This window comes from Chenopodium album, chromosome 23, assembly GCF_948465745.1.
Source record: "Chenopodium album chromosome 23, dcCheAlbu1.1, whole genome shotgun sequence".
Classification (NCBI taxonomy): domain Eukaryota; kingdom Viridiplantae; phylum Streptophyta; class Magnoliopsida; order Caryophyllales; family Amaranthaceae; genus Chenopodium; species Chenopodium album.
Genome location: NC_137856.1, coordinates 28,551,176 through 28,620,318, shown reverse-complemented (window position 1 = coordinate 28,620,318; position 69,143 = coordinate 28,551,176). Strand labels below are relative to the sequence as shown.

Genomic DNA, 69,143 nt, shown 5'->3' with positions numbered 1-69,143 from the left:
TATTCCACTCCAAAGCGTTGAAGATATAAATGAGGTTAGATTTCTATTACTGCTGACTTATACTAAAAAGTTGGTGGCATGTTGATTAGCATTTTTATGGGGCCTGATGTTTTCTTTGTTATTTCAGATATTCAAGAACTTTTGCCTTGGTAAGCTGAAAAGCAATCCTTGGTCTGAAATAGATGGTCTTCAGCCAGAAACTAAGATCATAGATGAACAATTGAGCAACATTAATAAGAAGGGCTTCCTCACTATCAACAGCCAACCTGCAGTTAATGGAGAAAGATCAGACTCCCCTACTGTTGGTAAGTTTCTAAATACTTGCAGATGTTCACTTTTAGTGGGAACCCTTCTGTAATTTTATGCTTAACTCTGTTAAATTCGCAGAAGTAATTTGTCGACTGATGAATTTTTACCATTTAGCTGTTTGAACAGTATGAAATTCATCTTCAATATTGTGTTGATGGAAGTAAATATATAAAGAGAATATACTTGTTTAGAAATATTCCTGCAGCAGTCTATCTGTGTATAGCTTGCTGGTTCATGTCTATTGGTGTTTCTTAAATTTAATTTCGTTCTCTTTGGTATTCTGGATTTGAGGTCAACATTACCCTATTAGTATTGTAGCCATGTTATCTGCTTTTCATGTGCTGGCGTGCTGCCTTCCCCTGGAATCTTGTTGCTGTTACTGTTACTGGGGAATGTTTACCAATAGCCCATAATGTCTCTTTTCCTCGGCTTAATAAATATATTTCCTCGTACCCTATAGACTAATTTGTTGACCCGAACTAAGAATGAGGATCATCGTGCTTGACTGGTATGGCAAATTGCCATTTTTTTTTGATGGTTTCCAATTCAATCTTCATTGCTTTCCTTTGTCATTGACTGTGCCATGTACTACCTATTATTCTATTATACATGAATCTTTGCTTTGTCTGAATACTTGTATTGAATTAGCTACATTGCTAAGAGAAAATGCCTAAAATAAATGATCATTTTTTGTGTAGGATGGGGTGGGCCTGGTGGATATGTATACCAGAAGGCTTACGTGGAATTCTTTTGCTCAAAGGAGAAGTTGAGTGCGCTTGTTGAAAAATGCAAAGGCCTCACACATATAACCTACATGTCGGTGAACAAAGGAGGAGATTGGATCTCAAATGTTGGTCAAACTGACGTGAATGCAGTGACATGGGGTGCATTCCCTGCAAAGGAAATAATACAACCAACCGTTGTGGATCCTGCTAGCTTTATGATCTGGAAAGACGAGGCATTTGAAATCTGGTCAAGATCATGGGCTCAATTGTATCCTGAGGGAGACTCATCCAAGAAATTGCTTGAAGAGGTTTGTGCCTTTGGACATTTTTTCCCCTTGTTAAGTTAGCTTCTAATTCTGAAAGACTACACTTTGCTGTAGACATTGCATCACTTTGGTCTGACTATTTGTGACTTTTACAGGTGCAAAACAGCTACTACTTGGTCAGCTTGGTCGACAATGATTACGTCAGTAGTGATCTGTTTTCTGTTTTCGCTTCTCTTTGAGATAAGAGTGATCCTTCTACATTATTTCTCTATTTGCTTAATATTTTATCCAATTGGGCATGAACTTTGTCCATTCCCAGTGTTGCCATTAGATTTAGTTGAGCTTGTAATACCATAATCTTGTGGGATTTTGCGATCTCCCAAGCCTTCCAATGCAAATTGCATGGTGAGTTTCATCTACTTATTACACCTTCTGTACCATTTGATTTGAAATATGTAAGCATTTGCTTCTGGTTCTGCATTATTAATCGTTTACCTGGGTAATCTCGCAAGAAGTTGAATAGGTTGATTGTAGTGAGCAAAATGGATGAAATGTATTGTACAACGATACAACCTATTGTACTATAAGGTTAAGCATCACCCATTTAATAGCTTTTCAAGGAAGGTCGCATTTCAGAATTCGTAAAGTTTTGATGACAAATGAGTTTTTTCCTGTTTCCAAGTCTTTGATTCTGCTTGAATTGGACAGTATCGTACTCATAAATTCATAAATATAAATTGCAATCAAACTAGTTAATATAAAAGCAGGTAAGTCTATTAGCTAAATCTATTTATCGATTGTAGGATTGATCAACGGTTTCATAAATGGTGTTTGTTCTCATCAATCGCACTTCATATAGCATATCAAGAATACTGAGAATGTTGTGAACAAATTTCTTCAATTGACTCCTAACCAAATGTGACCTACTAAAGTGGATTGGATGGAGTAAAATGATTGATAATTAAAACCTATTTTAATGGACAAAATTGTCCATAAACTAAGTAGAGATTGTTATAGGAGTAACATGTAAGCAATATGTTCTTACTCCTAAAGCAACTCAATAATACTTTTTCATTGGGGATTTCTGTGACCACTTGAAAGTTGTCAAATATTTCAGGGAGTTTATATCTGTACAATATCATGCTCAATAAGCAAACATAAGCTGCCACAATATCATGCTGCACTTTTTGGCTTATACATACACAGAATACTCTTGTAAATTCTTCATCAAAGAAATGCAAGGATTAAATTTCGTAAACGTATATAAATCTGTACAGTGTACATTACAAATGGACTTAGTGTCGTAAAATGGCACAACTCATTTTGATTTGGGTAGTAATCGCCCAACAGTTACAAGTACTAAATTATGTCACAGTTAATGAACAAAATTGAAAGAATAGGATAAAAGCATCAGCCGGGTGTAGGTTTCATTAAGATATATTCGCATCTTTTAGGGATTTGGAAACCACAGGACCTGCAGAAGTCCTCATGTAATGCCCATCAAGCATTGCAATGCAAGCAGCATCAGTCTTGAGATGGGGCTGAACTAATTCCCATATCTTTTTCTTCTGAATCTGAATTTGACCAAAACAAAAAATAAAAAAAAAAATAAAAATGAGACGCACAAGGAATACAGCAGCATAGTTTAATATTCAAATCACCAAAGCCTACTTCGGGTACCTCTCTCTTTCAAATCTTAAAAGGGTATATGATTATATGAATAACAAAGATAAGTTCACTCACAGGCCGCAAATACAAAGTCACCACACAATCACAGAGAGACTGAAAGCAGAAAAACTACCAACAAGCATACAATTCTTTACGCATATAATATTAAGCACAAAGTACCAACAGGCATACATTTCTTTACTGTACAATCAAAATCACAAATTGAGAGAAGAGACTACGCTTCCCTACTTTAGAGATCTATAATGACCCAGTTTGCCGTGTCCGCCCTGTCCGGTAAAGATGTTGTTTGGTTATATTATAATAATTTCCTCTGCCAGTTGCACAGTAGGCATTAAATTGTAGGATCGGCTAAAGCAATGGTGGCTGTAGTCCTGTAGACATCAAGCCTTTCTTTGACTAAGGATATTAAGAATGCCTTTCGATGCATGAGTTTTTCAGGTAGGAAAAATAGGTGTTATTTAAATGACATGAAAGAAGTTGTAATCAAAGGACAAGGTGCCCCCTAGGATGAACAAAGTCCTATAAGAAAAACAGTTAAACCATCCAAAAAGCCAGCAGAATTAAGGCAACGACAATATAAAAAATTGCATTTGACACCATTAATGGTAATTGTATGACGGTAAGACCACAGCCCTTCTGAATATCTAGTTTGCAATATGAAGATGGCAAGTCATCCAATGCAGTGATGGGGGTAGAACCACTCTAGAGGATTTTATAGCTATTAGGATCAATACTTTCAATTATAAGCAGGTGCAAAACTTTTTGTACAGCTACATTCACTGCTTACTTGAAACTGAAATGTTTAGTAGATCCCAACTGTAGTCACTATTCATTTCATCTTCAATCCCAGAATTGAAGCACACACACACACTAGCATTGCATTTCCTTTCAATTTCTATTTCAAAAGTAATGACTTCAAAAGATACTATTAGTACCAAAATGTCCAGCAATGCTAGGATGTATACTACATATTCCTCTAAATCTCTAACTCAAGCATCTGGCCTAGCTTTTAATATTGCTAGGATGAGTATTAAACTTCAGTAAAGGGGGATGATTAGCCGAAAATTAAGCAGAAACTTCATACCTGATTAGCAGTGGCAGCGGCAGTTTGATTTTCCTTTTCCTCTTCTGAGCCAAACCAGATTCTTTCACCAGGAACTGAATCCTCAGGAGGTACAAGGAGCTCTACATTCTCATGTGACGCATCAGAAGCAGCCATAAGCATACCATTCGACTTGATGCCACGCATGTTTCTTGGTTTTAGATTGGCAAGTACAAGCACCTTTTTGTCCTGCATTTTTGGAAATATTAAACCTTTGAAACCTGGGAAGGTTACAAAAGCTCAATATACAGTAAAGACCTTAAAACAAGCAGGAAAAGCATGAGAGATTCCCTCATATCACACAATTCAGAAAACTATATTTATAAAAAAAATTAATTAGTCAAGCAGAAAACTTTTCAGAACAGTTAACTAATTTCTTTCTTGGTAAATGCACCAAACAGCATTCAAAAGAAGTATGCTCCTTATCCTGAAGCAAACAAATGCATAGCATTAATTAGAAGCCATATAAGCAACGCTGCAAGATCATCCCCATCATTCTCGATATAATGACATCTCTCTCAACATAGGTTATCCGCCTTGGATGCGATAAGGGTCCTGAAGGAGAGGGGGGGGGGGGGGTCATACGTATGCAGCCTTGTCCTATGATAACAAAGGCTGAACTCTTCACCTCTTGATTTGATATACAATATTTGTCAACTAATGTACAATAGATAAGAACTACGGGAAGTATAATGAGAAAATTAAATTTGGTTCTTTATAATCAAAGAGTCAAAATTTTCTTTGATTTGATGACCCTTCTAGCCACAATAGTATCCTAGGCCTTCCTTATATTTCTTACGCTTCACCTACTATTGTATTATCTTTCCCCCACTATAACTCCTACCAATTATCTACCTCATAGATTAACATTGATAATATATATATATATTTTTTTTATTGTGTCATCATTGATTAACAATAATAAAATCATCATTATTAATATGGTTATAGTTACTTTGTACAAAGTATTTTCTTGATTATTTTATGTAGTAAACAATGAGAGACGTGCGAAATGTAGATGTATAACAATTATTGTGAAAAAAGAGATGATGGGTGTGAGAGTAAAGAGAATGAAGACACAAGTATAGTAAAATATGTCACTATTTTAAGAAGATGACAATTAAAAGCCATTGTTACATTATGAAATTATAGCTATTAGATCAAAATTCAGCCATTCAAAATAAATGCATTTTGCTGGGAGAAGAATTTAGTGAAATCCGACATTTGCCAATCAGCTTTAATTGGCAGTACCTTAAACCGTTTTGGATGAAAGTATCACTTTGTTTTTTTACATTATCTAAGACAACAAGAGTTCAACCTCTTGTCAAAACAAAGCTTCTCCTAATTAAATTGAAATTCTAGTTTGGGATAGCCAAGGATGCTATCTTTGGCAAACATTAAATAACAATTCCATTATTTTGAAACAATCAAACACTTCAACCCTCCCCCCCCGCCCCCCCCCCCCCACAGAAAAGATTACAAAGTAATAGGGTATATACCTTCAAGACCAGTCTATGATCAATACTAACTACAGCTTGGTAACAATGTTAGCCTCCACCAATGAAGAAGACGATAATTCAACCCAAACCTTTCTCAATTTGTCAGAACTCAGAAGGCCTGATCCTACTCACAGTCGCCCTCCATGAATCAAAATGAAATGTTAAGCAAATTTAATACGGAGGGCCATGTACAATAGCCAACCAATGCTTTTGTTTTCAAAATCTTTTGTTTTTCCTAGTTTGTTAATTGTAATGATTTCTTTGTACTGTGTTAGTGGACAAATTCTTTTTCAATTTTGTCATTCAGATCATACCCCATGGACCCTGAAATCTTCAAAGTTATGTATCATAGAGCTACTTCACACAGAGTAAACCTATCATGGTATCACCCCCAAATTTTAAGTCAAATAAACAAGAAGATGAAATCTTCAACCCAAAAAAGATCATAAATCTCATCTTAAACCAACAAAATCATGGAAACAAAGTAGCATATACTTTTACTTCCTCAACCAAGCTTGGGCATAATAGTAGAAGCAAGTGCACCTATCAGTAGCCTAGCAGAAAGGTGTTCCATGCCAAGTCATTAATATGTCTCATGCTTTCTTGCAGTAACTGTAGCCTCTCAGGAATGTCAACAAGACAACAACTGAATCTTCAATGCATTGCTAGTACATCCAAGAAATCTAAATTGGCTAGTTGTAGCACCAAGTTTTATAAAAGAAATTACTATCTTAAACCTTTACCCAAAGTATTGTGAAATTGGCCAAGAATTTCAAATAGCAAGAACATGATGGCCTACTTTACGGTCAATTCTATTCTGTTCAACAAATTATTGTCTTAACTCATACATGTATACACTTCTTTTGTCTGGAATAAGTCAAAAAAAATGTCTTAATAACGCCTTAAGATCAAAGGTGCAAAGTGAGCCCCTTCATTGCCAATTAAAGCATTAACAATGCATCAATAACAGTCATAGCTCTACCTAATCTTCTATTTCATCTCTACTGGAACAATTAAAAACACATAATACTACATAACTACTTAGTACTTGTGTTTCCAACAATAATGTTAATGCCAACAAGCTTAGATACCAGATTAAATCCCGTCTACATCATTTGTTCTTTATACCCCAAAAACAATCCAATATAATTACTACCAACTAAAAGCAATCAATAAAAACAAAACACAAATCATCCACACTACACCACAAATCAATCTCAACCCTAAACACAAGAAAAAAAAAAAAAAAAAAAAAAGAGCTCAATTTCATCAATGGTAAAAGAAGAAATGACATATATACCTGAATTTGATCAATGGGAACATACTTAACAAGCCCACTACAAATAGTCCTAGGCTCATCTTCCCCAACATCAACTTCCTCCACATACAATGAATCAGCATCAGGATGCTGCCACGCCTTCACCACCTTCCCAACCCTAATATCCAACATATTCGCCGCCTCCTTCACGGCCGCCATGTCCGGAACAGGGGGCTCCGATTGAGGGGGAGAACCCGAATCGACAACGGCTGAAGTGAAAGTTGAAGACAAAGTAGAAGCATCTGATGAAGTACAAAGGAAGCGGAAATGGCGGGATGGACTAGAAGGGGATGGAGTGAAGGGGAGGTGAGAGATTGAGGAGAGAGAAGGGAATGTGGAGGTGGGTTTGGTGGTGGGAGAAGAAGGGAGGAGAGAGAATGGGAGGAAACGAGGAGGAATGAAGGTATAGTGGTTATGGCGGTACAAGAGAATTGTTCCTCTTGCTTTCAAGAAATGGTTTGCATTTGCTGCTGCCATTTTTGTTTCTTTGATTGATTGTGTTTTGGTCTTCTGGTTGTGTAATCTCTTCTCCTTTGTTTTTCTACTCCGTATTTTAATTTTTATATATCCGACATCCGATAAAATAAAATAAACAAAAATAAATAAATAAATAAAGTACAGTAGGATTGACCGCCCGAGGGTGGATCAATATAAAGCATTTTGCGGGTAATATAGGAAAAGAAGAATATAAAGGATAAAATTTGTTTCGGGTGAAAACAATGGGACCTTGCCGAAGGTCCAATGAAATGGTGAAGACTGGGCTCGGTCCAAGTGATGTTGGGCCGAGGATTTCCTGCACAGCAAACACACGTAAACTAGCCTCGGGGGTGTTGCCGAGGAAGGCCCCTCCGATGCTAAAGTCAGTACAATGTGTAGAGAGAAAGCTATGCAAGAGAATTAATTGCTTGAGGCTTTGTGTGAATGTATATGTGTCTTTCTTTTGTACAAATACAATATTGATGGCTTTTATACCTTGGCATATATGGGAGAAGTGGGCCTTGGCCCAATTGACTTGCCTTGTGGACTGATCTTGACTTTAGCATAATTGGAGAGTTGAACCTTGACCTTGGGCTTGTAATTGGATCATTTAATGACTAGGCCCAATTGGACTAAATTGGATCCAAACAACTTGCCCCCCAGACCCGATTTGGAAGTATGACGGGTCGGGTTTAATTAATCAGAAAAAAGGAGGGAAGTAAATGATTTAATTAATCCAAAAAATTTGAATTTAAACAACAATTAATGAAATAACGGCGGCTGGATGGATAGTTTATGGAAGTTGGACGGATAATGGGTGGTTAATCAAGAGGAGATGTGTTTAACGGTTACTTAGTGAGGTATTTAAGAGAAATTAAAGGCGCGGACTCCCAGAATTCCCATTTCTGGAAATATAAGCAAGAGAAACGCTCTCTCTCTCTCCTCATTTCTTCACGAACACGAACTCCGACTTGCGTAAAACCCTTGAATCCGCATCAAAACTTCCTTGAACCCCCGAGAATTAAGCTTAGAAACTGAAATTCGTCACTACCAACTTGTAGATCGGCAAATTCCGCTTCAGATTAAGGTAATTTCCTTCGATTTTTGTTTGATTTTCTTCGAATTCGAACTCTTTCCCCTTTTTCTTCGACTTTTTCTTCGAAACTCAACAATGGTGAGAGGAGTTAGAGGCAGAGCCCGTGCTCCAAGAAGCGCAAGGCAATTCCCAGATCCTCGAAATGGGACTGGGACATGGAATGGAGAAAGAGTGGGGCCTGACCCTGCTGAGGGGATTAGGGCGACCCTAATTTCATCGGCGCCTCCTGAAGGATCAGAGGAGCCAAGTGCTTCTGGGCGGAACGAAGAGGTTCCCTCCGATCTTTGGGATGTTCTCCCCGGATACCAGGAATGGGAGGACGCTGAAGTAGCCTCAGCCATGATAAAGAACTGCCCCTACCCTTGGTGGGTAAAGCATGCCGATGTGTATCGGTTTGCTGAACAGATTGAGCTGCATTACGGCATCATGGAGGCTGATGGGTATTGGTGTAGAATGCCCGTTGCATCGGACAGAATCCATCGTCCACCCCCGGGGTATGTGGGGGTGTACACAAGACAGCTTCAGTATTTGCTGAGGTTCCCTTTGGACTTATTTGTCCGAGATTTGCTGATTCACTACAGGATCTCCCTGTGTTAGCTAACTCCTGTCAGCATCCGAAGGGTGATGACATACTTATGGGTCTGCAAGTTCATGAAATACATCCCCAACTTGCACTGCTTTAAGAAAATCCATAAGCTGGTGCCGAATATCCAGAGTGGACATGGGGATCATGGTCCTGGGTGGTTTCGGATTGACTCTCGGCCTGGTTATCTGACAATGTGGCCGAATGATTCTTCGGATAAGGAGTGGAGAGGCCAGTGGATCTGGGTTAGGGCGCCCACAGATCCAGACCATCCTTTCGTCTTCAGCGCTCCCCGATACCTCTCCATCCCTGACCCAGAAATGCTCAGCTTGGGCCCTTTAGAAAACGATGGCCAAGGAGATCGTAATCTCGATCAGGCTAACATTTTTGGGAAGGCTGATAACCCAAGGGGGAGAGGTCGTCTGAAGACCATTCCGGCAACTTGGCTCCCTAATAACCATTACATCTTTCAGGAGCATATGCTTGCTGCTGTCAGCCTCAGCCGAAAGTTCAGAGATGGTAAGCTATTTCGGATGGGGCCGAAGCCTTTTATTTTTATCTTTTTGCTTTCGCATTTATACTTTATTTGGCGTTTTGACGTTTGCTGAGCTGACTCATGTTCATTTTCTATGCTCAGTGCTGAACGAAATCACTGCCAAGGTTGACTACGAACGTCTCGGCGTTGACCAAGGAAGGACAATCCTGAACCGAGCCCCTTCCATTACTGAGTCCAAAGATCGCGCTGTTCACTTGGACTCAACTCACTTTCAGATAGAAGCTTCTGCCCTCTATCAGCGGCAGAAACCCTGGTGGAAGAAGAGAGATCCTTGGAGCCAATTCCTGGACGAGGAACTCGAAGCTGCTCGTACTGCCGAAGAGGTTGCACGAGCTGCTGAAGCTTTGGAAGGAGGAGAAGGGTCCTCCAGGGCTGCTGAAGAAGAAGCAGCAGCAAGGGCAGCTGAAGAAGAAGACGAGGCTTTGCTGAAGACCTCAGTGAGTTATAATTAGCTTTTCAGCTTCAAAATTTCCTTTTTTTTTTACTCACGTTCTTCCTGCCCCCCCTGTCTTTTGCAGTCTGAAGAGACCAAAAGACGAAGAGAAGGGAAAGCTCCTGTTCGTCCCGAAGATCAAGTCCAGGAGGAATCCGAAGACTCAGAAATGGACGAACAGCCCCTTCGAAAAAGGAGAAGACGGATGGCCATCATCGGCCCTCACGACTTCCAGACGAGGCCGATGTCTGTCGGCATAAGCATAAGGGAACCTGAGGAAGGCGGTGGATCGCCGAGGGTTCCTCAGCCACCACCCCAGTCTCCGCCGAAGACCCCTCCACCACCTCCTGAGATGGAGGTGGATCAGAGAACTCCCGATCCCAAGGGAGGGGTTCTAGAGGAGGAAGAGGTTCAGGAGAGTGCTGCTGAGCACAATGCCGAAAGTGCTGTGAAGCCCGTTGCTGAGGGTTTCTCAGCTGATATTGCCAGGGAGGTTGAGGCTTTCGTCCTCAGCCCTGAAGAAGAAGCAGAGGTCATAATCATTGACTCTGCTGAGAAGGAAGAGAAGGCTCCTGCCGAAGAAGATGCCGAGCCCTCTAAGGTTCAAGAAGCTCATGAGTCTTCCTTTCCTTCATTCCAGACGCTGCATTCTGGAGAGATGGGTTTCTCGGCCCCCCGAATTACCATTCCAGATCACATCTGGGACCTCATTTGGGGCCAGAACCGAGAAGGTGCTGCATCCTACTTCGGCAATTTCGCTGGCTTAACTGAAGTAGATAGGGCGAGGATCTGGTCGCTGAAGGCCACTGCTGGGATGGGCGAATCCAGCAGATCAGTTCCAGACCCTGCAAGGTCGAATCAACTGCTGATGATGCAGGTAAATCCTTATCCTTGTTTTTATTTTTCAATTCAGCTCCCCAGTTCAGTTTTTTTTTTTTTTACTGAGTTGTGCCTCTGTTTCTAGTTTGTGCACAATCAGACTCTCACTGTAGAGCTGATAGACTCCCTGCAAGACAGGGTCGACGCCGCCGATCATGCAAGAAAGGTGGCAGTCGAGGAGCTGAAGCTTGCTCAGCTGAAGCAAGCAGCAGTTGAGGAGAAGCAGAAGGAGGGGGAAGAATATGAGAAAAAGGCTGTTGAAGCCCTCCAAACCTTCTGCGCTGCAATGGAGAAGGAGGTTTTTCCCCCACTGATAGAAGGGGAAAACTTCCTTCGGGATCATCTGGGAGTGGACATCTCCAAGTTCAAGGCTGCCATTGAGAGCCGAATTCGAGAAGGAGCTGCTGCACAGTCTGAGATGCAACAAAAATTAGAAGCTTTGGAAGCCAGTAGAATGGCTGTTGAAGAAAAGCTCCAAGCTCAAAATGTCCAACTCTCAGAGGCTGCTACTGCTGCTGAAGCTGAGAAAGCCAGGCTTCAAGAGGCTGAGGATCAGCTAAGGGTCAAAGATGATGAGCTGACCTAAGTGAAGACTGAAGCTTCAAAGGTTCAGCAAGAGCTGAACAAGCAGAAGGATGCCTCCTCCAAGCTCGTTGAAGAGCTGAACCAATCCAAGGACTTGGAGGAGGTACAGAAGAAGTTGGCTGACGCTGAAGCCCTGCTCAAGGTCCGTATCTATACTCAAGAGGAGTATGATATGGGTTTCAAGAATGGGTTCAGAGTGTGCCGAAGACTCTGTCTTCATGCTGAGCCGAAGCTGGACTGGTCCCAGTGTGCTGAATGGGTCTAGGATCTAGAGGATCCCCATATGAAGTTCCCCACTCCTGTTGAAGCTGAGATCCTTGCGGCTGAAGAAGCCGAAGAAGAAGAAGAGAGGAGGGAACTTGAAGCCGAACAGCGGGAAAGGGAGGCTCAACAGGGTGCACAGCCTGCTTCATCTGCTGCTGGAGCTGAAGCCAACATGGGACCCAGCACTGCTGACAGTCTGATCCTCGGGCTGAAGCATAGGAACTCGGGCAGTCGTCTTCAGAATCTTGCGGTTCATCATGTGATCAACCTTAGACTTGCCGCTTTTGAAATTTTTTGCCTTGTTTTTTGCTTCAGCTTGCCTTGATGTACAAACTGCTTTATCTGTTTTTGTATGTACTTCGGCAGCTGTATTTTTCCGCTTGTGGGCGGCTGCCGATATTTCATTATGTCCTTTGAACACTCTGAACTTTGTAGCTCGTTTTCTAAGTACTTGAGCTTTATCTGATGCATTTTTCTTCAATTGCTTTGTCTTATTTTGAATGCTTTACTGTTTCTGAACTTGAAAAATTTCCGCAAAAATTTGCTAAGTACAAAGCTTTCAGCTCGAAGAATTCTGCTGAAGATAAACTTGCACTGATAGTGCTTCTTGCCCCCCTTAGTAATCTGAAGACTCAGGTCTTTGGATTACTGAGTTGGGTTTCTGTCTATCTTTAAAAATGGATATCTGAAACACAAGGCCAACTGAAGGCAATGTTTCAGATAATGGCTTTCTGGGATACAAGGCTCAGTTAAGGCAATATCCCAGACTTGTCCATGGACTCATGTCTTTGGAGAACAAGTCTTACTGAAGTTTAACTTCAGCTGAAAGACCAGAGTTCTATAAAAAGACGAGTTTGTCAGCAATCTGAAACCCAGTTACCCGAAGGCGAAGGTTTCAGACGAGGCTGAATAAAAACCCTTAAAGAGTAGATAGAATGAAGAAAACTTGAAAGGATAGAAAGTTGCAAAAATAATAGAAATGGTGGCTCTGAAGCCTTTCATTAATAATTCGAAATGTACTTACAAAGATTGCTCTGCCCCGAAGGATTTACACATGATATTTCTTAAGTACATCAGCATTCCAGTGATTTTTCAGCTCGATTCCATCTAACTGACGAAGTCTGTATGTCCCTGGCTGAAGCTCATCATAAATTTCATAAGGTCCCTCCCATGCAGCTGAGAGTTTCCCATGGATTCGGCCTTTCTGAACTACAGCAGCATTCCGAAGGACAAGGTCTCCAATTTTGAGAGGCCTTGCATGGACCCTTCGGTTGTAAAATTTTCTGATTCTCTGCTTGTAAGCAGCCATTCTGTCTCGGGCTGAGTCTCTCACTTCGTCAAGGAAATCTAGGGATTCCTTCATAAGTTGCTCGTTCTCAGCCGAGAAGTGGTGCACTCGTAAACTTTCAGAGCCGATTTCCACTGGAAGAACGGCTTCGGCACCATACACCAGCTCAAAAGGTGAATAGCCTGTTGCCTCTTTTTCAGTTGTCCGAAGTGACCAGAGAGTTCCTGGGAGCTCCTCTATCCACTTAGACTTTTGATCTTCGACCCTTTTCTTCAAAGCATTGAGGATTTGTTTATTTGCAGCTTCGGCTTGGCCATTACCTTGTGGATGACAAACTGCTGAATATGCCAATTTGATGCCGAACTGGTCTGTGTACCGCCTCAGCGGTAAATTATCAAATTGCCTCCCATGATCGAAGACAAAGACCTTCGGAATACCGAAGCGAGTGATAATGTTCTGCTAGATAAATTTCCTAACAGTTTGCTCTGTGATGTTCGAAGCTGCTTCAGCCTCAATCCATTTGCTGAAATAGTCTATGCCGACTATTAACCATCTTTTTTGGTAAGGTGCATCTGGAAAGGGTCCCAAAATATCCAGCCCCCATTGGACAAATGGAAGCGGATTAAGGATCGGCTGAAGGTCTCTAGCTGGCTGATGGATGACTGGTGCGAATTTTTGACATTTTTCGCATTTTCGGACCAGCTCCTTAGCGTCTGAGATCATGGTGGGCCAGTAATATCCGGCCCTCAATGCCTTGTGGGCTAGGGTCCTTCCCCCAATGTGGTTTCCACAGATGCCGAGGTGAATTTTCCGAAGGATGTAATCTGCATCTGTTGGTCCTACACATTTCAGCAATGGGGCTGAGAAGGACTTTTTCAGAAGCTCTCCTCTGAAGACGATGAACCTTGAGCTAGTTCTTTTCAGTTTGGAGGCCAAAATTCTGTCTTCGGGAATTTCTCCCCGAAGCTTGAAAGCTAGGATGGGGTCCATCCAGCTGGGCTCTGGGTCGGCGCAGCACACTTCAGGTGCTTCGTCGACACTTCTTTCTCGGCGCACTTCCACATATACGGATTTGTTCAGCTCGGTGAGAGTTGAACTGGCAAGTTTGGAGAGTGCGTCGGCCTGAGCATTCTGACCCCTTGGGATCAGCTGCACTTCAAAGGTTCTCAGCTTTGCAATTACTGATTTGATCTTGGTAAGATAAGCTATCATGGAGGGCTCTTTGGCCTCGTAGCTGCCACCGATCTGATATGCAACTAGCTGAGAATCTGTTTTCAGACAGACATGCTCGGCTTCCAGAGATATGCACAATTCTAGGCCCGCGATTGCTGCCTCATATTCAGCTTCGTTGTTAGAAGCCTTGAAAGAAAATTTGAGTGCATACTCGAAGGATTTGCCTTTGGGAGAGGTTATCACTACCCCTGCCCCCGAACCATTTACGGTGGAGGATCCATCCGTAAACACGGTCCAGATTTTGTTTTCATCGTCTAACGTCTCTTGGTACGAGCATTCGGCCAAGAAGTCCGCTAGAGCTTGAGCCTTGATGGATGTTCTCGGCTGGTAGCTGATGCTGAATTCAGTGAGCTCGAAAGCCCACTTGGCCAGCCTACCGGATTTTTTGACCTTGCCGAGAACTTTTTCCAGCAGCTGATCAGTTAAGACCACTATCTGATGGCAATCAAAGTAGGGCCTCAACTTCCGAGCAGCTACCACTACTGTAAAGGCAACTTTTTCGAGTAGAGGGTAACGAGTCTCGGCATCCGTCAGAGTGTGACTGACGAAGTAGATCGGTTGCTGAATTTTATTTTCTTCCCTCAGCAGCACTGCACTGATGGTAGCTGGGCTGACAGCTACGTACAGATACAAAGTTTCCCCCTCCACTGGACTAGCCAGAGTTGGGAGTTGAGCCAGATGCTCCCGAAGCTGCTTGAAGGTCTCTTTTTGCTCTTCTTCCCAAACGAGCTCTTTTGTTTTTGGGAGTTTCAAGGCTTTGAAGAAAGGTATTCCCTTGTCCGAAGCTCTGGAAATGAACCTCGAGAGGGCTGCCATCTTCCGGTGAGCCGCTGAACGTCCCTCTTTGTTTTCGGCTCAGGAAGATCAAGAGCTGCTTTGACTTTGGAGGGATTGGCGTCAATCCCCCTCTTGCTGACCATGAATCCAAGGAATTTCCCTGACTTCACGCCGAAGACACACTTCTTCGGATTCAGCTTCATTTGATGCTTTCTTAAGGTGGCGAAGGTTTCAGCCAGGTCCTTAACATGGTCTTCAGATTTTTTGCTTTTGGCGATTGAATCGTCAACATAAACTTCCATGTTTCGGCCTTTTTGATCGGCGAAAACCTGATCCACCAGCCTTTGATAAGTCGCCCCCGCATTTTTCAATCCGAAGGGCATCATTTTGTAATTGTACACCCCGGCGTTCGTGACGAATGCCGTCTTTGCTCGGTCGTCGGGATGCATGAAGATCTGATGATACCCCGAGAATGCGTCCATGAAACTAAGCAAGGCGTGGCCACTCGTCGAGTCGACTAGCTGATCGATTCTCGGCAAGGGATAGAAATCCTTCGGACAAGCCTTATTTAGGTCCGTGAAGTCAACGCACATTCTCCATGTACCATTGGCCTTCTGAACCATCACCACATTTGCCAGCCATTCTGGATATTGACAAGGCTCGATGAAGCCTGCGTCCAGCAATTTTTTGACCTCGGCTGCGATGTCTCGGTTCTTGTTTGCGGAGTAATTCCGCTTCTTTTGCTTGACTGGCCGACACGTTGGGTCGACGTTAAGCTTATGGGAGATGAGGTCTGGACTTATCCCAGGAATATCGGCTGCCGAGAAAGCAAACACATCTCTGTTGTCCCGAAGGAGTTGAATAAGTTCACAACGGGTGCTCGGATCGAGGTCCATCCCGATTGTTACACATTTCTCAGCATCTCCTTCGGTCAACTCGACCGTTTCAGTCTGCTGGTCCAGGTCCATTGTTGATGGACTGGACTCTTCACAATCTGGCCTGCTGTCTATATCAGCAGGCGTCCCAGACTTTTTCTTCTTTGGCTGGCTCTCTGAGTCTTTCGGCTCAGATGAAGAACTAGCCTTTTCTTTTTCTAACCCTTTTTCTTTGGGTACAGAACCTTGGGCCGAAGCACTTAGACCTTTCGACTTCTTTGTGCTCGGCTCTCTTTCTTTTTCTTTCTCCTCCTCATCCTCATCGTCGTCGTCTGGGCGACTAGTGGATGGCTTGAGGTAGTTGCACTTTCGGGCTTCCTTTTGGCTGCCCAGGATCCTTTCGGGGAAGCCGGCGTCTGAAACGTAGATCATCAGCTGATGATAAGTTGAGACAACCCCTTGGATCTCGTGAATTATGGGTCTCCCCAAAATCACGTTGTACACTAAAGGAGCGTCGATGACCAAAAATTCGGTCATGACATTCCTAGCTGCTTCGTCACAGCCGATGGTGACAGGAAGTAGAACCTTCCCATCAGGATAAGTTGAAGCCCCATTGAATCCGGATACTGGGTAGGATACCGGCGTAAGGTGCTTGGGCTTCAGCTTGATTTGATCATAGGCCTTTCGGAACAAAATGTTTGCTCCGCTACCACCGTCAACTAGAACTTTGCTGACGTCGTGGTTGGCCACCGTGGCGATGATCACCAACGGGTCCTCGTGAGGGTATGTCACCCCCCGACAGTCAGCGGTTGTGAACGTCATGTTCGGCACCGGTGACTGGGGTGGCTGAATATCAGCATGATTCACCTGGTGGGTCAGAGCCCTGAGGTGACGCTTGTGCTCCCTCCGAGAGCATGTTCCTCCCGAGATAACATGGATTGGAGGGAATTTTCCTTCCGCAGTTTTGCTGTTCTTTCGGGGGAAGTCGATTTCTTGCCGAGAGTCTTTTTCGGACTTCTCAGCCTCTTTCTTCTCGCGGTGATCCGCGATATATTTTTTCAAGTATCCCTTCCGGACCATGTCCTCGATTTGGTCCTTCAGCTGGATACACTCCTCAGTGTTGTGTCCCGGTGATTCATGGAACTCACACCACTGATTCTTATTTTTTCGCTGATACCACTCGGGGAGTGGTCTCGGCTATCTGTAACTCTGTTCCTCCTTCGTCACACTGTAGATCTTAGCGCGCGGAAGAGAGAGCGGAGTGTATGATTCATATCTGCCCGTAAAAGGAGCGGATTTTTCTTTCTTCGACTCGTTGGCCGAAGATTGTTCCGAGGCTTTCGCCTTTCCCTTTACCTTCTGGCCTTGGCCTTCAGACGAGGGTGCTTGTTTTTTTTCCCTCCCCCAGATTGAGGTTGGTTTTTCGTTTTGTTCCACTCTTCAGCTCGGATGAATTTATCCGAAGCATTCAATGCCTCCTCCAAGGTCCTGGGTGAATTCATGACCATGAAGTCAGAGAACGGCCCAGTTCTGAGGCCGTGCTGAAGGGCGAAAACTGCCAGCCCTTGGTCCAGCTGAGAAATGCTTAATGACTCGTTGCTGAAGCGAGTCAGATAGTCTCGGAGGCTCTCGGCCTCACCTTGCTGCAGTCCCATGAGCTCTGCAGCAGTCTTCTCTCGGCGATTTGCCGTGGAAAACTTGCTTTTGAACTTGGAGGACAGATCGTCCCACCCAGTAATTGAACCTTCTTTAACTCCCTTGGAGATCCACGCTTGCGCGACCCCCTTGAGAGTGGTTGGAAAATACTTGCACCAAGTCGCTTCGGACCTGGGGCAGAGATGCATGTGAGCCTCATATGAGGCAATATGGTCCTTCGGATCCGAAGTTCCATCATAAGTAATGTGCGACGGGATTTTAACCGTCGGCACATGAGATTCCAGTATCCATTGCTCGAATGGAGAACTGGAAGGTAGCATTACGGCCTTGCCCTTATTCCCAGCCGAAAGGACCGCGCTCCGCCCTCTCAGAGAGGTAGAAGTGGTTTTCGTCCCTGGATGGGAGGTCTGGGTCTCGGCTACAGGGTAGAAAAGGCGGCTGTGCACACTCCGTTCCCTATCGCCGAGACGGTCGTGAACGCTTCGGCGAGCAGTTTCTGGCCGAGAGGCAGAACTGCTGCTTTTATGGGTTCTGCTCGTAGTGAGCTGAGTGGAAGACTCCCTGAAGAAGTGAGAGTTCCTGTTTCTCTCCCTCTCAGTTCTCCAGGTATCCTCCTCCCATTCGCCAAGCTCCTTGAAAGAGGAGAGTTTCCCCCCCTCCTGGCCGAGGTTCCTCCGCTGGCTCCTGGTTTGCGGAGGGGTTCGGTCGCGTGGAGGTGGCATGTTCTGGGCCTTCATGGCTTCCATGAGGACCGCTAAGGCTCTCACTACCTCCTCCGAGTTGGGCCCTGTCAAGGGTGTCCTCGGCTGAGAGCGAGAGTAGGTGCGAATGCTCTGGGATTGGCTCCGGGCATGAGATTGGGTCCTTTGACTGGACCGGTTGTCCTCATTTGACCGAAGCGGGCTCGGTGGATGATTGGACTGGATGATAGGAGATTCGGATCTCTCCCTAGGCTCCTCATGAGAGTCGGGTCCCGCGGAGGGGCTCCTATCCCGAGGAGGAGACAGGCTAGAAGTGGGGCGTTCTAAGGGACCCCCTCCTAGTGACTTTCGGCGCTTTCTCGGAGGAGAAGCACCGTCGTTTTTGTTCTTGCGATTCTTAGCCATCGAAAACTAAGATTGAGGTAGAACGATTGAAATTGGCTTAAAGATTTTTTGAAAGTCTTCCCCACAGACGGCGCCAAATTGTTTCGGGTGAAAACAATGGGACCTTGCCGAAGGTCCAATGAAGTGGTGAAGACTGGGCTCGGTCCAAGTGATGTTGGGCCGAGGATTTCCTGCACAGCAAACACACGTAAACTAGCCTCGGGGGTGTTGCCGAGGAAGGCCCCTCCGATGCTAAAGTCAGTACAATGTGTAGAGAGAAAGCTATGCAAGAGAATTAATTGCTTGAGGCTTTGTGTGAATGTATATGTGTCTTTCTTTTGTACAAATACAATATTGATGGCTTTTATACCTTGGCATATATGGGAGAAGTGGGTCTTGGCCCAATTGACTTGCCTTGTGGACTGATCTTGACTTTAGCATAATTGGAGAGTTGAACCTTGACCTTGGGCTTGTAATTGGATCATTTAATGACTAGGCCCAATTGGACTAAATTGGACCCAAACAAAATTTATAATAAAAATATCGGGAAGGAAAGATTCTACGCCTCCATGAAGTCACATTGTGTTTGATTCGAGAATGTACGAAGAATGGTTTAAGGCTAAATCGTGTTGGAAAAGGAGTTTGTCCAAGCTTAGAGAAGGAAGAGGGATCAAAGTCTTGTCCTAAAAGTTTGCCTAGATCTAAGTGGAGTTTGCCCGAACTCGGAGGGGCACTCACGAAGTTCTTCACCTTGTTTTGTGCAATGCGATTTGTCAAGTGTCGTGGAAGCTTCTTGTTCGTTTGATTAGTTTTTATGACTTGGATATACTTGGTACTTATATTCAATGTGTTATGGGTAAGAAAAATGAAGATAAAGAGTTTGATCTTAGGAAGAGAGTGTGTCAAGTATGCCCAAATAGCTAGGGTTTAATTGTGAGAGAACGCTATATTAAGGTGGGAGTGCTATTATATTAAGGTAGGAGCGTGAATGATGCAATTGAAGCTTGTAATCTCCATCATTCTTCATCAACTTAATACTCTATAGTGGATTGGTGGTTTTTTTCCTGGTTCTCGGGTTCCCACAGTAAATCTATCCTTGTCTTCTTCATGCTTGGTTGTTACTTATTTGACTTCATAAATTAGATCCCTTTCAATTGCTCGATTTGCTTTACAAAAAATAGGGATGAAGTGAAAAGGATTCAAGCTTGTTCAATTCCACATTAGTATCAGTTTTGAGTTTATTAATCTCCCATACTCCCTCCATCCCCAATTGTTTGCCCATAGAAGTATTTCACTTAGTGTGTCAAAAAAAAAAAAAAAAAAAAAAAAGAAATATTTCACTTTATTAAGTTTTGGTTTAGTAGAATTGATGAGAGAGAAAAGTGGTAGGACCTAAAGTATTTTTGTGAGATTAAAGTAGTGGTCTATATATAAATTAATAATATGGAGCAATCTTTAAGGGACGACTTAAAAAGAAAATTAGGGCAAACTAATGAGATTTACTCCCTCAACAATCAAGCCTGTTGTCTCAACAAAGAGAACAACCTTATTCCCTTCTCGCAATGCCATGATTCATAGTGTTCACCACTATTAGGATGATTATCTCCCTCAACCGTCAAGTTTCTTGCTCCCTAAAAAGAGAGTGCCCTTAATCTCTTCTCGAAATTTCATGGTTTCATCTCTTTTCCTTTGTATTTCTATCTTTGAAATTAGGAAAACTAGATTGCACCCATACTAATGTTCCTGAAATTACAGTGATTAAACTCCCCTCAGGTTACATTACTGAAACACAACCAGGAATGGCAGGAACAAGGTAGGCATCTAACTTGAACCAAGCATGCTCCCAAGTAAGCAACTTCGATGCGTACTGTAATCTGTATCTGAAAAGCTTGTATCATATTCTGAACTATAAAAAGATCAGACCAAGCTTTATGATTTATCCTTACTTTGCGGATTTTCCTTCAGTGATAATTTCTCTTATAAAGTAAAAGGGGGCAAAGCAAAGAGTGAAGCCCGAGGAAAACGAATGCAACTCTGGGAGGAAAAGGAGAGGATTTCATGCACATACGAGAAGAGCCAAGTACTCCCTGAAATGACCTCCTTTTGCCATTTCCTATCAAATAAATATAAACTCTTAAAGTCCAAAGTCATCCAATCTGCAATACAAGCTGATGGAAAGGTACTCAAAAGACCAGAGGCGGCACATATTTCCACCAGTAAACATTAAAACGCTTCTTTGGAAACATGTATCAACTAGGAACAAAACAGCTGGGGAGTATGAAGTCACTAAAGAAAGTAAAATCGGAAATTCTAGTATACAGCCAGCATCCAGCTCCAATAAGTTTTGTGATGTTAGTAATCATCACCTCTTGATACAACTTCTTTGCAAGTAGGACGAAGTAAGATTGTATGTTCAAATTGAGACACATAACTTCCCTTCACGTCACACAGAGGGGGGTATGGCTGCAAAAATGTAGATTATCATATAAGGTTTTCAACAAGATAGAACAGTACATAAGTATAATGAAATTAAATGAGGAAAATAATATTTGATTAAATATAACCACAAAAGATACAATGGGAATATGGGATTTAGAGTAGGAAACAACCAAAGTAGCTTCTCTTCTTTAAAGGAAAATGAATATGCTTATGGAAGATAAGACCAAAGTGATGGATGGACATAAAGACATTGATCTAAACTCATTTCTGCTTGTCATATTTAAAATTTTGCTTCCAGTTCAAATATTTACTCAAGAACCGAATTAGATTGGCCTTAAAACCACTTATACGTGCATGACCATACGATTTAAGGGGAAAAAGTTGAAAACCATTCTGCTTCTCAAATTTGAATAATCACTGGATTTTGTATGAAATTTACTCAACAAAACAAAGTTAAATTAAAGCTAAAATGAACAGATTTGATCAATTTTATTTCTCATGCTAGTTCGACATGTAACTTGAGACTGCCACAAACTCCAAAGTTAACAGTATAACACATACAGACTGCCAAACATGATTAGCAACATTTTTCAAAAACAAATGGTGGTGTAAGCAATTTGTTACCTGAACAATGCCAGCGTCACACAAATTCTTCAGTCCCATCAAGTATTTAGTCTCCCCAAGGCGGTCCAAATATCGCCTGCAGAAAGCTAGCGTGGAGAAGTTTTTATCAATTGTTGCCAATAATTGCTTTGCTCTAGGTAGCCGCAATGGGACGTGCCCAACATCAAAGTTTTTCATGTAGTGGCTGCACTCCAGATCTTCCCGGACATACCCTTTACCTGTATGCAGCAGACCAGCAAACATTATGCTACTACCACTGATTACCTAGAATCTAGCCCAATTCCACCTCATAAGTCTATACCAACTTCTCAAAAGCAAATGATTCTGTAGGTATGAATATGCTACCTGTCGATCCAAATGTTTCAATAGCATAAAATTCACCCTCTTCCATCTTTGTCTGCTCACCACCCTTCACAATAGGGACAGACTTTCCAGCATGGATCTGATACTGGCCAATGCTATGTCCATTCAGGTTCCGAATGCTTTTAACTGCAAGTTAGGATATAAGTTTCAAAACTCATGGAGAAAACACAATGTGGAAGGCCCTGCTATATATACTTCTCAGGTTATTTCATAGAACATCAGAAAATCAAATGGCCACACAAAAGCTTCAGTCTTTATTAGAAAAAATACGACTAAGATTACAAATGACACAAAAATACAATGCAAGTACCGTCACAATGTGTTGAACTAACCATTAGACTCTGGAGTCAACAACTACAGCAAAGAATTATTAATGGCACCACTAGACAACTTATTTAGAAACAAAGCAGCTAGAGAGAAGTAGAAACTAATCCCTTGAGTTTTTTTAATAGACACACTAGCTTCCGCTCGGAGTGTTAGGAGATTTATATAGGGTGTATAGGTAGAGTGAACTGTTGGCGAATTAAATATTAGAATATGAGAGGAGAGAAATAATAAAGTATGAGGACACGAGGAGAGAAAAATAATAAAGCATGTAGTATTGGGGAGTCGGGAACCAAGAGAGATATATAATTAGAAGTAGCAGAATGGGAAGTGTGTCCCTTGAGAAAACAGAGATTTAAGAAAAGTGCTTCACTTAAAAAAATTGGAGGGAGCATCTTTTAAGATCCATTGTTGGTCACAGGCTCACAACTGGCCCATTTTAATAAATAAAAAATAATTCCAACTCTATATTGGCCTAAACAGAATAATAACATAAAAGAAAAACCCACCTACAATGGGAGGGTAGCCAACTAGCCATTAAGAGGAGCATAAGGAAAAAATACGCAGCAACAGCAATAAAAGCCATGAAAAGATTCACTTCAAACATGTACACCTCAAAACCTCATCTTACCTTGATAAACTTTGCCATTAATTTCGACCTCATATGACTCCATCACTTCTTGGATAGCAGCCCCAATATCACAAAGACGTACATCAATTCCAGCTTCCTAGTATATAGCACAAACAATAGTTTGAAATTCCTTTTTATTCTCAAAATGCTCATAAATATCAACTTTCTGTAAATATCTAATACATACTTCCTTCGTTTTTTTAGTTGTTCCATTTTAACTATTGACACTATTCATCCACTTCACTTTGACCATCATTTGCGAATTATACATAACGAAAAGTTTTATTTGATCTCTTTAGGTTAGTCTTGATAAATATTTTCAAATATATACTTCTTTCGTCCCTTTTTAGTTGACATGGTTTGACCAACACAAAGTTTTAGGCATAAAAGTTGACTTTAGTCCCTCCGTCCCACATTACTTTTTACACTTTCCATGTTTATTTGTCTCAAACTAGTTTACAATTTTATTATTCAAGAGACCCTAGTATTATTTTGATACATGTCTTTCCACTACCAAAAAGTGAGGGTCCCACACCCTCTCAAATTCAATTAAAAAAAATACTCCCGTGTCTCCTATCACATCTACTTTTTACTAAAAATAATACCCATAATCACCTTTCAAATCTACTTTTGCAATAAAATAACAATTGATAACAAACAACTTATCACCTAAAACTATATGCCATGATATGTATACAAACTAATTTGGGATGAAAGGAGTAGTAATATTTTATTATGGGACTATTGCTTTTGTTGGTGAGAGGAGAAGTTAATTTATTACTCCCTCCGTCCCCGCAAGAACGACCCATTTGGCCTAATTTTAGTCCCAAAAAGAATGACCCATTTGTTTTTCCCAACATCTATTAAAATCACAAAATTACCCTTGTATTTTTGTCATATACCTCCTTCTCCCTATTTTACCCTTGTATTTTTTCAGATCTTTGTGCCATCTCCTCTCTAAATTTCTAACCTTTTTTTCTCTCTCCTGCCACCATTAATTTTTCTTGTGTTTTCCCATACATTTGTACTTGCAAATTATTGATGACTTGTGTTTTCCCATACATTTGTACTTGCAAATTTCAACCCAAATGAGTCGTTCTTTCGGGGACGGAGGGAGTAATTGTTTTCATGGAAGTTGCGGAAAAAGTGGGACCCTTAAAGTGTGAGAGAATTATACAAAATTTGTGGGACCATTCTTTTTTAGAAAGGAAAAAAAAAAAAAAAAAAAAAAAAAAGAAGAAGTGTATCAACTAAATGCAAAAAGCTCTACAAGGAAATGCGCCAACCAATAGGGACACAGGGAGTAATTTTTACAAATTTTACAATGAAACAAATAAAAAATTAGATCAAATTTGCAAGGTGGCAAATGTGCCAAGATAAAATGAAACAACTAAATAAACATAGAGGAAGTACATAATATAAGATGTAGCATGTACCTTAATCCCTGTATTGGTTGCTTCACGTGTAGCCTCTAAAAGTGGATCATACATGGGATTAAATGCTACGGTGAAAGCACAATCAACAATGTATCCTATGTTACAAAAGTGGAAGAAGAAGTCATTACCATCCAGCAAATATAACAGTCAGACCTGTGTTTCCACATTGACCATATATGAAATTAAAGATATCCTAGTAGAAATAGGCTATTGAATAAGTATTACCATCGATATGAGTTCCAAAATCTAATTTCATCACATCATTCTCCCCTAGCACAGTTTTATCTCCAGTATTCGGTGTCCAATGGGCAGCAACCCTAATGAGCAAATAATATATGATTATTTCTATAAAAACAATAAATGCTGACAACTGAAACTATGTTGCCTAAAATATTACCAATTCAAGGAGCAACCAGTAGGGAAGGCAATGCCAGCATGCAGTCCATTTTCAGATATTAATCTACGAACTGTATCTTCCAAAGTCTCACAAATGTCTGTCATCAACATCCCTGGCTTCACAATGCTTCTGATATATTTTCGAACCTAACCATATAAAAATCCATTAGAATTCTATACAATACTCAGCATTTAAAGCCAAAATAATATTCCATATATTATAGTCCTTAATGTAGGCAGAGAAACCTGGCGATGAACTTCAGCCGCTTGGCGAACTGAATTATAAATAGGCTTTTGAAGACGCTCCAAATCTCTCTTCTCTTCAGATGTTACCCTCCATAAGTTGCTACAACATAATTAAGTAACTTATTTGATATCAAGTTATCAACCATGAGGCTGAAAGCAAGCAAAATGGAAATTACAGCATAATAGAGGAACAGACTTGAATAATAGAATTCGTAGCAATAACATAGATAAATAAACAAATTACAGAACAAGGGAAAAAATTTACAGGCAACTCTAAAAGATGGCTAAACCATAGGTCCATACCAACATACTATCTCAGTAAAGACTTCAATATCATCCTAGTGCTTCCCATGAAATTTCTACCCGCAGTGTCACAATGACAGCTTAGACATAGATATCCTTAGGCTGCAATAATATAGAAGCCTTTCCATTACACTCTTAATTGGAAAAGTATAGATTGACTCTAGAACTGAACATGGCAAGGCCCCTCCCCTCCAAGCAAAAGAAAGCAAATGGAAGTTCTTTTGACAGTGTTAAAACAATAAGTATCCTAGTCAAATCTTTGAAACTAGCACCTAATGAAACCCCTAAACAAGTGTTAACAAGTATGATGTGCCAAATCTGCCAATAAAAAAACTACCAAGGAGAGGGAGTTCGGATATTCCTTCTAACACTAGGCTTGCTAGGAAAGTTTTCTTTTCCTTGTTACTTTCACTTCTAGTACGTGGATTCCAACAAGCCCTCTTGGACTATAATGCATTTTTTTTTTACTATCTCCTTTCCTTTCCATCCCATAAATTTAACTCCTCATCGAGTCTTACAAAAGAAGAAATAAAGACTTTTTCTGTTGTTGGAATGGTAGAATTAATTTAGACTGCTAGTCTTATTAAAGCTGAACAAAACATTATTTTATTGCCTCTACAAGTTTTCACAAAAGTCCAACCATCCACTATACTACATATAGCATCTCAACAACAGTGCATTTGGATTTCTCTTAGTGAATCTAAAACACTGAAAGTCTAAAAGCAAAATTTGGTTCAAGTTCTCAGTGAAAAATCTGCCTTTAATATGTCTGTGTCACTATTGTATTTGGATTCCTCTTAGCCATACAAAACCATTTCCAGAATAGAACTTTCACCATCAAGGCATCAAAATTTTAATATCTCTTTTAAGACTTGCTGATATCAATATCATCCTTAGGTCTTAGCACCCCTAAATATATGAGGAGCCAAACAATTACAAATTAATTATGATAAAAATCATAATTTTTAAGCTAAACATATGAAGAATGAAGAATGCCACAAAAGACACAAAACACTGGAACACCAATCCAGTCACGATATATCACAGTCATGAGGAGAAACTCAGTTTGAAGCAAACAAAATGCAAATGCGCACATTTAAAAGTTCAATGAATTTATATCATCAAGTTGGTAAATCCACATATTGCATATTGAATAGTGTACATGCACTTCCTGGTAAAGTCCTTACTCATCTTTGTACTGCTGAATTTCACCCTCTGGAAAATCCCCAGATGAGAAAAGCTGAAGTACAGGAATGGATGGGGGGTCTGTTTGCTGGGGCGCCTGGGCGGCCTCTTTCTTTTTCCTGAACATAATTGATAACAAGTCAGTCCTACAGTTGACATGCAGACACTAGTAATACATTGCTGACTACTCACTTGCTTTTATTTTTCTTCTTCTTCTTCTTAGCAACTTCTGGCCAATGGGTAAAAAAATACAGTTAATTTCATTCAAAATTACTTCAGCATACAAGTATTTAAGCATAATATAACAGTAGAAATTAAGGACTGTTCAATGCCAGACATTCTTCGTTTAGCAAAAATTTTAAAAAGTGTATATTGTAAGCAGGGCAGGATTTAAGGACATTATCCTCCCAAACAAAATGGAGTATGGAAGCAATGTAACAATACACCAATTACAAGGGGTAGGAGTAGGACAGTAGATGAGACCTTTTGAGAACTGCTTTCAATTTAAACATATTTAAAGATTTTACTCCCAACCATTGCACCTCGAATGAAAATTAAAACCTTGCGGAAAGGCCCAATTCTTCTGACTAATCTCGTGATGGTGCAGTGGTGCCCCATTGATCCAAACAATCCCCAGCTTAACAAAGGCCCTAAGGTAATTCATTCCACCTCCTTTTTCCTACACCACTCTTCAAAACCAAAATAATCAAAATTTAGCACTTCACAACACTACTAGAAAACCAAATTACCAAAACTGAAAATGATCAAATTTGCACAACGTTCTTAACAACCTTCACCGCCAAAAATTCAAATTTTCTGGTCCCCATGGAACGTGAATTAATAGTAAAATTGCTACTGTAATAAAGTTCTTAACTTTACCCCTAGAAAATGGGTGTGTACAAATCACTAATGGAACCCAGGGAGGTGTATTACACATAGCCTAAATAGCACGGGAGCTTAATAAGCATTCCACAACTTTAGAGGTAGCTCGGCTAGTAGGCCTAGTCCAACCATTCTGTCATTCCCCTAAACCCTCCAAAACCAACAGCCTCAAAAAGATCCAGTTAAGACAATGATATAGCATAGTGCTTTTTCTTCCCACCATTTTCCCACTCTTACATCCTTTATAGGTAGCAATGAAATAAGTTAGATGATAAGAAGACTGCCCTTTTATATCCGGTAATAAAAAAAAAGACCCCTAATTGGGGAAAAATACAACCCAATAACGTGAGAATACCACATCTCAAGTTCCAATTATAATTAGGCGGTGTTTGGTTCAAGCATATTAGGTATAAGGTATGGGTTTAGAATGACCAAAACCCATACCTTTGTTTCTAGAAAAATCATTTTTCAAACCCATACCTCAAACCCCCAAGGTATGGGTTTTTGAAACCCAAGGGGGGAGGTGGGTTTGGCTCATACCCATACCTTTAGGTCTAAAATTAAAAGGAAAACTGTCATTTCTAGATAAAAACCAAACACATGAAATCAAGTATCAAGTTTCAACCCCATACCACCCAGGTTTCATTCCTCATTCCAAACCCATACTATTGTTTGAACCAAACCCCCCTTAATGGGTTTTCAAATTTCACAACCACAACCAAAGAAAAGTTGATGAAGAAAAAACCATAACTTATCACTAGCAATACTTGCATAATTTTTATCCTAATCCTCCAAAACCCGAATCACCTGACTACGAAGCATCATATGAAGAAGTAAGACAACCGTATCGATCCTCTTATCCCTTTACAATGTGGTTTCAATCCTTCAAAATACATCCTCCAACCAATACCACCACTTGAACCCCAGTATATTTTTCAAAAGTTGAGTACTTTAATGTGCATCATTCCAAACTAATAAAACAAGCACACATTGATATTAATACACAATTAAGGAACCCTAAAAACACAAAAAAAAATCATAATTACAACATCACAGTATCATAATTAACAATGCAATAAATTCCCATTACCTCCTTTCTGTTCAACAGATGGTTCAGCACCATCATCATTATCATCATCTACAGCTTCAGAATTCTCCCCATTAACAATCTTAGGGTTTGAATTAACTTCATTACAATCATCAATAGTGGGTTTTTCTTTTTCTTCCACTGAAATATCCATGCCAGAATTCTCCTTCTCCATTATTAAATACCTAAATTTGTGTTACAAAAACCCAATAAAATCAACAATCAAGCAATCATCCAAATGCAAATCATCAAATCATATACTTCAATAATATGACAAAAGGTCCAATTTTGTAATTAAAGTTGACATCTTTTTGGGTTTATAAAAATTTCAAGCTCAATCCAATATAAAGAAGAAATAGTAAAGAAAGAAAAAGAGAGACCTGAAGAGAGATATAAAGGAAGAGTCTTGTTGTTGATGGTGAAGAGTGCAGCAGCAGAGAAACGGCGTAGCTCAGAAAAAGGGGAAGATATAGGAGATGGAGTCGACGGGAGAAGAGAAGTGCTTTTTTTTTTTTGTCAAGTTTTTTACTTTCATTCAAGGGTTTATGGTAGACATTTGACAAATACAAACTAGACTAGTGAAACTAATGTGGGCCGAGGTTGACATGTATAAGATTCCGATCTGTTAGGGTAGTTATACTTGGAAGGAGCTATGGTTTGGTTCCTACCGTTTAGACAAAAAAAGTACTCTTTATGTCATTACATCACTCGCATACAAGTTATGATAAAGTGAAAATAAGATTAGATGCTCTAAGATTAGACGACACTCATATAAATTCATATTGTGTATAGAGAAAGTAAATAAAAATTTCATGCAAAATCAAATTGAATTTAAGGCTAAATTTCATACAAAATCAAATTGAACCAAACAAGCCTTAATCCATTATTAATTTATTTTTTTTAGTGTTTTACCCGATTCACTCTTTGAGTTAATCTATTATTATTAATAAGTCAATTTATTGCCTTATTATTTGTTGCGAACCATCCCAAGACCCATCACCATTATGTCATCATCACATTGTTTAAGAATGTGTTTTGTTCATCTAAAAAATTGATCAAGTCTAACTAAATATAGATATGAGGTGAATCGGGGTTAATTAATAAGTATTGAGTTATATCTAGACCATGTAAATATAATTTATTAATCTGTCAAAATAAGTAACTTCAAAGAACAAATATAATAGATAATCACTAAATATAAGTGTTAATTGTTGTGTGAATACTAAAAAATATTAAATAGTGCAATTAAAAAAAGGGAGGATGTTATGAAATATATAAAATTAGAGGATTAAGAGAAGAATGTAATAAGATAAGTAGAATTACTACTTGTATAGTTGTATATATTACTCTTGGTAATTTTGTTGTGTGTATCATACAAGTGAACTTGCATGGCTATTTATAGTAGTAAGAATTACTATTACATTGTGGGCTATAAACTTAGAGGGCGGCAATAAGGTTGACTACTACATTAAATGCAATGAAGAAATTGGAGTATGGACATTCACACCATAATTAATGACTAAATTAATTAACTCTTAACACTCTTCCTAGAATGTCCATACAAAATAGGGTATTTATTGCCTCATTAAAACCTTGCTAGGTAAAACCCTTTAGGATAAAAGCCATAGCTAAGGGAAAAGAGTACAGCAATATATTATTATATGTTTTAGTGTCTGCCTCATTAAAAGCCTTGTCAGGAAAAACCCATTGAGTTAAAAACCTGATCGAAGTGAAAAAGAGTGTAGTGCATATAATGCTCCCCTTAATTTTAACGTAGTTCATGAAGACGACGCATCCCAATCTTGTGGACTAACCGCTCAACATTCTTCGAAGGTAGGGACTTTGTAAACAGGTCTACAAGATTATCACATGATTGGATCTCTTGGACATTTATCTTCCCTTCCTTTTGCAAATCGTGTTTAAAAAACAATTTTGGGGATAGATGTTTAGTCCTATCACCTTTGATATATCCTTCGGTTACTTGTACGATGCATGCAGTATTGTCTTCGTAAATACTGGTTGGATTTCAATTACTTCTTTCATCCCACACTCTTCTTGGATATTGCCGATCATTGAGCCATACACACTCACATCCTGCTTCATAAAGGGCAATCAACTCAACATGATTTGATGATGTTACAGTCAAGGTTTGCTTTGTTGATTTTCAAGAAATCGCAGTTCCACCATATGTGAAACAAATATCCAGTTTGTGACTTGGCATTTTGTGGGTCTGATAGATATCCAGCATCTGCATATCCGATCAGGGTGGCATCTAGCCTTGATTGATAAAACAAACCAAGATCTTTCGTTCCTCGTAGATATCGTAGTAAGTGTCATACTTCTTTCCAGTGTCTCTCTGTTGGTGCGTTGCTAAACCTGGCCAACAAATTCACAGAAAAAGCTATGTCGGGTCTAGTATTGTTAGCTAGATACATTAGAGCCCCAATTGCACTTAGATATGGTACTTCAGGACCAAGGACATCCTCATTTTCTTCTCGAGGTCTAAATGGATCATATTTCATATTCAAAGACCGAACAATCATCGAAGGTTAGGGGTGTAAATGGACCAAGCTGATCAATAAACTACTCGGGTTCAAGCTCGATTAAAGCTCATTCATGTTCGTTTATTTGATAAATGAGCTGAGCTTGAACAAATTTTGAAGCTCATTTAATAATTGAGCTTGAACACGAACATAGATATGCTCGTTCAAATAAGTTCATGAACAACTCGTTTATTTATGTTTGCGAACTACTCGTTTATTTATATTAATGAATTATTGATTTATTCACAATTGTTAATTTAATTCTTAAGTTTGTTAATAATTAAGATTTAAATCTTAGGTTTATAATTTGGATTTAATTATTATGCTATTTTTTGAGATTTTCAAATGTCAAAATACAAAGCTCGTTTATTAGAGAAGCTCGTATATTACTAAAATCATGCATGAAACACTCGTTTAATAAATGAGCTGTTCACGAACCGATCGCAAACACATAGTGTACTAAATGGGCCGAGCTTAAACAGATTTTTAAGCTCGCTTGAAAGCTCGGGATCGTGCTCGAACTCGCCTAAGTTAATTGAACTTGAACATGAACAAGGTAGTACTCAGCTCGGCTTGGCTCATTTACACCCCTAATCGGGGTGCTTATTGGGGTCGCTTTGTCCATGAAAAAACGTTTTAACACTTTTTTAGTGTAGTTCGATTGATGGACAAAAATACCATTATTTAAGTGCTCAATTTTCAATCTAAGACAAAATTTAGTTTGTCCAAGGTCTTTTATCTCAAATTCTTTCATCAAGTGTTTTGACAGTTCTTTCAAGTTCATTTGAAGTTCCAATGATATTCAAGTCATCGACATAAACTGCAATAATTGCAAATCCTGATTGTGATCTCTTAATGAAAACACAAGGACTGATTTGAATGTTCTTGAACCCTTCTTTCATAAGGTATTCACTAAGACGATTATACCACATCCTTCCAGACTGTTTCATTCCATAAAGTGACCATTTTAATTTTATGGAAAGTAAATGTCTAGGCTTGTGGTTTTCTGGTAATTTTAGTCCATCAGGGATTTTCATATAAATGTCTGTATCAAGTGACCCATACAAATATGCAATCACTACATCCATCAATCTCATCTTTAGTCCTTTTGAGACTGTCAAGCTTACCAGAAATCTTAATGTAGTTGCATCAACTACGGGAGAATATGTCTCCTCATAATCAATCCCTGGAATTTGAGAAAAACCTTGGGCTATAAGTCTTGCCTTGTATCTAACAATTTCATTTTTCTCATTTTGTTTTCTCACAAATACCCATTTAATTTGTATCCAACTGGCTTTACACCTTCTGGTATAAGGGTTATTTTGCCAAATACTTCTCGTTTTTTGAGTGAATTTAACTTTGTCTGCATTGCCTCTTTCCATTTTGGCCAATCATGCCTGCAATGACATTCTTCCACTATTCTTTGTTCACTATCATTTTCATCAGATGTCATTTCAATTGCAATGGAATATGCAAATATTTCATTTACGATAACATCATTTCTATTCCAATAATTCCTGGTAGAAACAAAATTTATTGAAGTTTCATTGTTATCGATGTTATGGTCATCTTGTTCACTCCCTTTCGGATTATCATCTTTTTCTTTATTCTCATCTGTATTTTGTCTTTCTTGATCTTTTGTAAGGGGAATATTGTTGATCTCATTGGGTCTTTTTAGTTTTCTTGGTTTAGAGTCTTTTGAACCAAGTGGTCTTCCACGCTTTTGGCGTGCTAGAGATTCATTTTCAGTGATCTTATTACCAGATGGAGCATTTTCAGCTGGTATATGTGATTTTGTCACTTTCTTTGCATCTATAAATGCATCAGGCAGTTGATTCGCAATGTTTTGTAAATGAACAATTTTCTAAACTTCTTGTTCACACATATTTGTTCGTGGATCAAACAATGACAATTGTGTTGCATTCCAAATGATTATTTATTTCTTTCTTTTGTGAGTCCACTTTCTCTTCCCCTAAGGCTGGGATTATTGTTTCATTGAAATGACAGTTAGCAAATCTAGCCGTAAATAAATCACCGATCATTGGTTCAAGATATTTAATTATGGAGGTTGATTCAAACCCAACATAAATTCCCAACCTTCTTTGTGGATTCATCTTTGTTCGTTGAGGTGGAGCAATAGGAACATACAGCGCACAACCAAAGATTTTTAGATGTGAGACATTAGGTTCTCGACCAAAAACTAATTGTAGTGGTGAGAACTTATGATAAGCAGTTGGTCTCAATCTAATTAATTAGAGTTGCCGCATGTATTATGGCGTGACTCCAAGTAGATGAAGGAATAATGGCTTTGCAATCAATTGTAGTCTCTTAATTAATGACTCAGTTAAGCCATTTGTGTATGAACATGAGCTACTGGATGTTCTAGAACATGCAATACCAATCGACATACAATAATCATTAAAAGTTTGTGATGTAAATTCCCCAGCATTGTCAAGCCTTATTCTTTTTATTGTATGGTCTGGAAATTGTACCCTTAATTAATTTAATGATTTGAGCAAGTAGTTTTGCAAAAGCAACATTTCTACTTGACAAGAGACTTACATGTGACCATCAAGAAGCATCCATTAATACCATAAAATATCGAAATGGTCCACATGCAGGATTAATTAGCCCACAAAAGTCTCCTTGAATCCTCTCTAAAGATGTTGGGGATTCAGTATGTAGCAATTTTGTTCATAGTTTGGCCTTATTATTAATTTGCTAAGTGAACATGCAGAGCATGTTAATTCATCTGATCGAGGGGTTTTGACATTCCTAATTGAATGTCCTACTGAATTTGCTATAATCTTGTGCATCATTCCTGTTCATTCCTGTACCAGGATGACCCAAACGATCATGCCAAGATATCAAATTCATTTCAAATGGTCGTATATCTGTATGATATAACCGTGAAGAATATGCTGGCAATTTCTCATACATATGTTTCTTGCCATGTTTTTCCGCCGTGAGGCATAGATATTCCTTTTAATCTATTATCATTGTTTCTAAGTGAAAACCATTCCGACGCGTCATTAATGGTTAATTTCGTCAGTAGATCTGCCACGGTTATTGTATTTTTTACGTCCACCTCTATGAGCGACATTTGTCTCGGGTAGATTTGAGCTTTCTACAGCATTTGTTTCATTGAATACTTGAGACCCATTTGGTCTTAGGTTGTGATTTTTCAGCAGAAGATCATTATTCTTTTCAGCAACTGATAATTATCATTAAGCCAATTAAGCAAGTGATAATTAGAGTAATCAGATTATAATCATAATAATAAGCCATTTAAAACATACTTTGCTTCTCCCCCTTAGGTTGTTATTATGATTTACATAAAATTAAGCTAAAATAAAGCATGATAATTACGTTAGTTAAACAACAACAATGATAATAACAACAACAAAGATAATATTAACAATAAATACTACTACTATTACTACCTCACCGACAACAATAATAACGACAATAATAATAATAATAATAATAATAATAATGACATACATTAATGATAAGATAAAGGGAACATTTATTATAACAAAATGCACATGTAATTCTACCTAGAAGACAAAAAAAAAACTTGAAGTACTACGGAGGTTACATGCATTAATTCCCTTTGTCGAAAAACCGAGCGCTACTTATGTAAGATGAAAATCATCATTGCTATAATAAAACTACTAGGGCCATAATTAAAACTAAGTATAACTTTTGATTTCCTCAAATCTTCTTCAAAGGTGAAGGGGTGTGGTGGTTGTCCGTTGTTGACGGGGAACATGGTGCGTGGCTGGAGTGAATGGAGGAAGAAGAGGAAATAATTTTGGTAAAAGTAAGAAGGGGATAAGGATTGTATGGTGAAAAAAGGGGGTGTAATCCGCTTTTATAGGGGGTGAATTATCCATTTCAGTTTTACACAACATTAAAAATATCACACAATATTCTAGTAGACTGGTAAAATAATTCTAATCAAACTATTAATATTTACAAATGTAAATAAGTATCACGCTGGGATGCAAGCCGTAGTAGTCCGAGAACCCTAATCTATTTATGAGGTCAAGAGTTCGAAAACTGAAAGCAACATAAAAAGTGTGTAATCTAAAATTAAATAAATATAAATAAGAAGGTAATTCTACTTCTCTTATTACCTTCTTCTGAATTACTACTTGTATATATTACTCTTGGTAATATTGTTGTGTGTATTATACAAGTGAACTTGCATGGCTATTAGTAAGAATTACTATTACATTGTCGGCTATAAACTTAGAGGGTGGCAATAAGGTTGGCTACTACATTAAATGCAATGAAGAAATTAGGGTGTGGACATTCACACCATAATTGATGACTAAATAGGGCTTGTTTGGCATTGTTTTCAGTTTCCAGTTTTTTTGAAAACAAAAAACCAAAAACAGGAAACAAGAAAAAGGTGTTTCCACTTTTCTGTTGTCAGTTTTTATAATTATCATGGTTTTAATAAGTTTGACTAATTTTTGATTCATTATGTGACATATATCATATGATTTTGAAAAACAAAAAACCAAAAAACAGAAAACCACAATGATGCCAAACGAACCCTTAATTAACTCGTGTTTTCTCATTTTAAAAAACTTGTATTTTCTCGACAAAAATAAGGTGAAGTGACTAGAAACGTTACTCGTATATATTTGGATGACCGCTAGTGCTCCTCTGAATTGTAGGCAATTTCTGTGACTTGGCAAACTCGGCATGCCAACCTCTTCATTCGCATTCCATACCTCAGGTATTGTATTTTTGTAATCTTATTATTATGAGAATTTCATCTTTTTGTTTTTATTTTCATGTTTTTTATTTCATTATTTTACTTCTGAATCAAACTTTGTTTATTAATGAAGAACAAATTCATCACAAATGGCCCAAAATAAAATAAAATTATGGACTGTGAATTTTTAACCCAGATTTTCATATTTTGGGTATTATTAACCCAAACCATCTAATGGTTTGTTGGAATAAGGAACATGACTGTAATTGAGTGGTTATTGCATTCTTCAATTTCATTTGATTAGATTATAGCTTAATTTTATAAAATTTGATCGAAATTATGTAATTGTATTTGATGATTAATTCAGTTTTTGAGAACAAGCATTTTATTCTGATATTAGGGTTCTAATCTTAAAATGTATGGCAATGCGGAAAATTTCATTAATTGGTTGTGTTTAATCAAAATTCTTTAATTGGTTGGTCATACTGCTTTAATTAAACTTATAAGAAAGGTATTAGAAGTTGTTCTTCATGAATCATGATTCACCTTTCGATTTGGGGTTGGGAGTGGTCGAGTGGAAGGTCGAAATTTGGCGTGCGAAAGAAAATGCTTGGAATTATAATAAATAATGCTTGCTAAATTGGAATATTAGATGTTCATTTAAACAATTACAAAGCAATGAGTGGTGGGGTTTGATTAATAAAGCATCATCATCTCTTAATGATGATTATCATTAAACTGGCTATTGTTTTATGTGGCGCAGGTTGCTTTGTACGCGAGTTTTCTATTTGAGAGTACTACTATATGAACACAAGTGGATAAAAATACTAGATATTGCGACATCAGCATGGTCCTGCTGCTGCTATTTCAGACTGTATATGGTATGTAGTTTATAACTTAACGAGATGATGCAGTGTCTTTGGAAGAGAAGTGTGGCTACTGCTTTTGTTTCAAGATGTAGGGGCTTTAGTAGTGGAGTTACTGGAAAAGGTAGCTCATCGTATTCTGTCATGAGTTTTGGGGATGGCAGTCAGGGAGCTCTGGGCTTGCCGTCTTCCTTGATTGGTGTCGGAGCTGATGCTTATGAACCAACTGTAGTACCTGGGCTCCCAGCTGATGTTGTGAGTGTGAGCGCTGGGCATTATCACTCTCTTGCTGTGACAGCTAAAGGGGAGTTGTGGGCTTGGGGTAGAAATGATGAGGGTCAGCTCGGTAGAGGTCTTCTTGAACCCAGGTTAATCACTCCTCTTCCTTTATACATATAATAGTTTTTAAATGTATCCTAGTCCAAGTAGGAGTATCACCATTCATTTATATTAATGTTGAGCAAAATTTAACATTGCTATTTTGAATGAATTTTGTGAGGCAATTTACCCCTTGTTGGATGGCTCTGTCATACTCGTTTCATTATGCCTTTTCTACTCAAGTTCATTTAGATGTAAAGTTTATTTGTGTTTTTTTTTTTTTGTGGTTAGTGAAGTATTAAATATTTGTGAAAGTAGGGTGGTGGATGAGAGAAATACTAAGCAAATGTTGCAATTATAATTTAACAGATGTATAAGGAAAGTGTTGTGATTATTACGAAATGGAGGGAGTATTAGTTGTTTTAGTTTATAAAACTACCAAAAAGCTAAAAACTCTCTAAGCTCCTAACCAAACACCCCACTAGAGCTTTTTGACATGGTCAAATAGCTCTTTTTTTGCTCCTAAAAGCTCCTAACCAAATACCCCATAGAGCTTTTTGAAATGGTCAAATAGCTCTTTTTTTTGCTCCAAAAAGCTCCTAACCAAACACCCCTTAAGTCTTCCATTCTTTGAAGTCTTCTTACAACTTCTTAAAAAGCTCTTTTTACTCCAAAAAGCTCCTAACCAAACACCCCTTATGAAGTCTTTTAAAGAATGGAAGACTTAAAAGTTATTACGTCAGTGTCATACCTAGTCTACTTAAGGTAGACAATAGGTTCTTGACTTTAGGGTAGTAGCCTTTAGGAGTGATTACGATGTGAGTCGAGCTCGCTAAAACCTAAGCTCAACTCGAGCTCGAAAATTCGCGAGCTCCAAAAAACTAGCTTGAACTCGACTCGATTAGCTATTAGTTAAGCTCGACCCGAGCTCGAACTGGCTCCATTGAAGCTCGAACTTGACTCGTTTGGCTATTAGTTAAGCTTGACGCTGGATTTTGGAGATTTATGCTAGCCCGAGCTTTGAGAGGGGAGAGAGAAAGAGAAAAAGATAGAGATAGTATAGAGAGTGGCGGCTAAGAGGGTAGTAAAAGAGGTATGAGGTTTTTGTGTTTAGGGTTTTATTTTTTATTATTCAATTTTTACTACTTTGAATCTTGATCGTTGAAATGTTGGGATGAAAAGAGATCAATGGTTATAATATTATGGTGACCAAGTAGCTCGCGGGTTGTCTTGTCTTATAAGCAGCTCTAGTAGCCTTTAATATGCTAGTTGTTGTGCATCTTTAAAGATTGAAGAGAAGAATGTGGGAGGTTAGGCATTATATAAGTGTCGTGAATGTTGAAGGGAAAAGATGTAGAAAAAGCGAGTTAGCAAGAAGAAAAGCAGTGAGTGCATCTCAGAGTTGGAGTAAGCACAAATTTGTTGTTTGTAAGGGAGGACGTGACGGAGTGACAAATACAATATTAGTGTGAGGGTGTACTTAGGGTCAGGATAAGTACCATTGTTGAGGGTACTAGTGTAGACTTTGTGAGGAGGGGGGTTTTCATGTGAAATTCTTGTGTGTGTTTTGTCATTCCATTTTTTATTATTCTTCCTGATATTGTGTTTATATGTTGCTGTGTTAACTATCTTAGCACTTAATTCTCTAGACTATCAACATTGGGTTTCCTATAATTACGTTGTGACCTGAAGTTTGCTTGATTTGATCATTTCTGAAGTTTATGAGTATGTCTTGTATGTCCCCTTAGCCAAAATTATCAGATGAATTGGTTGATAGACTGGCGCTATGGTGTATTTGAACATTTGCTTTTCTTGATCTAGACAATGCTCAAAAGGTCAAATCACATTTAAGCTGTAGCTCATAGTTTGGAAGGCTGGCATGATTTGGTGAAGAGGTTTTGAAGATTGAAACAAAGTGATGTCAATCTCCACGGGCATATATAATGATTAGGAATATGTGAGAATCCGTATGTTGCCAATGGTTTTTTGCCATCAATGAAAAGAGCTGCAGAAAGAAAGGGAAGTGAAGTCATTGGTGGTTTGAGCACCTATGTATTCCCTCTAATTACAACTATTTTATGGCTACTCTAGTGCTTGTAAGTGTTTTTTTTCTTATCTGGCACTAGAATTTTAACATATTATGGACACTGCTTTTAAAATTAAAAAAGACCTAGGTCCTCATATTAGTCATATATGTCCTAATTAATCACTAGGTTGAATGCAGGGACTTTTTGAGTCAACTCAAGGGTAATAAGTATAAAAAGGCTGAGGCTGGCTACATCTTTGAATGAGAAAATATTGCTGATAGCATGTAAGTCAAGTTTTCATTGCTTAGAGGTGTGTAGAGTCTATTGGTAGAGAGCTACTTTCTGACCCTACGCCTTATATCTGGATTCATAGAGAGCTACACGAAAGGGTGTTCATGAAAATTTGATATTGATCCCAAGCTCTTGTTTGGAACTAATAGAGGATATTTGATTAGCTGTTTAAGTATTAATGTTTAGTGTATATTATGATCCAAAAATTATTATCATTGATAAACCCCAAAGGTTTTGGAATTCTCCTACCTAGCGCATAGTGCTTTCTTTCCGTGAATGGAAGTGTAATATGCTTATTAGATAACCTCGGTCACAAGTCACAACTTTAAAAGTCTTCATTGACTATGCCTGGGTGAGCCGTGAGCCTAGCTACTGCAGAAGTAAAACATAGATAAAGAAGGATGTAAAAGACACCAATGTAACTTGATGTCCTGAACCAAAGCCAGATGTGGAAAATATTCATAGCTTCACGGCCCTCCACCTATTAGTCCAGACCAACCAGTGTGGTCTGTAAGTATCAGCTAAACATCAAACCTGGTGTCGGTGACTCGGTTCACAAAATTTGAGAAACAGATAGGCTGTGCATTGCCTAGTTTGCCTGTATTGGCTTGTTTGGACTAATGTGACATCTGACGTAGCAGCCCTGTGGCCCCTGTGTGAGATTGATGCTAACAAACTACTTAATTTTAAAAGACCTGCACATAACTTGTGCATTAATTTCACAAATCTCTGAATCTTGCCTTTTTCATAGTTTCTAACATTCTATCATAGTAATATTGTTACTTATTTATGTAGCAGATGTTCATGGAACGAACCAAAGCTGGTGAAAGAATTAGACAATGTGAAAGTTCAATCCGCATTTGCATCTGGTGTAGTATCTGCTGCCATTGGTGATGATGGCTCTATATGGACATGGGGAAGATCCAAGCGTGGGCAGCTTGGGCATGGGAAAGGAATAACAGAGTCTCTTGTGCCATCCAAAGTCAAGGCACTCACTGGAGAACATATAACCAAGGTGGTCACTATCTAATGCCTCTTAAGGTAGAATTGTAGTCTATATACTGCTGGTTCTTGTTAGTTTTTTTTTTTTTTTTTTTTTTTCCTTTTAAAAATTATTTTACTAAGTTTTTCATTCCACTAGGTGATCCCTGTATCTGCTGCATTTATCTATTTTTTGGTCAATTTGTACCACATTCAACTTCCAGGGGACTTAACCTGATTTTGGCATACGACATACCCTTGTAGGTGTCACTTGGTTGGGGACATGTGCTTGCACAAACAGTTGATGGAAAGTTGTTTGCCTGGGGTTATTCAGCAGATGGAAGACTGGGAAGATTGGGAGAGACAGTCAAAGCCTCGCCCTTAGATTCAAGTGCAGAATTACCTGGAAGGCATGAGATGACCTCCTCTGAAGCCCTAGATGTTGCTGAGAAACTTGTCATGGAAAGCATGGAGAAGGAAAAGGACATGCCAATTGTGTGGGAACCACATTTAATAGAAGAACTACATTCCATTCAAGTGACTGATATATCCTGTGGCCTTGATCACTCCTTACTCATCTGCCGTAAGCCATTTATACAAATGTCATTTCTTTTCTTTTGATGGTTGCTTCTTTGGAATTTTCCTAAGTTGATATAAAATTCCAACAGGTGATAACACCATGCTAAGCGGTGGCAGTAACATCTATGGTCAGTTAGGCAGAGAAAATCAAGGCCTAGGGTTTTTTCCAGTTGACATCAGCTTCCGTCCACTGTCAGTCGCATGTGGGCTAGGACATTCCCTTGCAATCTGTGAAATGCCTGCATCAGAGGATGGCAATGATTTCAGGAAAGCTGTATATTCCTGGGGATGGAATGGGAGTTCTCAGCTTGGAAGGCCAGGCCATGAGAGCAAACCATTAGCAGTGGAAAGTTTGGCCGAGGAGATTCCTGCAGCTGTTTCTTGTGGCCGTGTGCATTCACTTGCTGTCACTGGTAATGGGCAGTTGTGGGTTTGGGGTTGTGGTAAAAATGGGAGGCTTGGCTTAGGCAGCTCATTTGATGAATCGGAACCAGCCTTAGTTGATATTGAGCAGTACAAAGTTGTTCAAGCTGTAGCAGGGTTTGATCATACTCTGCTCTTGGTTGCTGAATCATGAGCTAATTTGCAGGTTTTGGCATTTTGCTTTTTTATTTCAGGAACTATTCAGAGGCTTGAATCAATTTGCTTCTTGGAGAAATTACTTGGTTACCAATAGCAAGATCAACCTTCCCTTCTCCTGACAGTCTTCCTAAGCTGAGCCACACTTTCTTAACTGATACTGTCCCCTTGTCCTGCTTATATGGAGCCAATCGATACATCATCTTCTTCTCTAAGCATAAATCTTGAAGGTTTAATCTTGGATATATATTTTATAGAAGGAGAATTTGCACTTAAATGATATAGTGACTAGAAGGATGAAAATAGCCTAAAACATTCTCCTACAAAGGTTTCTGATGCAAGGTTAAAGTTAATACTTGATTTTTATTACTTTTATTATTATTATTATTATTTTTTCATTTAAAGTATTTCTTTTCATTGTCAATGAGAACAAACACTTCTATAAATTACCTTTTGATTTCCTGTATTAATGCGCAAACTAGTATCATATCTGATATCTCCCATACCCGCCTAAATGAGTATAAACCTCAATCCGCACCCTCTCTATTCTATCGATTACCTACCTATACCCGGCTATTATTTGCCTATTGGAATAATTATTTCTTCATTTCTTATGTTGTTGTGTAAGTATTAAGTAAGATCAATGGAAATGCAGGATGTAAACAAATGTTACTTATAATAAACACAAGTATTCATCATTATTATTTATTTATTTTGACAAAAGAGTATTCATCATTATTACTTTCTATAGAGTATAGATTCAATTAATAGAAATTTCGTATTGTATGTTTATTTTAAAAAAAAACTAAGGAGTAATAAACTAGTTAGTCCTCTTCTCATCACCTTATCAATCTATTAACCTATACTAAAAGCAAATACTTCATTACCTTGTAAAAAATTTCCCGCCTTTTTCACTTTATTTTGTTTTTTGCAAAATCTTTAAGTAAATTATTTATACCGTATGATATTTTTTTTTCCAGTTTGACAAATATTTCTGAATATCTTTTATATACTTTATATTTTGTGATATTATTGTCAAAAATATTTAAGAACCGTTCATTACACGAGATTTTAACTTAGTTTTTACTAAACTGAAATTAATTTTATTGAACTAAAATTATTTTTGATGAATTATAATTTTTTTACTGATTAAAGTTATCGTAACTGATTCTCAAATTTATTTCTACTAACCTTAAATTAATTTTGTTGAATTAAAAGTATTTTTACTATATACGGAGTAGAATTATTTGTATTGATCTAAAATAATTTTTGCCGATTAAAGTTATTTTTTACTGACTAGAATTTATTTCTACTGAAATTAATTTTGTTAAATTAGTTATTTTTAACTACACCAAATTACTTAATTAAAATAATTTTTACTGTCTAAACAGCCATAGGCTATTCATATGGGCAATTTCCTACTGTATTCCCGACAAGATTTTGTGAAACATTACTGAGTACTCAGTATTTAAGTATTCTTATTTCCTAATTGGAATATTCATGGTATAATTATAATATAAAGGGAAAACTTAATTCCTTCAAAAAAAAAAAAAAAAAAAAAAAAAAGAGGGAAAACTTATTAATCAAGAGATACACTTAATCATATAATCAACTCTTACATTAGCGTAAAAAAAAAAAAAAAAAAAATCTGTTGCTGCCTTAATTACGAAGGAAACAAAAAATTTGGGAATTTGGATTTAAATTTTCCTTTTTCATAGATTTGCAGTTTATCCCCACTTTTTAGACAAAGAAGAAAACCAGAAAAAAGGGGATAACATAAAAATGGGAATTTTCTCGAATAAGATTTCAAAGGAAGTCCTGAAGCCCGGAGATCACATCTATTCTTGGAGAAACGCCTATCTTTACTCTCATCATGGTATTTTTCTTCTATCCCCTCTTTTTCTGGATTTATTTTAAATAATTTGTATTTTACTTTTGTAATTTTGTGGGTTTTTTCTTCCTTTTTTTGTACCCTTTTCTAATTAAAGCAAAATGTAGCCGAAATTATTGAAAACCCATTTCAATCAATTTTAGTTATTTAATGGGTAGAAGTTAAAATGTTGTTTGGGATTTTACATGTTAATGGGAATTGGGTTTTAATTGTTTGTTTCTAATTTTGGCTTTTTCTGGAACTTTCTAATTTTAGACTTTGTTATTTTTAGTTCTATGATAATGAAATCTAGTACTTTTGAAGCAGTTTTGAGGTTTTGACAAAGGGTATTTATTATTTTTATCTGTATTATGAATTTGCTGTTTTATTAGCTTTTGATCTTGTAACTAAACAATAAAAACAAGTACTTATTGGGGGCATTTTGATAATTGGAAATAATCACACATTATTGCTGATTAGTTTCAGCTTATTTGCTGGATTGATATGAATCATATGATGCACGAAGTATGTGATTTCGTGGGTTTCATTCATTTAGTTATGGATCATTTTGTATATTATAGTTGACCAGTATGTTGGACTTCTATTTGGCCTGACTACCTGAGAATAAGAACCCTATGATACTCATGCGACTATACACGAATCAGCGTGATTGAGATTATGTTCTGTCATTATCTTCAGTATGAATGTAGCTGTAAATTTAGTCTGCCATTTGCTCTTATCAGAATTAGTGTTTGTGTTGTGCAGTAACTAAACAAAATCAATTAGAACAGTTATGGTGCGATTTTCACTTTGTTTCTAGATGTATACATGGTTTTGTTGTGCTCTTCACCTCGAATAATTGCATGCAGTTTAAATTTTAGATATCACTGCCTGTCATACATCATCTCTCCATGATTTGGTTTATGTTTGTTCAAAACTACATGATGTTCATTCTGGCAATCTGGTATGGAGATACGTTTTATCCATTTATGAGGATATAGCCATGTAGTGCTGGTTCAGGGTTGACATAATGGAAAGTCAGGGAATATATGTCCAAAAAAAAAAAAAAAAAATTATAGGGAAAATGGTCGTGGTATGAAAGTATCAATTTTCAACTTATTTCTTCTAATACCTAAGGTAGAGGATATGTTGTTACATCTTACATCATTCTTTTTTTGTTATTGTTTCCTATATTTGAATGCTTGTTGCCCTGTTCTATGAGAAATATTGACATTAAAGGGTGGCACAAGGAGTAGTGACAAAGTGAATAGACAATTTTGTTTCAGAATAGATCATTGCTTTTGTCACTTTCAGTCATGCTTGTAGTAGGTTCATAATGGCTTCCCTATTTTTTTCTTTTTATGACTTGCGGTAAACCCCTAAATCCAATTCTGTGTTCAATTATGTTATACTGCTTTGTAATGCAAACACAAGTCTTGCTCAAAATATTTTTAGATGTATAATGCTATCTTGGTGGTTAACATGCTGTTTTCATGATATAGTATTTCTTGATGGAAATGATATATATATTTGGGAGCAATCTATATCTTAATCGTTACAAAACTAGTCTGCATTTAAGTAGTTGTGGGTCAAGTTTGTTAGATTGAAAGTTGTAATTTTTTTCATCGAAGAGTTTATTGGTAACTTTCAATTCATGGGATAAGTTTGATTGGGATAGATTGGATGTGTAAGGTTGCTTATGCGATGCTTTTAAACCCAGGGCATAATACCATTGGTTCCCTAAATACTTTTTGTTGCCATCATTTCTTGGATTTTCGATTGAAAAATTGTCCAACTTTCTTCAACTTATATTTAAAAGCTGTTTTCCATCACTAATTCACTATTTAGAAGTTATATCTTGAAGAAAACTTTAAACGCTTATGTGTATCCTTATTCCTTTAACTCTTAGTGCTTTTGTCATGGTTGCTTTAGATAGTCTGACTGCTCATAACTCTTAACAAGTCTTAAAGTTTGGAGTAAACGTTGTACATCAAGACTTGGTAGGATTTTGTTAAGAACTGACATAAGATTCTAATGACTTTCTTTTGAACAACCTAACTGGCGCTGACCTCGTGCTAGCCTCCACAGCCTAGCCTGTCCTCCACCAACCCGAGGCACCGCCTTTTGGGCGGCTTTCAGCTTACCAATGGCAGCAAATAAGAAGTAAATTAATGATTATAGTATTAAGATGAGAATTACAGGTTTACAGCAAATTGAATGATAATTCCACTTTCGAGAGGTGGATTCTCTTCTAAGTATGAGCTTTCGAGAGGCTCACTCTCTCCCAATAACAAATAACTCAATATTCAACATCCCTTATTTCTTCCTAATGAGGCCTATTTATAGAAACTCCCTTTTAACAAATATCTAGCTTTTTCCCCAAGTTACTACTAATAGACTATGACTAACATGCCCTTCTCTTAATATTGATTCCTTGTAGATTTTTGACAAAAGTAGAAGTTCTGATAATTAGCCTCATCATTTGGCCATTGTGATTTAGGCCCATTGATGGTGTGGATGAGGATCCAAACCACCCCCCCCCCCCCCCCCCCCCCCCCCCCCCCCCTTTTTTTTTTTTTTATTTATTTTAACGAATTCTTGGATGAGACTTTTTGAAATCAATAATGTTTTTGGAGAACTTGCAAGTGCTTACCTGGCTTTGGTGTAATCCGTTACAGGCATATATGCTGGTGAGGGAAAAGTTATCCACTTTACAAGAGGACCAGGCCAGGAAATAGGCACAGGAACTTTTCTAGACAATATTGTCTTCAGCTCATCAGCTTCCTCTGATCGCACAAAAAGTCCATGCCCTGTATGTGGTGACCAATCAAACCTCAGCGGGGTCATTTCATCCTGCCTTGACTGTTTCCTCTGGGATGGCGAGCTTTATCTCTTTGAATACAAGGTAACACCTGCTTTCTTCCTTGCTAAGGCACGTGGTGGAACCTGCACGTTGGCCCCCTCAGACCCACCAGAAGATGTTCTATCCCGTGCTTCTTTTCTCCTAGAGAATGGTTTTGGTGGTTACAATATCTTCAGGAACAACTGCGAGGACTTTGCCATATATTGCAAGACAGGTTTGCTTGTGGTAACAGACATTAGTGTGGGTCGAAGTGGACAAGCCACGGCTTTTGTAGCTGCTGTGAGTGCAGTTGTCTCTTCCCCACTAAGATTCTTAACCACTAGCTGTAGTGGGTTGGCAGCCGTGGGATGTGGTATGTACTGTGTTAGCAGGCTGGTGGCTGACATTGGAGTGAGGCGTGATGTGATGAAGGTTGCTGTTGAGAGGCTTGTTAGCCGCTGTGACTTAGTCCAGTCTGCTGAGACTGGAACTGCTAAACTAGAGCTTGTTAACAGCTGTGATGTAGATCTGCCAGCTGAGACTGAAACTGCTACACTAAGGCTTGATAGCAGCTGTGGTTTAGACCTGCCAGGTGAATCTGCTACTGCTAAACAAGACTAGTATTTGGCTGTTTTGGTCACGACCAGCTTATTGATAGCTGTCTCAATTGAGACCAACTCCTCAGGTTATTATTTGTGTTCTTGTGTGGAATTATCTTATTTATCGAGAAAATTCTCTGATTTGTTGGAAATGTAATATCTGATGTCAATCCTTGTTGGAGGTTGGCTATTTAAACTTTGGAGCAATCAAATTGGTGTAAATACTGAACCTGTACAACAAAGACTTTCTCTGCCCAAGTTGTTTTTGAATGTCATTTGTTTTCAATTTAAACCTTAACTGCATCGCATAAGATATTTTATTTACTAATGAGGATTTAGCTTAGTGATAGAAATTGATGGCTCGAGTATGACAACTCCATACAGCTAAATAATGAACCATATGGAATGCTTGTTAGTTGATTAAATAAATTTAGTGTCTATCCATCCACTTCCATTCAAAATTGAAATTGTATTAATGGGATATTTGGCAATGGCATTAATGGTTTAACATGATAATTAGACAGAACAATCAGCCATATAGTTAAGGCAAGTAGAGTTTTGGCAGTCGCGTTATTGCCTTGGGGTAGCGTTTAATTTTGCTGAACAAGCCCTAAGAAGTAAGAACAGAACATATTAGAAGTCATGATAAGAAAATTAAGCAACGTGGTTCAACCTTTGCAAATGAAAATTTTCCATTCATTGACATATGACATCGATGATACTTCTTCAAATGCCATTTTTAGTGTACCAAAAAAATAAACAAAAAAATTTAACATAACTACGAAGCTTTGCTAAAGCAGCTGCAAAACTAAGCAGACTGGGGAAAATTTTTCTCACAGGAAGGGGAATTTAGTTACAATTAACTTCAGAATACAAGGCCATGTTCTCGCGCTGCATCAGCAAGGGCTTTAACACGTCCATGGTAAGGGTAACCACCTCGGTCAAAGGCCACCTTAGTTATTCCTTTCTCCAAACAATTTTTGGCAATTATTTCACCTACCTTCTGTGCCACTTCCTGTTATCAAATCACACAATAATCAGCATGACATTCCAGAAAAATTGTACTCAAACAAATGTGTTTATACAAAGATGAGCAAATAGCCAGATACACATTCCATGTAGGATCGTCTACAGTCTCAAAGAAGATATTGTTTTTCCAAAGAGACCCTTTTTTTTTTATTACAATGAACCAAAATTAGAAATGTGGCCCTGTTGTTATTTACAAACGGCCTCCGTATTAATGTTCTGTCAATCTATGAAAACCTATTGTTACAGTGGAAAGTCCAGATTCCTGCCTCAACTAATTGTAACCTTAAACAAACTGTCATGATCAAATTCTAGATAATGGATTTAACCAGCTTAGAAAATTCAACATATTTCATCGTGTTTCAAAAGGATAAGAAATGCAAGCGAGGATACAGAAGATGACCATCTATAAAATCCTGTGCAAAAAAGATATAAAGCAATGGTCTCTAAGACAATATACTTACAATCGTGGGACCTGATGAATAGTCAATGCTCTCTGAGATAAGTTTCTGCATTGTAGAAGCTGAAGCAAGAGTGTGCATTTTAGTATCATCAATTACTTGCACATAAAGATGCTTGTTGGAGCGGAAAACACAGAGTCTTGGCCTTTCTGGTGTCCCTTCTACCTGAGGAACCTCAAATATTAGTGTTGGAATACTTGGAATACAGTGTGATGTCAACTCCCAAGACTATAGCGTTGGATTCTAAGATACAGAGGAATTAACAACAACCCCCCCAACCCCCCCAACCCCCCCCCCCCCCCACCCCCCACCCCCCACCCCCCCAAAGCAACATTTTAAACAAGTATTAGGATAGAGGATAAGATTTTTAAAGAGAGAGAGCTCAAGGGGTAATAAGGGAAATTGAACATTTGCTGGCAGTACACAAGAGTTTAGTTTCTTAAAAAAACCTTAACCTTTAACAATTCAAGAATGCACAAGGAGCTACTCCAAGTCCATCCCACATTTATGATGAATTCAAGCTCATCAATTTAACTACTCTTAGCACTTAAAAGGTGATCAACAAATTGTGTTCTATAAGCTGACATTTTTATACTATTTGATGCTCTATTTACTCTCTTGTTATCTTCAGAATATATATCAAGCATGTTGAGCTGACATAAAAATCCCTTCTTTATATCACAAATTCTAGGTATCAAATAATTTTGTATGTATAGAAGTTTCCTAAAGTTGACTGACCTATTCCCTCCTTTTTTTCATACTACACTTCCCCGATTGTAGAGCCATGGAAGGTAACTATTTGCTCTACAATAACATTCTAACAGCTACATATAATGACACTGTCATGATGCAATAATCCAGACAATTTTGACTGATGCATCAAGTGTCCGACTTTCCCCCACAAGAAAATATAATTCTAACCAAACAAAGGTGCAGATAGTTCATCAAGTGCATCAACATTGCTCTTATAAAGTACTTTTAGTGATCATAGAATTATATTATCTTGCATACAGCCTGTCTTGTGAACCCTGCAGTTGGAGAAAGCAGAGCTAATCTTGCACCAAATTAACAGTCCATATACACCAAAACCTAGGCCTCTGACAGAAATGCTGGATTACCAACAATGAGGAACACAAGATGCAGATAGAACTCTAGAATAACAAGACGGACCAAATTTTATGTCCATACTTATTACTCCGTATTTGTTTAACACCATCTAGTAAACCTGTCACACATAAATTCTCGGCAAAATGACACAGCAATACAGCTGCATTGACTTCCAACCATATTCCAAATAAACAATTCCACACCAAAAACAACAATGCTTTTAGATTGCATAATAAGCAACCAAGCTCACTATTCACAACACTTATCCTAACAAACTCTCCCTTACATTATCTTATAAGTCCCAATTCTTTTTCCACTCCAAAGATCATGAACAACTATTTTTAGGGTCATATACATATTCATCAAGACTCCAAATCCACTAAATTCAACTTCCAATTGATAAAGTATCATATTTTGCTCCATTCTCTCAATAAACCTAACCATACATCAACCATACAAGTCCCACATTCTTCGTAACAATGTAGACACTCAATTGGTGGCACGAAAACGGGTATGGTAACGCAATTCACTACCTACATTCATAAACACACTACTAATTCACCTGTTTTGTACACCAATTCATGGAATTTAATCAAATTACCAGGACCCTAAATTTCAACATCCAACACAATAATTTACACAATTCACTTCAATTTCCCAACCAATGTCCACCACATACCAAACTATAACTTCCAAAATTACAATTCAAAACAAAAGAATTCTCAAAATAACAAAATACCCAACAAAAATTAAAGCAAAATGGTCAAACCCCAGAAACCAAACAAACCCAGAAACAAAAAAATTGCTTCAAATTCAACAAGAGAAAAGAGGTAAAATCAAGATTACCTTCTTCCTAATACGAACATGGCGGGCAGTGCGGTCTTCGCGGCGAGTGTGAGCCTTAGCTTGAATGACTGGGAGAGTTTGAGGTCGGAAATTGACGAAGTTAGGCGGCTGAAAGAGTTGTTGTTGTGAAGAAGAAGAAGCTAAAGTGGTATTGAAGAATGAAAGTGATGCTGAGGCAGAGGCAGCCATGCCTGAATATTTTGTGAGCTTGTGTCTTGTTTATCTTCTTCATTGCCGTTCCCCCGCCTTTTTATCGATTGAGCACCTTATCCTTTATTTTTTCTTGTTTTTTCTTTTTCGGGTTTTACTGTTTCAGTAGGTTGGTGACGCTGATTATTTTATGCAATTAAATTGTTTGTAAAATTGATTTACGGGGTTAATTGACGTGATGGTAAATAGTAACTTTGTATCGTGATTTGATAAACAAAGAATTTTTTTTTTTTTTTTTTTTTCTTTTTTCTTTTTTCTTTTTTGAGTTTTACGGTATGTTTTAGTAGGTTGGCGACGCTGATTATTTTATGTGATCGAGAGTATAAATGGTTTATTGAAAATTTTTGATTTAAGGAAATAATTAACATATTGACAAAATCTCACACGCCTTCTATTTTCTTTATTGTTTCTTCTATGTTGGAGAATCATTTCATTTTTCCCTTTTCATCTTCACTTCAACTATTTTTGCAATCAATCTATTGATCGATTTACGTCAAAATTGATTGTGAATAATAATTTTCCTCATTTTCTTTTTTTTGTAGTAAATGAAATTGTTGGCATAATAAAGATAAATCACCCTTATGAAATTGATTATTTTTTTTTTTTTTTTTTTTTTTTTTTTTTTTTTTTTTTTTTTTGGCAATCAACTTATTTTCTAATAGTGCAATAGCAGTTCAAAACATTCAATTTGCCTAAGCTATGTCGGATCCTTCTAATTAATTTGACTTCACCCATCTATATGTGGTAATGAGAGTGCAAGTTGTTTTTTTTATCAGACCGAAGAAACTAATACAGTCTCTGACTCAAGAAATTTAAAAAATCGATCTTTAGCCTAGTTCTTCTGTCCAAAACCCTTTAAAAATTGATCTTGAACCGCATTGGCTTTTTTGTTTGAAATTATGAATAAAACTTTTAAAATATGTACAGTATTTTTTAATTTCCATATGTTGCAAATAACCCTAATAATAATTAGTAAAAACAAAAAAAAATAGAAGTCATCCAACAAAACCCCTTCCTAAAAAAATTCACCAACATAAAACCCTATTTAATACTCCATACATTCTAAGACACATATTAAACTTCGTAAAAAGTTAAAATCCGTAAAATGTTAAATGGGGCAAAAAATTAGGGATAGCGGGACTAATGTGGTGCTAGCCTCATTGGACGGAGTAGTAATCTACTAACACAAATTTTTAAAAAAAGCCGGTGTTCAGTAAATTAGTGAATGGCGGAAGTTGGGACAACCAACAACTGCCAAACCACCACTCCTGTCGCCACTCCCTTAGCTTCTCCTAAGAATCCGGCGTCCCCCTCCGATTTCGACCTTGCTAACCATCCCAATCCCCTGATTCCTGCGCTTCTGACCTCCCCCCATCCCCCGATTTGTCGAGTTTGAAGTCCGGAATTACAACAACTCCGAATACCTCGACCCCAATTGCATATATACCTTATTGTGGGTTTTTATCATTTCGCCTCATCTACTTTGATGGTGGCAAACATGGCAGCGGCGGAGGTGGTGATGACTATGGCGGCAGAGGTGACGATGACGACAACTATGAAGGGAAAAATATGAGGGCTTGCAGTTGGTAACGGAGAGGGAGAAGGGGGTTGAGGTTTTGATGGAGGAGAGAGAATTTGAAGGTTTGTTAATGGTGGAAATGTTTAGTTTTGAGGAGAGATAAAGATACGGGATGAAAGTAGAGCCATTGGGGTAACCTTTGTATTTTGTGTTTATTTTTTTTATTTTAATACTCTGTTTTTGTGAAAAAAAGGGTCACTTTTGTGAAGAAAAAGGGTCACTTTTGTGAAGAAAAAGGGTCACTTTTGTGGAAAAAAAGGGTCATTTTTGTAAAAAAGGGGTAACTTTTGTGAAAATATGAATCACTTTTATAATAAAAAGGGTCACTTTTGTAAAGAAAAAGGGTCACTTTTATAAAGAAAAAGGGTCACTTTTTCGTAAAAATGTTCGATGTACAATAAAATTACTGTAAACCGGGGGCATGCAAAAGGAGTTGATCTACTAAACCCACAAAATGACCTTTTCAAAAAAAAAAAAAAAAAAAAAAAAAAAAAAAACCCACAAAATGACATATTTTTACGAGTACAAGTAAACAGAAGCGCGCTCTTAAACATTATTTTACCGTTGTAAAAACATTCAACTTGTTTGCCTCATTTTCATTCATCATCTCCTTCAAACGATCGACGATTGAATTCGGTGAAATCGCTCTCAATTTCTCTCTCTCTCTCCTCTGCAAGCGCCAACCTTTCGTTGTCGTAATTTTGTAACGTTCTTTTTATTTCTTTCAATTTCTCTTCTTCTTTAATACTAACTCTGTTTTATATTGCTCTGTATTTCTCTTCTTTCTGTATTATTTTTGTTGTGGTTGTTGTTGTTTTTGTTTTCGTTGTTGTTTTGTTTTGTTTGAATTTTAGGGTTTTCTTGCAAATCGTCGGAACTTGGTAATTCTTGCGATTCAATCAATTATACACCATGTCAATTCACATTCGCTACAATTTGACCCATAATCGAATCAAAGAAAACGTAAGAATTTAACCCCTCTTTCTGATTTGAATAATTGTTGCAAATTAGGTTAACGGCTACTGATTATTTGTATTTTTTTGGGGATTTTTGGGAATGATTTGAAAAAACCAGTTGGATTTGGATAGATTTATTCCAAACAGATCAGCTATGGATTTCGATTATGCGCACTACATGCTGACAGAAGGGTGGAAGGAGAAGAAGAAGGAGAAGGACCAATCTCCCTCTTCGCCGTCGAAGGAAGCGTACCGGCAGCGTTTGAAGGAGGTGTTTGGGATGAACAGGCCTAGGATTCTTGCTTTCAGTAACAAACCACCTGCCCCACTTCCCCTTGCCACCCCCATCTTGGAGGCTGTGTCGCTTCGAAAGCGAATACGTCGTGTTCCTCAGGTTTATACACTTTTCCCTGATTATGTTTTCAATTTGTGGTATAATTTGGTGTTGTGGAAATGAGTTTGAATATGTAGAGGAGTATGTCATGAAAAAATATGTTTATTTTGTGTGTTTTGTTTTGGTGATGTTGATTATTAAGACATTGATTATCATTTATCAGTTTGTTTCTATTGTTCTAAAGAAGAAAATTAATCATGAACCCTTGTGTTATTTATACTCTCTTTTTAAATTGCTTGAATGAGATTGATATTGTGATGGTGTTTAATTAAATTTATATGTGTGATTGTGAACTTTTGTAACTTTCTTTGGGTAGTTGTTGATAAATTATGAATTAGTATAATATCTACTGTCAAATTATCTATTTAGGGCTTAGTGTATGATAAATGTGCACGTATTGGCCACAATTTTCCAAAGTTCTTATGCAAAAGAGGTTACAGAAGTACGATTTCATATCTCTGAGTATGTTTTTTATTTTGTTTTTTTTATTTATGGACTTATGAGGCATAATTTGAAAATTTCATGATACTATATCTTATTTTTCTGAAGGTGTTTGTATCATTGTATGTAAAAATAATATTAGGTATGAGTTACCAATCATCTTTAACTGAAGTGCCTAGTCTTACTTAGCCTACACATATGAACTTGCCTATTGCTTAGTGCCTAGGCTCCAAGACCATATTCAGATGATATTCTTACTGTGTTCTGGTTTTTTTTTTTTTTTTTTTTTTTTTTTTTTTTTTTTTTTTTTTTTAATAATCTTTTCTTGGTTCGATTCTTAAAATTTACACTCGGATTATGTTGCAGACTGCAGAGCGCATACTGGATTGCCCTGGCCTGTTAAATGATTATTACTTGAACTTACTCGATTGGGGTAAGGGCAATGTTCTTGCTATTGCTCTTGAAAACACGGTATACCTGTGGGATGCATCCACACATTCTACATCGGAGCTTGTGACTGTTTCTGATGATGAAGGCCCAGTAACTAGTGTGAGCTGGGCGCCTGATTGTCGTCATATTGCCATTGGGTTGGACAATTCTGAAACTCAAGTCTGGGATTCTACGGCCAGTAGAAAGGTGAATAAATCTAACTTGCATACTTTATTTCTAGTTTTTGTTAGTAGTCCTGGTTTCTCATCTGCTTTATAGGGTTTTATGTTTCGCTTGATTTCTTATTGTTATTGTTTTGTTCTTGCAGGTGAGAACATTAAGGGATGGTCACCAAGCTCGTATTGGTACACTGGCTTGGAACAGAAACATCCTCACCACTGGATCAGCAGACAGCAGAATCATAAACAATGACTTGAGAGTTAGGAGTCATATAGTTGAAACTTACAGAGGGCACCGGCATGAAGTTTGTGGGCTGAAATGGTCACCTTCAGGTCGATATCTAGCCAGTGGAGGCAATGACAACCTTGTGCACATCTGGGATCGATCAATGGCCAGTTTAAATTCTGCCACTCAGTGGCTGCACAGGATTCAAGACCACACTGCTGCAGTTAAAGCCCTTGCTTGGTGTCCCTTTCAGAGTAACATGCTGGCTTCTGGAGGAGGCATGAACGATCAATGCATAAAATTCTGGAACATTAATACTGGTGCATGTTTGAACTCGGTAAACACTGGATCCCAGGTTTCGGCTTTGCTATGGAGCAATAATGAGCGCGAGCTGCTGAGCTCACATGGCCTTCCTGATAACAATCTAATATTGTGGAAATACCCATCAATGGTGCAGATGGCAGAGCTTACTGGGCATACGTCCAGAGTACTTTTCATGTCTCAGGTAATTTTTCTTGGTTTATTGAGAACTGCATCTTCTATTTCTCAAGTTACCTCATTATTTGTATTTAACTGATTTTCTGGAATTTATGTTACAGAGCCCTGATGGCTTGGCAGTAGCTTCTGCAGGGGACGAGACCTTGCGCATCTGGAATGTATTTGGCAATCCAGACCAAGCCACGCCTAAGAAAGAAGCGACTCGTGAGCCATTTGCTCATGTGAGTCGCATCCGTTGATACAGGGGATTATCAGTTATCTAAAATGTTTTTTTGTCTATATCTTTTGTAATTACTGGATATACATTATTAGTTTGTTATTATAGTTAGTCCATGTATATGCCTTAGGTTAGTTGTTACCATTGTAGTTTTTTTTTGTATAACTAAATAACTAATACATTGCAATATACTTGAGCTTTCCAACTATTTTGTTCACAACATGGTACCAAAAATTTTGGTTGTATTTTACTTGGTCCTGAAATGCATGAAGCACAAATCAACCACAAAAATGAACAAATAGATTTGTATCTATTCAAAATTTCTTAATTAGGGGGCAATAAACTTAGGGGAAAATCACACCTTGATTACTCGTAACACGGTTAGCTAATGGAATCAAGTCCTTTTACCTCCTATCTTCCTCTGTTTTGTATCTCCTAAATCACTGCCATTCACCACCGTTTTCAACCTACCCAGCACATTGGTAACCCCGACTCATTTTACATTAGCACATTGGCACCTTCTTTGTGTTTTTGAGAAAAATATCACTCCTAGCCTCTCCATGGTATACCTTACATGAATCAATAAAACATCATACTATAACAGACTGTATTTTTTAGCATATCTTACTTCTATTAACATGCATAAATAAATAAAACTTCATACATTTTACCAGATCATACTTTGATTTGACTCCTGCTAATAACAAATAACTCGTTAAAAACAAAATGATTAGCCATGAACTATAATTTATGTTACAACTCAAAAATGTCGGAGTCTGGTTAAAAAATTACACAAGTAACCTGACCCCTTTACAACTAATCACGACTGCAGGTCTGTCTGAGCCTTATCACCGTACTAATTCATAAGCAGAAGGCACTTCATGCAAAGGATGACCCTTTTCATTTCTTTCGATGATCCTTCTTGCCAGAGAAACTTGCTTACCAACGACAAACACAAAAGCCTTGCCAATACCTCCTGCACCTCTAGCTGTTCTGCCAACACGACGTACATATTCACTCGGATCGCGAGGGAAGTCAAACAGTACAACATGATCCACGCTGGGAAAATCAATTCCTCGTGAAGCCCTATATAACAATGTTTCAGCACTCAAAATTAGGAACTCCAAACACAGGATGTGAGTAGCTGAGTACTACACTACTTTTAGCAAGCAAGATGGCCAAATTAAAACAAATCTAACAATTCAATACGGAAAATGCAATTTTTATTTCGTCTCTAAGTAGCGATGTCAGTGACAAAAGGACAATCTTCACAGATGGAAAAAGAATTCTGAATAGGTTAAGTCCAGAATCCTATATATAAATGATCAAAATTGCCAATACTATTCAGTTGTAGACAAGTTCAATCAACATAACTATAATGTAAATAGAGAAGAGCCAAGCTTATTTTTGGTTATTACTCAAAAGCACAAGTGACAAACCTGTCGGTGCAAATTAGAAACAGAGAGCGGTTTTCTGTTTTTGAATTAAGGAACTCCTTCATATTTGCGAGCCTTGTTTCTTGTTCCAAAGCAGCATGAAATGGTAAAACTCGTATCTGATTTTCCTTTCTATCAAGACGTCTCAGGGCATTCTCAACCTTTCGACATGTCTCAATCTACATATATCAAAGACTGAAAGTAAGAGCAATCAAATCATTCACAAGTGTGCACACAGAATGGAAAGTACTCCAAATTACCTTATTACAGAATATAATAGTCCTAGAAACTCGAATCTCCTCTGCAAGCCTCAAAAGGGCAGACTTCTTATTGGAAAATGCTGTTTCTGGGGTCTTTTCTGAACCTTCATTCCCACTACAATCTACAAGAACCTGCTCAGCAACAGTAACTGGTTACATGTTAAATCTATAGTATGAGTCATAGGCTTTACAGTACAGTTACAGCCTACAGAATATTTCACTTTACAGTAAAGGTAAAGCTAATATCTCTCCTTTTATAAACCAAAAGATAATCCAATAGTTCTAATTAAGCCTTTGTGTCACTCTTAAAGCATAAATAAAAACCAAAAATCTCCTCTTTATGTTTTGAATATTTAAGCTGCCATATAGCAGATTAGTAATTTGGAAACTAGACTGGCACCGCATACAGAAAGAATTTCTTGTGCACAATTTAAGTAATGTCAGATAACAGATTCAAAGAGGTGGTTTCAAAATGAATGTAGTATAATACGCACCTCTTCAAGGCCAGGGCTCGTCCGGTGCATTCCAGGACCCATGATCACCTCACTATCTGGGAAGGTCTCAACTAGTTTGTTGTAAATTTCCACAGGTAATGTGGCAGTCACGAAGAGGTACTGCGTAGTAACTGGTGCTGTGTTAATCAGACTATGCAAAGCTTGTTCAAAATCTTCATCACTATAGAGTATATCCACTTCATCCAACACAGCACTGTGACACAAATTTAAGAGTAAGATGAAAGTGAAACTACTCAGCTGTTATTAGAGTAAGCCTACAATATCTGAAAGCAAATTAAAGAAAAAAAGGCAAGCCCTTAACCAAGGTCATATCAAGCATCACACAATCGACTTGCAATACTGGTAGGATGCTAGGCTATTGTTAACTTTAAAGATGAGGACATACCATCTAAGGTTTGTTAAATGTAAAAACCCTTCTTTGATTAAGTACATGAAACGTCCTGGTGTGGCAATAAGCACGTCCAAATCCTGTTCAAGAGTCTGCAACTGAGTTCGCTGTCGAAAGCCTCCTGTTGCAACCATAGAGCGGAAGGGAACACCATGTTTTGAGATGGATCGACAATTCAGCAGAACCTGCATTTAAACATGAGCGATACAGAGTGTAGATTCAGCGTAACAAAATTTTAAAAACAAGACAGTCTAGAGCCACTGTCACAGGGTGGATCCCACCAAGAACAGGATTTCAGAACACTTCTGACTAGTTATTCTAATTTCAGGCACATATACTCCATGCTCCTCGCATATATTGCACAATTCACAATCGACAATAATGTTCAAATCTTTAGTTATAACTTGCATATCATGTTTTTGTAACGTATTAATCAATTAAGGAAAACCATTAAACAAAGAAAATGATGTGTTTCTCAAGTACATTCCGGGTAAAACAAGGATATTCAAGAGAAAAGGGCATGTCAATATGTGAAGCTTAAGAAGAAACATAAGAAATGCCTTCAAAGAAAATTTATGTTATGAATGAGCATATTGAGCAATAACAAAACAGGTATAATATTAAAAATAGCATATCAAACACTAGCTGTAGCACAAGCAAGAAGATAGCAATCATGGCACGTTATCAGCTCACCTGGGAAGCTAACTCGGCAGTTGGGACTAATATTACAGCTCGAGGACTTTTTGATGCCGATTTACTAATTCCTCCAATCTCTTCTTGTCTAAGACGCTGAATAACTGGAGCCAGGTATGCCAACGTTTTCCCTGATCCACTTTGATCAGCTATAATGCAGCTCTTCCCTTCTACAACAGGAGAATATGCCATTGCCTGAATTTAACAATCCCAAGTGATATTAAGTCTCATGAAGTGTATATAGCACTCATATAGTATACAAAACATAATGGAAACCCATCAGAAGTACTGTAAATTTTTCTCTATGTTTAATATTGGCTTTAACTTTCAGAAAAATAATTAGAAGCTTTTAGCCTTGGAGGAAAATAGTTCCTGAATTACTCCGCACAATATGATGCAGTTAATTGGGCAAAAAGGGGGTTTGGTAGGAATACCATGACAGTATGGTGCAAAATAGATGTCAGATATTGGATGGAATTAAAAGTCAGCCATTCCGTAGCAGTAAGGTTGTTCAGTAATATATTTTGGATGTTTCCATTCTGCAGAATCCATGACAAAAATCACATCCTTTTCACCACGTATTCCATTATGTAACAGTGACTCACCACGTTAGAACAATTTATACCTATTACATCCTATCTTTATTTAAATTGGCCAAGAGTATATAGAATGGAGTAATTAGTTATGTAGTCTATAAAACATGATATTTTAAGTAATATTTTGCTCATCAATTATGGTACTGTAGACACCCAATTGTGTCTCCCCAAAACCAAACCCAGTGATGAATATATTTCACGACGAATGATAATCGAATGAAGTGAAAGTGTGAAAAGTCTAGTGTTACGGTAGTTTTCATTAAAAATCTTTCTTTCTGTTTTCGAATACCTGCTCTATTTATGAAAATAGCAAGTCCAATTTAGTTTGGTCCATGATAAGGGTCATAGTGTAGTTGAGCCAAGATGTGTTTTACTCCATTTAAAACTCAATCTTTCCATCGGTTTCCGGACTATTTTTCTATAAATAGGATCCTTGGACCTCCGTTTTGAAGGAACCAATTCTCATCAAGAATTCTCGAATTCTCTCTCTTCTCTCTCGAGCAATATAGCTTTCTTTCTCTTTCTTTCTAAACCAACCCTTTTTGCAAACACAATTTGGCATTCATAAGATCTAGACACACCTAGCCAAGTTCGGAGTTGCCTTCGCCCTAGACGTGAAAGGTTAATAATTTTCGATGGTTTGGTCCCAAATCCAGTCTAAATTTTTTAACTCTTTCTTTCAATTATTTGATTTAAATCCTGTCTACTCTCGTGGCGGCTTTCCAGGATGGTGCGACCACCCTTGAGCAGCGGGTACGCATCTTTGTTCTAATTTTCTGCCTGCTCTCCGCGACCTTCACATGGTCGGGACCTATGATTGAGCCAGCTTGGCCTATGCTGATTTCCTGCTCGGATTGCGACACTTCTGCCGTCATAAGGCATTAGAGGGGGATATTGCACTCTCCAGCTTTTGGAGAATCGTAGAGGTATACTTTATCCCTCTTAAAGTTAGCTCTAGATTCATATTAGCATTTGCTGATCTTTTCTTGCCTTTGTAGATTTGGTTCTACGAGTATTTTCTGTCCCTCGCGGCGGCGAGACCTTCACCTCGCGAGCTCCCCATTGGTGCCTGTTGGGGAGGTCGTATCAGCTGGAGAGTGCAATATACCTCCAAATTTCATGTCCAATAAGTTATAGGCAATATTTCACTTTTGTTGTCAAACGTAGCTTATTATGACCAATTCTTATTGATCACTAACTATGCTTTAAGCATCAAAAAAGATTTTTAATAGAAAATCAGTTGAGACGAATGTAAAGAGTGTTTTATACATCATAAGTAAATAATACATATAAGAAATAATATCAATGCTAAGTTTCACAAGTATTGAGGAGTAAATAAATGAGTAGGTATTAACCAATAGCATGTAAGTGTAGCGAGAGCAGAAACATTGATAAGATAAATATGCATATGATTCCCCCAACCCACATTAGTTCAAACATTTACAACAGTACAAAATTTTAATAGAAAAGTGGCTGTGAAGGGAGTCAGTGAGGTATTTGTATGGTTATTCTAATGGAAAAGTGGGTGTGAAACGAGATTGTGAGTCCAAAAGGGAGCTGTCAACCCACTGCACCCATAAGACCTTTGCACACAAGAACTGACATACATATCAATACGCAGAAATCATCTAGTAGACAGGCAATATAACAGATTGTAGCAGTCACATGTAATTCAAGTTCAAACTTTAACAAACAAGAAAAGGAATCACTTTGAACCAAATTATATGACACAACTGACCAGATTCTACTGTTTGCAAGAGCGAGAAAAGACACACACAAGACTAGATGATACACAATAGGTGCATGAATGCAGTAAATTGGACAAGGAAGTAGCTTGAAAACTCCAAATGAACTTTTAAAAGCAATATATTGATGTACCTGAATGTTTGAGGGGCGAACAAAATCCTGTACCCTCAGAGCCTCAATCATTTCATCACCACAACCCGATTCTCTAAATGATTTTCGACTGAAAAAGTCGCTCCCAGCATTAAATTTACGTGTAGGTTTCAAGTCTCTTGATTCACCCCTATAAGCACGTCTTGGTTCTCTATCATTCCATCCTCTTGAATGAGTAGCAGAAACATATGAGCCAGAATCCGTCAAGTTATCCTTTGACTCAAAAGGTTTCCTCGACAATTTATTTTCCATGAGCTGCTCAATGCCACTGTTAGCAGAGATATTTTTCTTTCTTATCCAGACACCTTGAGGATCCGACAATACAATTGGATCATCATCATCATCATCATCATCTAGTTCATCCAAATCTGGTTCTTCATAGCTATGCTCGTTAGTTTTCTCCTTTTCCCTTGAAGTCCTTCTTACAATGCTTTTGATTTTGACAGCTTTCAACCTTCCAACACCCTTAGACAATCTTAGAGTAGTTGGAGACGACATAACATATTTGTGAACAGCGGAGGAAGGTTCACTGCCTATGAAGGATACATAGAATAGTAAAAAAGAAAAAAAAAAATTGTTAAAAAAAAAAAAAAAAAAAAACCAAGTATACAGAATTTTCTTCACAAATTTTTTTAAATTTAAACTCACATCAAACCCTTTTTTAACGATCAAATTAATGGATTAATAAGATCTTTGCATGACCCAGCATAACATATGGAAGTGAGTGGCTTCTTAAAAAGCGAGTGGATCAGTGGAATATAATAGAAAAGAAGGAACACTACAGTTAATTGTTCATTATATATCTTTTTTGTTCCAAATCAATCTATAAATCAATCAATCAATCAATTAAAGCCTTAATCTCATAAGTGGGGTCGGTTACATGAACCAAAAGTGATTATTCCGTAAAGTCATCCACAAAAATCTTCCTCCTCCATCCTTACAATCAAATGCCTCATGCTCATGCAAATCCATATACTTCGTATCCTTCCTAACTCCTTCCAACCAAGAAGATAAATATTTTAATTCATTCGTTAACAACAACCATACAAGTCAGTAGTCACACCTCCACCACCTCTATCCTTTTCTTCTAAGTTCATCCGTTAACAAAAACCATAAAAGTCACACCTCCACCACCCCTTTCCTATTTTTCCTGAGTTCATCCGTCAACAACAACCATTCAAGTCACACCTCCACCAAGAAGATGGTTTACTTCTGTAATTACCAACAAGGGAACAAAGAAAGGTGAAAACATAATAACAATCATTCATTTCAGAAATATTGCACACAAAATGAATTTAACCGAGAACTGGCAAGCTGGCAACATAAGTAAGTTTCATAATTCATAATCAAAGAGGTTATCAAGTTATCATAAGTTCATAACACAACTACACAAGCCCATCACACAAATCTATAAGCTGAAAAGGATGTACCTTCAATAATTTCCCGAGCATTCGAAGATTTCTTTTGATCCTTAGTAGGAGTCCAGGAAAGTACTTTCTTGCTAGGAATTGAAGATTCAACATCATCAACTCCACCCCAAAGAATCACTTTCTCACCACTCTCCTCATCAATCAACTCGTACGCCCCCGGTGTATCCATCGGCCTCTTCTTATAACCAGCATTAACCCTAACCGTCATACTTCTACAAAATCCAACAATTCCTTAGCCGGCAATTCCAATTTTATCTCTTTACTTTACAAACATACACAAATACTGTATACAGTCGAAATGATTGAACATATGGTCTACATAATTGCGTTTCAACTTCATATTACAATAAAATTCAATTTAAAAGAAAGCATACAGTTGAATTCACAGCTATTATATAAAATTCAAATTCAATTGAAAATTCATAATTACAAATAGTGGATGAAATTGAGTATGATAAATTGATAATCAACTACATGATTAAGAAGTAATTGAAGTTCATACCTTGATTTAGGAATAAAAATGGCGGGAAGTTTGGGGTTAACTGCGAGGTGAGGACGCCATGGATGAAATGAACGGAAGCGCTGTGAGAGTAGAGACATGAATTCGGGTTGAGGAGAAGCAAAGGCGGATGATGAAGAAACCGCCATTGTTGAGCTTCTGAGCTTGTTTAGCTATGAAATTGTCTCTTGTATGCTATTGTGAGTGTTAAAGAAGAAGAATTGTTGTCCCCGCCTGTTCGTTAGGACTAGGAGGAATGTGATAACATTGTTATTAAAGTGGGATAATTAGTGAACTAATGGAGGAGGAAAGTACAAGTTTACCATCCTTCAAGTGGCAAATTTGTAATGTACTGTAAAAAGAAATGGTGTAATTTTCACAAATAAGTACTCCAGTAATTTGTGGTTGGTGCACCCAAAAGAACATTTAGTATATTTAAAAGAACGTGGATAAAAAATGAACATGTTTTTATTTTCTTGCAACTGCAAATCCATCAGTCTCTTCTCTTGCAATTTCTCACTCCTCTTTCCCTTCCTATCACTCTCTTTCTTGCTGCCAATTTTATAGCTCCTCTTTTCATCGTCGTTTTCATCTAAAAATTTCAATGAAGGTCTCAAATTGGTCTCACTTTGCTGTCAATCTATCTCGTAATATTGGTACTTCTTATATTGTTTGGGTAAAAATCATTTCCAAAGTACTTATTTTCTCTCTCTAGAACTTTTCTCTCTATCTTTTTCTATTTTTCAAAATAGCAAAATTGTTCATCTTCAAAGTGAAACCCAAGAAAAAAATTGAACTTATTTCAACAATTCAACCTTCAAACTTGAACAAATGGTGGATTCAAGTAAAATTTAAGTATAAAATTTGTACATGCAAATTGTTTTTCGTCAATAATTTAAAAGTCAAAGTGTTTAAGTTTGTGAATTTGGGGTTTTTTTTTTAAAAAAAATTAATTAAAGCTGTAAAGTACAAGTTGTTCAAAAAAGAATAATTGGAGGAGAAAGAAGAATAGTAACGAATTGAAGCCAACTGGAAGATAACCAAGCAAGGTTAATTTTTCAAACACTAGCTTGTTCTTTTTCAAACACTAACATGTTCTTTTTATTCCATGTTCTTTAAAATATGCCTAATGTTCTTTTTGGAGGCCATGTTCTTTGTCAAACACAAACATGTTCTTTTATTGAACACTATTATGCATGTTCTTTGTCAAATACTAGCATTTTTTTTTTTCAAACACTAGCTTGTTCTTTTTTTTTTTTTTTTTTTTTTTTGGTAGGAATAGCTTGTTCTTTTTCAAACACTAATATTTTCTTTTTATTCCATGTTCTTTAAAATATGCCTAATGTTCTTTTCGGAAGCCATGTTCTTTGTCAAACACAAACTTGTTCTTTTGTTGAACACTATTACACATGTTCTTTTTCAAATACTAGCATGTTCTTTTTCAAACATTCATATGTTCTTTTTTTTTTCTCATGTTCTTTAAAATAAGTCTAATGTTCTTTTTGGGTGCACCATGCGCATGGTGCACCCGGGTGCACTATACTATTTTCAGTACTCCAGTATACGGAATGCTTCCTTTGTTTCATATTAGTTGATACTCGTACATTTTATTTAGGCGTGTTTATCAATGAATAAATAATACTACTAAATAATCAAAAATTGTAAAAATTTGGTACTTGAAAAATAGACATTGAGACGAATCAAACAAGGGTCGCTCGATTTATTTATTTTTTATTATTATTACTTTTTTCTTACGAATAAATTACAAATATAAAGTCAAAGTAACTTATGATGTTATTCGTGATTTGAAATATAGAGGAATGACGAAGGTCAAACTTCAAACGCACATATCTATCTATCCTATCCAGAAGTGATCTGGAGATGAATAAGTTGAAGGTAATAGTTTGTTTTGAGAGCTTTCTAACGATAGGTTTGCCCGATTCCAATTAGAAAAGAGAAAGTTATACGAAGGATTGTCGAAGTTAGGGGAGAGACACAAACATGCCCTACATAGCACATTCGTGCCTCGTCAAGTGAAGACACTTTTGCTTCTTATTTTTAGGTACGCTTATGACGGTTACTAATTAAGGATATTTCTTGGGGAATAATCTAGGGTTTCTTTTAGAGTTTCCTTATGTTATATAAGGAACTATCGGGTGGACAATTATTTAGTGCTTAAGTGCTCATATTGATTAGGCTTAGCCAATTTCCATTGAGATATTGAGATGGAGATTCTTGTATCTCCTTCTGTTATCTCTCTTGTTTATCCTCCATGAAAGCTAATAAGAAAATACTATTTCTAAGTCTATGGATGTAGGTCATGTTAACCGAACAACATATATTTGTCTGTTCATCTCATCTATTTTCTACTTTACTTCTCAAATTTACGTTTTATATTATTGTTGTCTATGTTAGCAACAGTCAAAAGTGTCAACTAAAATGGAACATCAGAAGTATAACGTTGCCACTTGAAAAACAAATATTGTTTACTCCATATCAATTATCAGGAAGATAAAACCTAGCAAAGCTCAGATATGGAGTAATGCTTTATCTTTCAATTCATGCTAAAGAAAATGATTGTGGAAGCCACTGTGAGAGAAAAAGTAAAGAGAGAAATTACCATTAACGATATTGAATTACACTTAAATTTATATCAAGTATTGTCTTAAATTGTACTTTTACAGATATTAAATGAATGGAAACAACATATATAAAAGCTGCCTGTGCATTGCTCTGGAAACTATGCTGCTATTCTTTCTCCTTGCACGGCTGTGCATACAAGTATACACCATATACTCTATTCCAATATACTATTTCACTACTTTTCATCTTTCTCCGAGGACTAATGCTTAAACTCCACCTTCACACTTCCGAGCTCCAAGCCTATGTTTATATTAGTACACTTAACAGTGTGATTCATGAGCCATGTTTAACACTGAAACTTCCCACACAAAACTTGGGCTTAACTCAAGCACAAATGTTATCAGCTCCAATCTTACCTATAAATTCTCCGATTAAATCTCGAGCAAATCAATAGTGATTTTTGATAGCCGAAGAAAGAATTTATTGATAGATACTATGAAGTATATTCTATCTATGCTCGCTATAAAAACTATGAAATGATGTGCAACTGTATTGTATTATTTTTTTGTTTGGGAGGTGTTGGGTTGGGTGTGTGAATTCAAAAATTGAATAGGCTTTCAAAGATGTGCAAAAACCAAATTGTGACAAGTTCTGTCACAAGGGTAGGGACAATCAATGATTTTCGTCTCTGCTCGATCAAAATACCAGTTGCCAACAGACTGTGCGATCCCCTGCAAATTATAAAAAACTTTTGTTAACAATGATTTCGAAAAGTAAGGGAAAAAAGGCATCTCTTTTGCCCCTAGCAGGCTAGCACAACCATTTCTTATTCTTTTTGCTCAATTTTTCCCCTAGATGGTGGCTGGTGGGGGGCAAATAGGACTGACTGGAGTAAATACTGGATGACAAAATCGTTAATCTACTGATGCAATGAATGTGGCAAGAACTAAGGTCAAATAAAGCACAAATGCTTATTACTATGGTTACAACGGGCAGTGTTGGGTCAACAATAGTAATTTGTGATTGTGTAAAATGCTATGTTTTTCATAGAAACAAGAAACAGAAACACGAAGGTACAATATTATACAACAAATGCATAAACTAATATTAAATGCACAAATTTTTGTACAAAGTTACATAGGTTGGTCTTTTATTGACAAAACCATGCAAAAAAAGAAGGTACAAGAGTTGGATTGGCTTTACTCGAAAACAAATAAAAAAAAAAAAAGTTGGATTGGCTTATTTAAAATATCAAGACATTAAAGGTCATTAAAAAAATGGCTGGGGGAAAAAAAGGCTAATCATTCAATAATGAGAAATTCTCTACCTCTAGTCACAAAGGTCCTAGAAGACTCTAGTGGGATCCTATTGGTACTAATTTGTGCGTTGTAGGCACCAATTGAGTTCCGAAAAAGAAGTATACTGGTATTTACAAAGCCTAAATTCTTATTGATTCTAATTTGCTAATAAGGAAATATTTTGGTACTGAAATTGGTCAGCACGATTTAGTACCAATAGGATCCACTAGAGTCATCAGGGACTAGCATTACTTGAAGTTGAGCAAAGCTCGTCTATTGCCCAATTGACCAAGGTTATTGGTATATCATTGCTCTGATTGATGATTTTGTTGTGAAATGGTATCCAATCTTTAGTTAGTATGAGCTGGAAAATTTTGTTCCTGGAAGTTTTAGGTGCCGTAACGTATGGAAACATGCACTATCGACGTGGAACAAAGCACACATAGGCCTCATATACCCACAAGGCCACAATATAATAATTCACTTTTCTAAACTACAACTTGAGAAACTAAAATGACCATTGATTGGCAAAGCAATGCTTTTTCGAGGACTATAAAACAACAGGAACTAAAGGGGATCAAGAAAATACTTTATTTCCAATGTGAGGTGAGCCAGGTGCAAACCACGTATCCTGTCTCTCAGTCTGGCCATGAGAAAAGCATGAGTTGATGAAATACCCGTTCTTTCTGAACTTACCAAAGCGCCTAATTGCACCGAGCATCTGTCCCCTAAAACCTGTTTCAAAATGGTTCAATTTCTGTAATTTGTTACAAACTTACAATGCAAGCCTTTCAATAAAGAAAGGAACCAAAATATAACAGGATATGAAAAGACTGGAAGTGAAAATAAGATGGCTATAATGAACCTTGGAGAAATCGGATTTGTGGAGCACTACAGTGTGCATTATTCAACTTGCATCCATACCAGTTTCCATGAGGATCAGAAGATGCAGGAGCTAAACTTGCCTGAATCTGGTTGAAGCAAAATTTAGGATCATAGGTAAGTCATTTGGGCTAAATTCTATTAATTATTATGGAATGGATTAAGGAATGGAATATTTGAACAACAGTGTATACGAAAAAATTGAGAAAGGGTGGCAGATTAATGCAGTGTAGAGATAGTTGAACAGTCCAATCAACCAATCAATTTGGGTCTTGCCTTGTATTTACTACTTGGCACAGACAAGACAGAAACAGTAACATTTTAATTTGGTCTAGTTATGGTCCCAACTCCAGAGCTATGGACATAACCAACCAAAATGTTGTGGGGTGTTATCACATGAATTGAGCCGGTGAAGCCTTTACCTGAAGATAAAATTTGAGGCCATGGACACTATGGGTTCTAGGTCTAAACACTATAATAACTCAACTTGTCAAGCAAGAACATTAGCCTCTCATCAAGAGCTACTTTATAATGCACTACATCTGATTAAGGTATGTTAATACGTACTAAAATGATTTACTTCAATGGTTTTAGTTTTGAATGACACTACTTAACAAGTGATAATAAGATGAGGAGAGCAGTCAAAAGCCCAGCAACTTTTGCTAATACCACAAATTAAGTTCTATTAGATGATGCTGATTGCCTGATTCATCCCAATTTCATAGTTAAATAGGTGACGCCATAGTAGTCTGCACACTTTCCTTTTTGAAAGACGCTAGTACCACGATAAATTCAGAATATACAATTCACAATGCACACAGTGACATACACACAGTTCATCTGAAACAAATTCAAGTCAAAAAAGACAAACCTGCCATGAGTCATATGCTGCATTGACGAGAAATAATGGTGTCTTAACATCTGCTATTAAGCGGTGAGGGAAGAAACACTGCAGAAAAGAAAGTTGACAGAAGATTAAGCTTGGGGCATAAAAATTGTTTGCAACCCTATTTTTAACTCAGATAACATGCTTGCTTGCTAGATATGTTACCATGATAGGATTAAGGCGACTAGTACAACTGCGAGGAAGGTGTGGGCCCACAGCCTGCAAATTTCACAAGAAAGCATACTTTAGAATCTAAAAAGCAAATTAGAACTGAATAGGTGGAAAAATAAGAGAAAATAGTTGGCTTATTAAGCAGTTTCAGAGAACTTCACATTCATTCTGTTCAAATGGAAAAGGAAGTCTAACTGAACAGA

The 69,143-nt window shown here is 37.6% G+C and overlaps 9 protein-coding genes across 10 annotated transcripts in view; 4 read left to right on the top strand and 5 right to left on the bottom strand.

The window, feature by feature from the left end:
• Positions 1–1,776, top strand: part of LOC145609677 (methylenetetrahydrofolate reductase (NADH) 2-like) — a 5,393-nt gene extending 3,617 nt beyond the window's left edge. Inside the window, exons 8-11 of the mRNA XM_081665128.1 lie at positions 1–34; positions 128–305; positions 1,008–1,342; positions 1,456–1,776. The exon at positions 1–34 is cut by the window's left edge and continues 47 nt beyond it. Coding sequence (XP_081521254.1) covers positions 1–34; positions 128–305; positions 1,008–1,342; positions 1,456–1,539 — 631 coding nt within the window. The 3' untranslated portion in view covers positions 1,540–1,776. The remainder of the gene's footprint in view (positions 35–127; positions 306–1,007; positions 1,343–1,455) is intronic.
• Positions 1,777–2,512: 736 nt separating this feature from the next.
• Positions 2,513–7,458, bottom strand: LOC145607995 (uncharacterized). The gene is made up of 3 exons (XM_081663593.1): positions 6,891–7,458; positions 4,074–4,280; positions 2,513–2,874 (listed from the first exon to the last, which is right to left on the bottom strand). The coding sequence occupies exons 1-3, from the start codon at positions 7,383–7,385 to the stop codon at positions 2,731–2,733; spliced, it is 846 nt and encodes a 281-aa protein (XP_081519719.1). The 5' UTR covers positions 7,386–7,458; the 3' UTR covers positions 2,513–2,730.
• Positions 7,459–20,776: 13,318 nt separating this feature from the next.
• Positions 20,777–29,146, bottom strand: LOC145606858 (methionine aminopeptidase 2B-like). Of its 2 annotated transcripts, none has more exons than XM_081662700.1 (12): positions 28,992–29,146; positions 28,615–28,796; positions 26,835–26,871; positions 26,645–26,761; positions 25,155–25,254; positions 24,910–25,055; positions 24,738–24,829; positions 24,513–24,607; positions 23,077–23,173; positions 22,104–22,247; positions 21,759–21,976; positions 20,777–21,158 (listed from the first exon to the last, which is right to left on the bottom strand). In XM_081662700.1, exons 2-12 carry the CDS (start codon positions 28,784–28,786, stop codon positions 21,048–21,050), a joined length of 1,329 nt encoding a protein of 442 aa, XP_081518826.1. In that variant the 5' UTR covers positions 28,787–28,796; positions 28,992–29,146; the 3' UTR covers positions 20,777–21,047. The 2 variants fall into 2 exon arrangements, with proteins under 2 accessions (XP_081518826.1, XP_081518827.1); XM_081662701.1 differs by having other exon boundaries at positions 26,835–26,868.
• A 6,664-nt stretch (positions 29,147–35,810) lies between these two features.
• LOC145607920 (ultraviolet-B receptor UVR8-like) lies at positions 35,811–42,081 on the top strand. Its single transcript, XM_081663515.1, has 5 exons — positions 35,811–35,907; positions 36,650–37,120; positions 40,187–40,403; positions 40,634–40,952; positions 41,038–42,081. The coding sequence occupies exons 2-5, from the start codon at positions 36,792–36,794 to the stop codon at positions 41,523–41,525; spliced, it is 1,353 nt and encodes a 450-aa protein (XP_081519641.1). The 5' UTR covers positions 35,811–35,907; positions 36,650–36,791; the 3' UTR covers positions 41,526–42,081.
• Positions 42,082–43,170: 1,089 nt separating this feature from the next.
• Positions 43,171–47,137, top strand: LOC145608099 (protein LEAD-SENSITIVE 1-like). Its single transcript, XM_081663702.1, has 2 exons — positions 43,171–43,403; positions 46,076–47,137. The coding sequence occupies exons 1-2, from the start codon at positions 43,310–43,312 to the stop codon at positions 46,858–46,860; spliced, it is 879 nt and encodes a 292-aa protein (XP_081519828.1). The 5' UTR covers positions 43,171–43,309; the 3' UTR covers positions 46,861–47,137.
• Positions 47,138–47,486: 349 nt separating this feature from the next.
• LOC145608417 (large ribosomal subunit protein uL18c-like) lies at positions 47,487–50,512 on the bottom strand. The gene is made up of 3 exons (XM_081664031.1): positions 50,279–50,512; positions 48,329–48,490; positions 47,487–47,853 (listed from the first exon to the last, which is right to left on the bottom strand). The coding sequence occupies exons 1-3, from the start codon at positions 50,465–50,467 to the stop codon at positions 47,704–47,706; spliced, it is 501 nt and encodes a 166-aa protein (XP_081520157.1). The 5' UTR covers positions 50,468–50,512; the 3' UTR covers positions 47,487–47,703.
• A 2,134-nt stretch (positions 50,513–52,646) lies between these two features.
• LOC145608416 (cell division cycle 20.1, cofactor of APC complex-like) lies at positions 52,647–55,615 on the top strand. Its single transcript, XM_081664030.1, has 5 exons — positions 52,647–53,030; positions 53,142–53,417; positions 54,225–54,494; positions 54,616–55,197; positions 55,292–55,615. Exons 1-5 carry the CDS (start codon positions 52,980–52,982, stop codon positions 55,427–55,429), a joined length of 1,317 nt encoding a protein of 438 aa, XP_081520156.1. The 5' UTR covers positions 52,647–52,979; the 3' UTR covers positions 55,430–55,615.
• A 392-nt stretch (positions 55,616–56,007) lies between these two features.
• LOC145608415 (DEAD-box ATP-dependent RNA helicase 50-like) lies at positions 56,008–63,378 on the bottom strand. Its single transcript, XM_081664029.1, has 9 exons — positions 63,124–63,378; positions 62,622–62,833; positions 61,174–61,724; positions 58,700–58,894; positions 58,004–58,191; positions 57,598–57,811; positions 57,104–57,235; positions 56,847–57,022; positions 56,008–56,493 (listed from the first exon to the last, which is right to left on the bottom strand). Exons 1-9 carry the CDS (start codon positions 63,267–63,269, stop codon positions 56,256–56,258), a joined length of 2,052 nt encoding a protein of 683 aa, XP_081520155.1. The 5' UTR covers positions 63,270–63,378; the 3' UTR covers positions 56,008–56,255.
• A 2,358-nt stretch (positions 63,379–65,736) lies between these two features.
• LOC145607642 (pectin acetylesterase 10-like) overlaps positions 65,737–69,143 on the bottom strand; it is a 6,789-nt gene continuing 3,382 nt past the window's right edge. The window contains exons 8-12 of the mRNA XM_081663231.1: positions 68,935–68,988; positions 68,755–68,832; positions 67,867–67,972; positions 67,591–67,736; positions 65,737–66,434 (exon numbers count right to left, since the gene is read on the bottom strand). Coding sequence (XP_081519357.1) covers positions 66,321–66,434; positions 67,591–67,736; positions 67,867–67,972; positions 68,755–68,832; positions 68,935–68,988 — 498 coding nt within the window. The 3' untranslated portion in view covers positions 65,737–66,320. The remainder of the gene's footprint in view (positions 66,435–67,590; positions 67,737–67,866; positions 67,973–68,754; positions 68,833–68,934; positions 68,989–69,143) is intronic.

Coding starts and splice junctions, on each gene's coding strand:
- LOC145607995 (XM_081663593.1), bottom strand. CDS start 7,385: ATGGCAGCAGCAAATGCAAACCATTTCTTGAAAGCAAGAGGAACAATT. Junction 4,281..6,890: donor TTCCCATTGATCAAATTCAG/GTATATATGTCA, acceptor CCAAAAATGCAG/GACAAAAAGGTGCTTGTACT. Junction 2,875..4,073: donor CCGCTGCCACTGCTAATCAG/GTATGAAGTTTC, acceptor GGTCAAATTCAG/ATTCAGAAGAAAAAGATATG.
- LOC145606858 (XM_081662700.1), bottom strand. CDS start 28,786: ATGGAGAAGGAGAATTCTGGCATGGATATTTCAGTGGAAGAAAAAGAA. Junction 24,830..24,909: donor ACTGGTTGCTCCTTGAATTG/GTAATATTTTAG, acceptor TTTGCTCATTAG/GGTTGCTGCCCATTGGACAC. Junction 23,174..24,512: donor CAACCAATACAGGGATTAAG/GTACATGCTACA, acceptor GCTATATACTAG/GAAGCTGGAATTGATGTACG.
- LOC145607920 (XM_081663515.1), top strand. CDS start 36,792: ATGATGCAGTGTCTTTGGAAGAGAAGTGTGGCTACTGCTTTTGTTTCA. Junction 37,121..40,186: donor AGAGGTCTTCTTGAACCCAG/GTTAATCACTCC, acceptor TTTATGTAGCAG/ATGTTCATGGAACGAACCAA. Junction 40,404..40,633: donor CTGGAGAACATATAACCAAG/GTGGTCACTATC, acceptor ATACCCTTGTAG/GTGTCACTTGGTTGGGGACA.
- LOC145608099 (XM_081663702.1), top strand. CDS start 43,310: ATGGGAATTTTCTCGAATAAGATTTCAAAGGAAGTCCTGAAGCCCGGA. Junction 43,404..46,075: donor CTATCTTTACTCTCATCATG/GTATTTTTCTTC, acceptor AATCCGTTACAG/GCATATATGCTGGTGAGGGA.
- LOC145608417 (XM_081664031.1), bottom strand. CDS start 50,467: ATGGCTGCCTCTGCCTCAGCATCACTTTCATTCTTCAATACCACTTTA. Junction 48,491..50,278: donor ATGTTCGTATTAGGAAGAAG/GTAATCTTGATT, acceptor GAGGTTCCTCAG/GTAGAAGGGACACCAGAAAG. Junction 47,854..48,328: donor ATTCATCAGGTCCCACGATT/GTAAGTATATTG, acceptor ATTTGATAACAG/GAAGTGGCACAGAAGGTAGG.
- LOC145608416 (XM_081664030.1), top strand. CDS start 52,980: ATGTCAATTCACATTCGCTACAATTTGACCCATAATCGAATCAAAGAA. Junction 53,031..53,141: donor ATAATCGAATCAAAGAAAAC/GTAAGAATTTAA, acceptor TGAAAAAACCAG/TTGGATTTGGATAGATTTAT. Junction 53,418..54,224: donor GAATACGTCGTGTTCCTCAG/GTTTATACACTT, acceptor ATTATGTTGCAG/ACTGCAGAGCGCATACTGGA.
- LOC145608415 (XM_081664029.1), bottom strand. CDS start 63,269: ATGGCGGTTTCTTCATCATCCGCCTTTGCTTCTCCTCAACCCGAATTC. Junction 58,895..61,173: donor TTCGCCCCTCAAACATTCAG/GTACATCAATAT, acceptor TGTTAAATTCAG/GCAATGGCATATTCTCCTGT. Junction 58,192..58,699: donor CTGCCGAGTTAGCTTCCCAG/GTGAGCTGATAA, acceptor GTTTAAATGCAG/GTTCTGCTGAATTGTCGATC.